We start from the raw sequence: 72,089 nt of genomic DNA on the forward strand, positions 1-72,089 counted from the left end.
CCCGCAAAAAATTTGCAACGAGAGGAAATTCCGCATATTCTTATCGCGTACTGACGTAGCTAAGCAGGAACACCTTCCTAAAAGCGTCTTACACACATCTCTACATCCCATGAGGCCAATGTCTCCGATTTCAAGAAACTGTTCTTGCAGATGTCTTTGGCGGGAAAAACGATATTGTCTTTTGCGTAAACAACCATGTCCCGCTGTTTTTTTCACTTGTTGCATGTTATCGCGGACTACGATTGCAAAAATCACAATCTATTCAGGAGCAAGGATGCTGCCAAAGTTGCGACTCGCAGCTCAGCAAATATATCGGGGAGTAATTGAATAATGGATCCTAAGACAGGTGCCCTTCGTTCCTGAATTATTCTCATTGGTGGCGAAGAAGGTTATCCTTGAAATCCGAACGGGGCTGCCTTGAAAGGCATATAATCTTTCGCTTATCAATCGTGGTCTACTGGGAGCTACGGTCGTCGTTACTGTCTAGAGGTTACAAAATGTTTTGGAGTGCAGTTATAGCTACGCCTCAAAAATTTTTCACTACTTGGCTGAAAAAACAAACTCCCCTGCATCACAGTCTCAGAAGTGCCTTCAAGGATCCTTAGGTCTCCCTGAGGCTCGCTCCTCCGTTCTTACATTCTCCGTATAAAAGATGAAAATTTTTTCGAGTGCAGTTTTAGCTACAGCTTAAAAATTTCTCACCATCTGGAGGAAAAAGCAAACTCCCCGGGGCCACCGGCCCACAAGCACCTCCAAAGAGCCTTAGGCCTCCCTGATGCTCGCTGCTCTGTTCTTACACTCACATTATTTAATGCGCCTTCGAATGCTCTTCTTCATACTCTGGGGAACACCACTTGTATCCGCGTTTTTGCGTATGCGGGCGATATAACATTGTGGTCTGGTCACCCACGCCCGTCTCTCAATCTGATAGACATCCAGCACACACTGGATGCCTTAGCATCTCGCCTTCCTCCTCCAGGTCTGGCTCTCTCGCCAGACCTTATTTTCCTTGGAAGCAAAGCTAGTTTATGGAAAGCCTCTCCTCGTAATTTTACAATAGAAATTTCCCAATCCCCTTAAGTTGAAACAATACGAATTCATAACTGACAGTCATCCATCATTGAGCTCAGGATTCGCTCAGTCTTACCCGCCGTATAGCTATCTGCTCTGCCAGCAGTCTTGCCCTCACAGGCCGGCAAATTGTGGACTTCATTATACAGGCTAAGATAATACACAAAGCATGATTCCGTCGCCTCACCAGCCGGGAGTGCAGCTCCCTTTTAGGTATTAATGACCAAGCTGTGTGTTCATAACCTAACTGCTTAGTCTTACACCCATACCCACGGTTCGAGATTAGTGCACTGACTGAAATATGTACCAGCGTGAGACCGATGCAGATCATAAACACTCTATTCCACTTCATCGTTTAAAAACTCTTCCTTTCATGTCTTTCTGTCACCTTACTGCCGACCGACACACTATTGCCCTGCCCGTATGAACCAACGTGCGACCTAACGGATGCATACTTCATGCTCTTCATCACATGCAGCAAGGCGAGCAATCACCGTGGGGGGAGGGGGGGGTACAGTCGCTCCCATCCTGATCTTAACTCTTTCACAATATGTACCGCCCATAAGTCCCATCGTTACGCAGTGGCACGTTAAGCCATTTAGAATACCATTACGTACCTTCTTCTCGTCCCTACATTTAATATATTTCACCTCTCAAAGACTCCCTTTCGGCCTTTAAGTAGCTTGAAGCTATACGGCCCTATTCCAAATTACTAGTATATTTATGAGCTCTGCACAGAGCACCGAAGTCATGTGCGGTTTCACTGTATATGCGTTCATGCTCACCATCGGCATAACATTCACCTGAAAAATCTACGATGCCGTCCAGCATCAGACGATGCGTAATCTACAACTCTCCTCCAAATCTTTTCCCGTCTGAATCTGTACTTCGTCACCTGTGAACATGCCCACACATTTTCTTGTATGCACCGACTGCCCGTAGGCTTACTCCACAGAACTAAGTGTTCATGCAGTGAATTCGGACCTGGCGGCTCTGACTCCATCTGTTCGTCATCTGTGGCACCCACAGCGGCTTACAAGGGTTCTCAGCGTGAGGCGCCTCGCGGCATGTGAGTGGTCCATTACTTAAACACGTGTCCAGCAGCGGCTTCTAAGCGCTAATGTTTGCTCATGGAGACAAGGTTGAGTTTGAATCCCGAGGATAACTCTAAAAGTGGACCATAGGCAACTAGTTCACAGACCTTTGTGGTGTTCCAAGCAAAATTGGCCACAGTTTCTTCTTTAAACATTCCTATTCTCATTTCTCAGACTATACCGTGCGTCACTCTAGCCGAAAAGCCACAGCGGACACCTAAGCTTCGCTTTAGGATGACGCGACAGCGTACAAGGGTTGATTCCCATATATGCGGGATTGATAACTCGACTTTATATTCATTTATCGCTGCGAGTCCGCATACCACTCCTGGCGCAGTGGTGCAGTGGTTAAGCGATGCGCCACTGCTCTGCGATGGCAGATGCTCCCAGCGGTGGGGCTTGCGAGACCCAGGTTGGTTTTCCCAAGCAACCTCCCGCGACCAATCACACATTTATCTACCACGTGCGACCTGCAACCTTAGACATTAATCAACCAAATGATCAGGCAGGCTTTCGCAAAAGATATTCCACAATGTATCATATTCACACTATCAATCAGATGATTGACAAATGCGCAGAATATAACCAACCCCTATATATAGCTTCCATTGATTATGAGAAAGCATTTTACTCAGTGGAAACCTCAGCAGTCAGAGAGGCATTGAGGAATCAGGGCGTAGATGAGCGTTATGGCAAAATACTGGAAGATATACATAGGAACTGTACAGCTATCATAGTCCTCCATAAAGTCAGAAATAAAATCCCAATAAGGAAAGGCGTCAGGCAAGCGGACACGATCTCGCCAATGCTATTCATCGCCTGTTTACAGCAAGTATTATGAAGCCTGAACTGGGAACAGTTGGGGATAAGAGTTAGTGGGGAATACCTAAATAATCTGCGATTCGCTGATTACATTGCCTTGCTGAGTCACTCAGCAGATGAACTGCAAATCATGATCAATGAGTTAGACAGAGCAGTACGGTGGGTCTAAAAATTAACATGCAGAAAACCGAAGTATTGCTCAACAGCCTAGCAAGGGAACAGCAGTTCACAATTGGCAGTGAGCTGCTGGAAGTGGTAAAGAAATTCGTCTACTTAGGGCAGGTAGTGACAGCTGATCCGGATCATGAGAGGGAAATAAGTAGAAGGATAAGATTGGGTTGGAGCGCATATGGCAGGTTCTCTCAGATCACGGATAGCAGGTTGCCAGTATTCCCCAAAAGAAAAGTGCACAACAGCTGTATCATACCGGTACTCACCTACGGGACAGAAACGGGGAGGCTAACGAAAAGGGTTATGCTTAAGTTAAGGACAACACAGCAAGCCATGGAAAGGAGAATGATAGGTGTAACGTTAAGAGACCGGAAGCGGACAAAGTGGATGAGGGAACAAACGCGTGTTAATGGCATCCTAGTCGAAATGAAGAGAAAGAAATGGGCTTGGGCAGGGCATGTGCTGCGAAGGCAAGATAACCGCTGGTCCCTAAGGGTAACGTAGTGGATTCCAAGATAAGGCGAGCGTAGCAGGGGCTGGTTGTGATAGCGTCACAAGGTATTGTATGCCAGGTGGCCTACCTAGATTGCCGGAGCGGCCGGCTGCGAGGCTTCAAACGGTCGCCAACGCCGACGACGGACATTTTTTCCGACGTGGGGTACTAATTGTCTCGCGACCAAAAAAAGAGAACCGTGTTCCCTGAACAATTTTGCAAAAATATGCACACGTTCGTAACCACACACTCAGTTGAGACCTAAAGATGGCATGAGAGCCGCATAGGTCGACATCATCGCGGATGCGGCCAGCTTCTGAGGCCAAGCGACGAATGTTGTTGCTTTTGTTACCCTCAGACAATGGCACATGCGCACACAGGGTGACTGGCCAGGAATTGGGGAGCAATGAGTTGGCAGATTTTCCGTGCCCAGTGCTTCATCTTCTTCATCCACTTTGAAAGTCGTGCACTTCCGTCCAGCGCTGTAGCCAGCATTTCAACTAGATCCAAAATAGACCTACTGGATGATCCCCGAGTAGCACTAAAATTTTTTAATACATTATGTTGTGACACTGTTGCCGTTGTTATGTCCATCATTAACTTTCTACAACCGCAACTGGAAGAACAAACATCTGCATCCCTGAGTGTATGGAGATGTTTGCCCTTGTTGATACACACAAGTCTGCACTGATGGTAGCCATGTGGCTCAGCCATGCACTAAGTGGGCATGATTCTTAGCTGATGAAGGCGGGAAGCTTAGGCGCTCACACATGAAGGAGAATGTCATTCATATCCTGATAAAGTGGATTGGTCGGCTCATAGATGAATTAGGAAACAAATTGGTCTGCGCGAACATATTGCAGGCAGGCTAAAATTTATGCCTTAGAGATGCTTACTATCCAGTAAAATAGCCTAGTACTTCCGTCTTCCTCACAAAGGGCACCAGACTGGCTGAAAAGCAGGCCAAGAGCGCTGCACTTGCAAAGATCCAAGCCTGAAGTATTGCATTCATTTCATTCATCATACTCCACCAGCAATGGCATGAACGACGCCCTTAAAAATTTTTCATACAATTAACACTTCCTTTTGATCGGCACTTCAAGCGCCTTTAAAGATGCACTAAGTGGTATGTGAACTCGTCTTTTTACCGCGGGAACTTTTTCTACACGTTCCGAGAATTCCTAGAAACATCGAATTGCTGTCGTGTGCGGCCTATTTTCCTAATTTAAATCAGATTAAAAGTCCCGGCTTCCGATTTTTTAAACTCAAAGGTGAAAGTAGGTGGAGTGAACGAACGCATAAAGTGCCTTTCAGCCAGTCCCGTAGCGGTTTCGCTATCGTTTTTATTTTGGTTTTTAGGTTTTTTGAATAAATGCTTTCAGTAGCAGAGAACATAGCTGCAAATTAGGTCATTGGAAATAAAAATACGCGTGGCCTCTTTGATTTGCGTATCACTCCGCCGTTGGCAAAGAGGCAAGCCACCATGGGACTGGCTGAAAGGCACTCCACCTCCTTCTACCTCTACCTTCACGTACCTTCAGCGTTGAGTTCTAGAAAAGGCGGGAGCCGTGATATTTAATCCGATTTAAATTTGGAAAGTCGGCCGCACAGGACAATAATTCGAACCTTCAAAATGCTCGGAACGTGTAGGTCTAGTTTCCGCGGTAAAAATACGAGTTCAAATTCCTCTTTATTGCCCCTTCGTCTCTGTTGCACGGCCGCGTTTGCTACCTTATTGGTCATTGAAGGGGTAACCCAACACATGTCAGAAAACAGCACGACACACTTGAGCTGCTCGAAAACATACGTATCGACTACTCGCAGAACCATTACACGAGCTGAGTAACGTTCGTAGAATGTCCTGTTCAAAAGCGGTGAAACAAAAGTAGAGAAAAACACCGTAACACACCAGCTGCGGTACTGGCTCGCGTGGCGTTAACAAGGCCTCGCATGCTTGTGAAAACTACGAGTAGCATTTCCAAGGGGCAAACATACGTTAGCAGCAAAATGACAGTGCTGCGTTTTCAAAGGCCATGTGCAGAGCTTTGTGCGATTATTCAACAATGTAAAGCACATCCTTAGCGTTGCATCCTGAGGCTGTTCTCTTCTAACGTGGTCATAAGCGCTCTGGTGTAGGGGCTGCGAGAGAAACGTTCAGGCCTTGCGGATTAACGAAGCTGACGGAACCTTTGCCGTTCAGAGCGCTGCACAGTTTTGTAAGATTACGGCCCATATTTTTGATTTAGTTTACCCGCTGTCGAAGGGTGGAGTTTTCATTTTGGGGCTCAGTTCACCTATTTACTTTTCTTTCTCTCCAGAAGAAAATTAAATTTTGAGTCCTCGCTTGGCGAGCTAACTTCCGCCTAAAGCTAGCGTGCAGCGTTAGCCTTTGTTTCTTCTCTTTGGTGCCGCCGGTGTTTCCACAAAACGGCGTTGTTGTTGTTGCCTCAAAAAACGATGGCACGTCACATCCTTTTTAGGTGCGCGAGGCTTGCGGACGCATTCGTTTGAGCAGCGATTGCTTCGTTAATGAAACTGGCGGGAAGAACGGGTGAATTTGTCTTTGATGCAGGGATAAAATAAAAAAGGCTCTAAAACAGAGGGATTCCGAAGCACTTCTTAGCACGTGCCTTCACTACGCGCGCATGTACAAACATATATAAGAGATTTTTTACTGTGGCTTAAGCCCTCGAACTGCTCTTTTTTTCTGTTCCTGACATTTTGATCTATGTGTGCCTATATGTATTCACGCTGATCTCTCTAATCCTGCTTTTGAAAAACCATCGCTTCAAGGGTGCCATGGCGCTAGCAACCACTTTTTCACGCGTCTTCCTTGATTCCTTTGCTGCGGCTCAGGGGAAACACATTTTCGTGCGCAGGAGAGCTATGTGTCCATAAATCGGCTATACATTAGGCACGCCAACTGCCGCCGTCGGCTTACGCATTTATTCTCTTGTCCACGCATATTGCCAACATCTTCCGGTTCTTTATTTTAATTTACTTCTTTCCTTTCGTGGCGATCCGCAAGTACATTTCAAAGGTTGCCCGAAAAAATGATAGGCCACGAATACAGGTCATTGGCGTTTTCTTCGTGCAATTTTCCTTCGTCGTCTGTGTGTTTTTTTCTACCCGTGCTCAACAAAGAGGAGAGCAAACACGGAAGTGATTTCTTTTCTTTTCGCGGCCTTCCTTTTACGATTCTTATTTCGGCTCGCTCTACTCAGTGTTCCCTCCTGACGTTCACTATCTCTAGGCTTCTCTTAGTCCCCGTTCCCGTTTCCTTTCACAATGTATTCGCGACGAACTACTCCATAACTTTTTCTCTTAATTCCTTGTTTAAGCTCAGCCTGAGTGTTTGCAGCTAATTAGAAAACGTGACGATAAAAATTTCGCGCTATTGATGAAAAAGCGGGGTGTCATAAATTTCGCAGAAAATTATTTCCAGCGGTATGTGGCTCGTAGGGGAGTAGAGTGTGGAAACGGCTTTTTGTGCAAGTGTTAAACTGATCAAATGTGTGTGCACGCTAAAGATCCCCAGGTGGTCGAAATTAGTCTGGAGCCTTCCACTAGGGCAACTCTTTTTCTCTTTCTTCTTCACTCCTAACTTCCCCCTTCTCTCATGGAGCTGCTGAGGTGGCCACCAAAAAGCGAGACAGTAGTGCGATTTCCTTTCCTCAAAAACCACAATTTAAACAAACAAATATGGCACTTTTTTCTCTATTTGCACCGATGCCATTAATTAGATAGTGCAAGGAGCGAAAGCAAGCTGCTCAAGCAGTCATGCTTAATGAAAAGAGCAAAGATACATAGAAGGGGCACCCTCAGAGTGAGATAGAGGAATTACGTAGGATGACAGAGCTTCTTCTGAAGAGCAGTTGATAACATATGCTGTTCTCAATGTTGTTGCGAATGATTTATTTTGAATAATCGCAGCCACTCGTAATTCCCTCTTAGTTGGTACCAATGGTTGTGGCTTTTTTTCGTGCTTAATATCAAAACGAATTGGTCAGCTATAAATTCGACGCGGTGACCGCCGCTGCCGAACTGCTTTGTATTTATTGGGTGCAAGTTCACCTAATTAAGAGGTTGAATTTTATATCATTCTGCTCGTTCAATGTCCCTGAAGGTGTCATCAACACGTGACAGCTGGTGGAAGTGCTGGAGTGACGTCTTTTTATTCCTCTGAACATGAACTCTGGTGCACAGGGAACTACCGTCATGCTTCGAGGGCCTCGTGAGCCACCGACTTTCAATGGGTGACCACGTGAAGAGGTCGAAAAGTGGCTTGGTGTGTGCAAGCTTTGGGCTGTGCCGATCAGTTTCCACGCCGACAGCGTCAGCCCCCTCACCAGCCCCGCCCTTATCCACAATGCCTACGTCAGAACACAGCCCGTCTCGGCAGCCCCTGGCCTCCTCCTAGCCACTCCTGGCCACCGCCTCGGGCCCGGTCGTCCCATAGCACAGAGCACAAGATAGATTCAACACGAGTGTTCTCACAAGTGCTGCCACACATGTCCTCTGCGAGCCTTTGGCCCTGCCTGCGCCCAGGCCCATATCAGAGATCCTGGTAATCCGAGAAAATATCCTGGTGGAGAACGCTTGCTGCCCGCCCCCTCGACCATCTCTCTCTGCTGATGTCACGCAGAAGGCGACTCCCACTGCGTGACGTCGGAGTACCAAGTGCCTCAATCAAACACAGATCTGTTTCCTTGCACTTGTCCCTCCCCGCCAGCGACCGCCTCGAACGACGCTGACTCTGAGCAGGAGCTCAGTGATGTGCAAGCTACTGCGCTTGCCTTCACAGGAGTACCTCGCTACCCACCTGGCAGCCCCTGCGCCCTTTCTTTTCAAGACTTCGCTCTCCGGACGAGCATCATTCACGCCGAGGTACCTGTAGCTAGGGTACACTGCACGGAGGCGTGACACTAATCGCCGGAAACTCCCCTAGCTACAAACCCAACCTCTGACCGATCCAGAAAGCCAGTCGGCTCCGCTACGGCATCATCCATTCGTCACATCAACGAATCTCGATTTGTGGTACCCGCCCCAGATTACCAGCGACGGGGAATTCTTCGAACATTCTGGCGCAAGCGGTATGCAACGCTCCTTGTTGTCGCGTATGCACACTTTGATGTGTGCCGTCTTCGTCTGTACCCACGAGCCTTGCGCGAGGCTAGCCACCGCTCTCCTGCAAACGTGTTCTCCGGGCTTACGTTTACGACGCCGCTCATAAGCCTGGCTCATGCGCCAGGCGTCACCAGAGCCACCGTTGCTGGGTGTGCATAACAGACCGACCTACAGCCCTTACCCGATCCTCTCGCACCTCGACGCCCACCGAAAACTCGATCGCTACGCACAGCCTGAGTCACCCAAATCAAGTGTTTGTGATACAGTTTAGGATACGTGTGAGTCTTAATTTGAGTCTTAATGCCACAGCTTCGGCCTCAGTAGTGTTGGCTGCGATGGTGGCGTAGTCCTTTTCGAACGGTAATATTCTGTAATGTGGGTGTAAGTGTGCAGAGCTTCGCCGGCGCCCTTTGTGTCAGCTTCCTCCTTTGCTTCCGTCGACAGTGCCCTGAAGGTTGCTGCTTGGGCAAGCTCGTGCGCGCTCTAGTTGCAGGGAAGGGAGGCGTGACAAGGTGACCGAACGGTGCGACCGCTGAGGAATATATCGAGATTTATTGGTGAGAGCGTGCGGAGCAGCCAGCAAATATTACGTACTCTTCGCTAAGGCAAGGCACGCAGCCTGTGAGTCTGTAATTGTGCATGTCTGACTGGCATGGTGTTTGTCATGTGTGTCCATGTGGCGCATAGAAACGGGAGCGAACGCAATGGTGGTCTCCTCAGGCGTCGTGCTCGAGTTCATGCCCCGAACGGAGCCCGTAATCTGATTTGAGCCAGTGGCGCTCGTAACCGCTAGACCCATAGCGTCTGTGCCGGACCGGTATTTCGCCGCGTCAACATATGCGACGTTTTTGTCAGAGCGGTGTTGGCACAAGAGTGCCTTGACTCTGGCGGTCTTACGGCCGGCGTGGAGATTAGGGTGCATATTCTTCGGGATTGGTGCGATTCTAATATCAGCTGCGAGTTTGGGCGGGATTTCGTGACACCTCTGCAGCAAAGAAGTCGTCGGCTCCTACTAACCTAGTCAGCGTAGAACGGCCCGATCGATTCTCGCGTCTCAAAGGAGCGTAAGCTGGCCATTCCTTTAGGTTTCCGCCAGCTCTTCTGCAGTGCTGCGTAGGCCTACCCGGAGCATGTGGTGGGTAGAGGTGTGCGAGGGCAGTCTGAAGGCTGGCTGGACCGCCAATCGCAGGGAGAGATTCAGATGATTCACCTTGCTTCCAGTAGTTGCTGACAAGGGGCGTGGAACGTCAGACGGCTGACTAGCAACGCTTACACGCCCCCCTCCCCCCTCGCGTTTCTTAGAGATAGCAGTTGTACAGTGTCGGTCGCTCGGCCGTTAGACTGTAGGTACAGGCCCAGTACCCTGAGACTGTCTACCCTTGTGATGGGAGTGCAATTCAGGTGAGTTCGATATTAAGGTCAACTACTTCGCAAGCCTATACGCAAGCCCAAACAACTGCTTCCGTAACAAACTTATTAAGCCACTTATTTCCAAGATTCATCGGACCAGCTTGTTTGTGAGACTTAGCGTCGACACAGTTATGCGGACCGCACGACTCGAGTGGCAAACCAGAATTCACAAGCTTGAGCGATGTACCCTTTTGGGTCGCGTTCACTCTCATTTACAGAAAACTGCTGCAAACTTTGTCAGAGAGTGGCTGAGAGACTGGCAAGCGATGTCCACCTTCCGCTATCTCTGAGTTGGACGTTGAAAAGCTCGCCTCCCAAATCGCAGGTTGCAGTGGTTATCTTTCAGACACATGAAGAAAAAAAAATGTTTCCCACGTCTTTGCTTAAGCGCAGTGACGCACGAGAAAGCCGGAACACTGGCTGCAATTACACTGACGTCTACGCGAGGGTGCTCTGCGTGCTCCTCGATTGACCTTCAGTTCGTAATCGCGCCTATGTCTGCTCTCTTGGGTTCTTTGTCGTCCGCGCAACTCGCTTCCTTTATTGATGCACGCCGCTATCGCGTGTGTTCTTGCCCTTACTTTAAACCGGCCTGCGGCGAGCCGCCAGCGAAATTGAAAAAGGCGGCGTTATTCAGTGATGACACAAGTAACCGGCGTTAAGTTAGTTGCGATTAGTACAGAAATCCTAGCCATTCACGTGCTCTACGTTTGCTAATCACAGTTTGGCGCATTTATTGCTGTTTTTCGCTGTAGCGGACCGCCCCGATTCAAGTGCTGTCCTACAGTAGGTTCAGGCATAATCTTGGCTCCTGAGAGTCATTCTTGTTTTCTAGCTATGGTAAGGAAATGGCTGGAAAGAAGCGAGAAAGCACTCTCAAAGCTCTTGCAAAAAGATGCTATTGGATGAGATATCTCATCACGTCCAATCGTTGCGGGTAGTCTTCTGGAAAGAACGCAACATGACACTACTTATTTCAAGCATCTTTGTCCCGTACCAGCTTTGACCGCAGATATGTTTGCAAAATTTATAGCTTTCCATTTTATTTCAGTTTTTCGTGTACGTCTCCAGTAAACTTCAACGTTGCTTCAATTCAACACTAGCGGCAGTATTTCCGGAGCGATTTCTTAAAGGAGATCCGCGAATCTCTCCGTATCCGGAACTTTTCCAAATTTGTGGCCGTCTTGTCGCTCGACGACCGGCTGCGAGCGGTACCGTGGGATTGCTTTCCGACACGGCTCTCGCCCAGAGATTTGCGCCAACCGCACGATCTCAATCTGCTGGCCTCGAGATCCTGTAAATCCGCTCTCGAGGTAAATCTGGCTTTTATTGCCGCACGCCGGGGACAAGGTTCACCACGAAAAAAAATATAAAAAGTGATCAGAGATGGCTTCCATCGTCCGCGAAAATTGCTGCCTCTACGGCCATGCAGGGGGTTCCAGAAAAGCTTTCTTTTCTGGAGGTGGCTTTTCCGGGTGCTACATCGGTGTGAGGACGAGGGCTCAATATAGAAGGGGCTCAGCCACGAATAAGCAGTATTTTCTGCTTCACGTGTGAAGGCCATTTCGTATCATTTTGGTGTCTGCGTCATTTGGTAATTTTTTCTATATTACTGCCTCCGTTGTGGGCTGTGGCTAACTATTGCCATTTTAAGAGCGCAAAGCCGCCGGATCGCAACACCACAAAAAGGAAGGAAGTCTTACACCCGCAAATTCTTTTCACTTACATGTTGATAAAAGGCACCGTTCTCACAATAGCTGTGTATAGTGGACATTTAACAGCGCGTTAATACCCCTTCATCGTGTTTGTTGGTTTAGTAGGACGTCCCACCGAATAACACACGCACGTAGGAGATAGCGCATAAATCTCGAGGTGAGCCTCAATGAGGAAACACATGTTCGCAGTGTAATTCTGATATGCCTGGAAATGGGCATACTTATTGCAAATCGTCGTGGGTACAATGCAGAGGCCGCTTTCTCTCTTTTTTTGCGGAGGGCGTAAAATCCAGAAGCTTTCTTGCAAGATGAATTCCACGGCTGCGGCTCTGGACATTCGTGTTCTCTTCGCACATTCTGACACTGTAACACATTTCCGGCACTAATGATGTCGCGATATATGGGAGCATATCAGCTTAGCACCCAATAAAACGTGTCTTTCGATGGGTGACCTGACACATTTCTGGAGTTACAACGCACCGTCATTTTCTGTGTTCTTGTTCAATTCTGTGGTGCTCTCTGGGGTGCGCTCTGTGTGGTCTACAGGTTGCCTCAAAACCAGAAACAGCGTGGTATTGTAGATCTAGACCGTCATACACAACTTCACACAGAATGCTGCTGCAGCATAAGGTACATTCTTCTTTCGCGCAGCAACTGACAGCACTGTAACTTCAGCGAATCACGTGATTCTCTGCTACCACTTAAATAAACGCGTCATGTGGAATGAGGCAGCTCTGCCGCAAATATAAGGGAACCGATGCCTGGAAAATATCCAGCCAAACTGCATCTGCCGACTAGACTGCGCACCTCATTCGCCAACCGGAAGAAATCTCGATAATAAGGGTGCCACACTTTCTTAATTCTTTGCGCAGTTTAACACGGTGCTACGTGGATGATACTAAAATATTCAAGTTAAGCATTCTATAAGCCGATAACAAACGTTCTCAAGACATAAATATGACATTCTTTTGCTGTCAAACTTTCCACGAAACATGTCTATAGTGAACAACTGCAGGACTCTTCCTCGAATGTCGGATTTTAAACTTACTTAATTGGCACCCTCACGTCGCATTTATTACCAACAACACGATTCAGAAATGTGTCCTTCTTTAGCGTCGCTTATTTCTTGCCAGCGCTGCAACCGAACTTCAAGCTTACGCGTCGTTTATAGCGCAGGGGTAGAATATGCTTCAGTAATAAGGCCAATCTTACAACTTTCCTGCACTGAGTGAAAACGAATGCCTTTAGGTTCGTTTATGTTCTTTATTCCTTAGTCAGACTGCTTCAGGACTCTAAAAATTTTTTTATCTTTTAAGTCACTGCATGAGGCGGAATTTCTTTCTCGGCTTGTTGTTAATTATACTACGCTAATTCACTGCTTGTCTTCTCTGATACCCATCCGCCATGCCTCGTTTCTACACTCATGGACGTTGCCTACAATGTACCTCAGATTTTCCTACTCGCCAAATGATATGAAGAATGCCTCAATGACTAATTTACAAAAAATCGGGATATGATAATCCTGTGCTAGTTCTATCATTGGATGAGTGAACTTATTTGCCAGGAATCTTGCCCAGCATGGCCAATTGAAGCCAATGCCAAATTGAAGTAATGTCGCCTCTGTGAAGTGGCAACATGCAGCAACTTAGTTTCACCGTTCCGTCGATATGCTATTTTTAAACACTGTACGCCAATCACCACCAATCTTGGGCTCTGTAACATAGAAGTGCTCCTATTCGTACACCTGTGTGCTTTCGCAACATCATCTCTTGCCATGTTTGCAAACATCTGCATGATATTTGCCGACAATTCATATTTAGTTATTTATGTTTGAACAGCTCACATTGCGTGATGTTTTAGGCTGTACGTAATTTGGCGCTACGTTTTAAAGGAAAAACGCGGAACCCTCCGCTGAAAGAAAAAAGCCCCTTCGGTGATATAATTCGCAGGACTGGAAGTAACATCATTAGGCGGAAGTGAATATTATGCGTTTAAAATTAGTTTCATTGAGTCCGTGTCGGCACTTCTAAACACATTCAGGGAAACGGCTGAACACCAGCTAGATGGCCCGAAGAGATATCTGGGTGTGTGCAGGGAGATGTGCAAATGTCCACAAACACAACCATGAAAGAATGACCCAGCAGTCAATGTAAAGGCGTCAACAGCTTCTAAGGCTATCGCAATGCCAACACATATTGTAATAAGCAGTGCATCTGATCTTTTTTAAACCTTTATTTCTAGAACTCTTTCGAGAGATCATTCCCTTGTTACTCTCTTTCTTTGCCTAGCCTTACCGGTGCTTTTAGTACAATGTACGCAACTCTACCTTCCTTTGGATCCCACCGCTTCACCCTTTCCCTTCCTCATCAAATAACATGCGGAATCCTTCGCGTATTTAAAATATAAATAAACAGGGCATGATGAAAACTTTACAAAGAAGGAAAAAGAAAACAAAACTGGAGGGGGCGCTTATTCTACGTTATGATCATGACGCGACATAGTTATTCGGTTAATGCCCATATACACGGAATTGGCTATTCTCTACCTTACAATCATATATGGCTGCGAGTCCTCATGCCACTCTTGGCGCAGTGGTGCAGCGGTTAAGCGTTGTGCCACTGCCTTGAGATAGCAGGTGCAGCCACCGGTAGGGCTTATGCGCCCAGGCTGCTCTTTCCGATCAACCTCGCGCGACCAATCATTAATTTAACTGCGACCTGCCACGGTGGACAATTTCCTCACAATCCGGTGGGTAGGTTCTGATCACTCCACAGGGTCGTGTGGGCTAGGTGGTGGCCCACCTAGGTTGCCGAAGCGGCCAGAGAAGCCAGTCGCTCCGGCTTCGAAGCTTTACACGGTCGTCAAAACCGCCTCCAGACAATCGTTTACTACATCGGGGTACTAACGCTCTCGCCCTGAACCATCGTTATCGTCTTCCATCTTCAAGATAAAGAGTGACAAAAGTTGTTGGACTGGAGATCTCGTCCGTCCGTCCTTTCTTAAAGCCACGACTGTGTGGTCTACACTAGTCACGCAAAAGTAATCAGATATGCACACTGAGGCATTTTCGAGAAAGCCTACTCTACGTTCCACCGGCATCACATTGTCGCTGCCTAGCTGATGAACTCGGCAAGTTTCAGTTAGGAAATCCTAGAACTCCGGCATCTGTGCCTTTTATCCTCGTGATAGTCTCCACATGCAGCTGGGGAAAGAGAACTCGCATTAAACAATAAAAGCTTAATCAAGATACCGTAAAGAACAAGTAATGATGGGCGCACATCATGTTCTCCAAAGATATTAAACTAGACACATGCTTCGTCGAATTCAAACCTTCAGTCCTGTTGTACATAAAAAGCATAGTACCGCAACGCTTGTCATGTTCACTACACAATGAGCACACTGACTGCAGTCAGCTTCGCCGCTTGCCGTCGGTGCGTTCCTAGTTCCCGTCGCACCCCCGATGGTTGTGGATGCAGCGACAGTTGTAGCACAAAGCCCCCTCGATTGGTACACAGGCGCTGCGAGAGAGGAACTTCGGATTGAGTGGCGCATTGAATTCAGCAGCTGTAATTGATTACGCTGCTTCTGAGTTCCTAAAGAGGACCCTGGGCACCCTGTCGTTCTTATATACGCAGTGAACAAAAAGGCCGAAAGAACGAGTGAGCAGGCACAGTTTACGATACGTGGCCTTCAAACATCCGAGGAGAAAGGTTAAATGCGACAGCACGCACATATAATAACTAACTGCAGTTATAAAAGGCTCCTTTATACATTCGAGAGCTGCAGCTCACGTCCCTCTTGTACACTTACAGGCATCTTAAACAGCAATTGTTTTCCTCTTAGACAACTTTTGGGTGAATAATAGAGTGGTTAGGTGCGAAATACAACCCTTTGAAAAGTTGGAGGAAGACAAGAATGGAATCAGCATTTATGCCGCAGCTTGGCAGGAACCACCAAACGCTTAAATGAAAAGCGCGTTTAAGTGCCAAATCATTTAGTTGGTCATGCAGCGCTTTTGGCATACACTGGCTTTTGTGGAGTGACCAGGATTAGCATCCCTCAGTCGCGCTGAAGGCTCCGTGTGTAAGTCGTTAGCACTTACACAAGAAGGTCATGGTTTGGTTTAAGTTCTTCCCTACTGCGAGGCGGGAAAGTCTTATGCCCCGTTCCTACATATGATGCCTCTGAAGAACGAACACTGAGCCGGGGAACATCGCCGCCAATTTGATATCGATAGTAAGAATGGAGCCGAACTTAGCCCAATAGACGATCGGTTATCACATGGCCAACCGACCTTTGTTTATTATACAGTTTTGTTCTGATTTATAGGGTTAACTGTGGTTATACCCAATCTGCCTTGTTGTTCGGGACTGCTGAGGCACAGCGTATACAGCGAGAGCTCTTAATGAGACACATTTCGCTCTTGAAGATGCGCAACCTTGGAGACGACACGTCACAAGTTCCGCAATCATGTGCGCGCCCCCCGCACAGTGCTCACATTACCTTGTAGTCTTCAGTTGGAACACGCACTCACCCGTGCTCACGCGACAACCCTGATCCCCGGTCCTCGTGTTTTGTGCCAGCTTTGTTATAATCGCTTGAGGTGACGACCGTAAGATTCTACCAAGCGATTTTTACACGTTCACTCCGGCAGCGATTTTCGAATACCTCCTTCGTGTGCGTCGTGACCGACCGGTGGGCCACCCGTAAATTTTCTTGATGCGGTGTGGCCCATCAGTGAGCCACCAGTGAAGCCTACTTCTTCGTGTCGCTAACTCACGGCAATAGCGACCTGGCAGATGTTCTTTTCGCAGGTTCTGAAAAATATATATCTGTGCCACTGCTTCAACGCGCGACTAAGTATTCGTGGCCATACAGCAGGAACGCGAAGTGACTGACCAGTGGCCCACGCGGCAGTGAACGTGTGAAACTCCTCTCCTACGCGGCACATAGCCGGTAGATGGTCGTATGCAAACACTGGCTAGTTCAGTACAGGGGAGCACTATAGAGACACTGCGCGTAGACGCTATTCAAGGAAACAACTGGAAGTCAGTGGGCCAAGCCTTTTGCTGACAAAAATTGACAGCGCTTGCGCCATCCGACTTAATTCGGGAAACACGGAGATAGCAGTATCGCCTGTCCGCGCCGCGAAACGCCCTACTTGGCTCAAAGCACAGGTCGAGGCACGGCTCTGTCGAAGCCTGAGTGTGCTTTTTCGTGAGATTTATAAGCTCTGTTAGTAGTAAAGGTGCTCTAATAACGTCACCAGGGGAGGACGCCTCAACCATTCGGTTAAAATAGAAAGTAATGAAAGGAGTGGTAAAGAGGAAGTAATTTGTGAAGCTTGGGAACATACGTGCTACTCCACTTGTAACACTTCGAAGATCTGCACAAAGAAAATCATGACACCCAGAAAGAGAGGACCACAGGGCGAGTGCCTCTACCAACTGATATATTCACAGGTTATCACCTCTAAACAAAAGACACGTTCGGGTATTCGGGAAAGATACTCCAACTACAGGCCTGGAAAACGTACATCATTATCAAAGCCTACATTACAGAATTTAGAAAGGCGGATTCATTTCGGTACCAAGCAACTTTCTGTAACTGAAGCAGTAGTGCTAATTCTTCATTAAATGTGCTTACATAATCTTGCGTAGTAGGGCGTTGCTGCCTTTTCCAAGAATCTTTAACTGATTTCTTCGCGGCCAATGCGTGCATGTTCTTCATTGTTCCGTTAAAATCCTCTTTCTTCTTTTTTAAGGGGCGTTTATGCTTTTCTGCACAATCAATTATGCAGTTTCCTGTGTGTCCAATGAGGGCGTTTTATGTGTTTGTGGAATTTCGTATGCATCTCAATTCTCTCATTTTACATAGGCCTTCCCATGCTTCTTTGCCGAAATCACGCTGTGTGTGAATTCTCTCCTTTCCTCTGGGAGAGCAGAGACTACATGGCCTCCAAAGTGACGAGAACACCATAGACGCTCTATACTTGATGACCAATGCTTTCACGTTGTACGCAACCTTATGCATGGAAGCTACTACTGCAAGTTTCGTACCTTCAGTTTGAGTCTTTCTGCGAGTTTTTTATTTCATTCTTGAGAAGGGTTTCAGTTACCGCCGCCCGGATACACAGGGTAGCCTCCAGTGTCCGACTATGCGGCAAAAATATTGAAATGCGGTAACTGAAGCCCTTCTTCGGAAGTTCAGATGTAAATTGCTCAAAAGGCCTGAAAATGAATGCACGAAACCTGTTGAAGTAACTTACATGCTTATAAAGTTGCGCACAACCTTTGATGCTCGGTCGACCCGATTCTCACACATAGATGTAAAAAACTACACTTGTGGAGCCCAAACGCATAAGAAGCCCTATGCAAAATGCGAGATGGAAGTAATATACTGGATTCTACTAACACATGGAAAAGCCTGCAGGCCAGACTGGACACTGATTATGTGATTGGGCAGAGCAACACAAATGCTGTTATGAAGATAAAGAAAAGAGTACAAATTTAACAGAACATTCTAGAACATGTAAGTACCTGGCAGGGATAAACGAGAGAAAGATTATTGGCAAAGGCAGGAACGCCAGAGCATTCACTTATATGGCATCCTGTCTAATAATTACAGTATACAACTGCTTTAGTGACACACCAGAGGCTTTGTAATGAAGTAAAACAGCCTTATTGAATTCTGTACTGTAGGGTATGATGATAGCGCAAGTGCTGTAGACCTGTCGTGGGAGTATCTACCACGAATGCGCTTCTTTTCTTTTATTTGGAGGAGAAAGCGTAAGTGTAAATCAGTCCTTTGTAGTTTTCGTCATGCCGTTCTGTTTTTCTGCATGTCGTGATTTTCTTTGCGTAGATCTTCATGATTTTACAAGAAACAAACCCACGAGCCCAAAGACGACCCTTGTTAATTATGCGCTACCTCTCACTGGAATTCGTGTATTGGGCGACAAGCGCAAACCTGTAAATGTTTAATAGCGGTTTTTACTTGTGTAGTTTAGAACTGCATTTCTATGATTCTTCAACATTTACCTGCGTTGGTGGTTAAGAGGTTATGGTGTTTGGCTGCTGCAACGAACAAAGTCGGAACAAATCGCCGTCACAAGAGCTAGATTTCGATATGGTACGTCGTAATGTTATGTTGAAATCTTTTCCATATTTAGAAATGTCAAAACGGCCTTGTGATGTGCGGTGTTAGTGAAGATAATGGACGACCAAGTGTAACAAGTTCATCTAAAGCCTTCTCCTGCGGGGCTTTTCGTAACGCATGCGCAACTTCGGGACGTTGAATCGGACTTATTGTATAACATGACTAACATCGTGCGATTACGCCTTTTATCGGGCAGCAAGTCAAGATCGCTATCTTGGGCGATACAGAAATGTATCTGAAAAGGGAAACAGAGACCATAGAGTGCGGGAGTATTTTTGATCAACCTGGAGAGCTTGCGAGTAAAACCAAAATTCTCTCCTAACAGTTGTTTGTTCTAATGGATGAAATGATACGAATGATTTTCCCGGCTTTGATTCGTTCCAATTGTTTTTGTTTGTTTTGACGAGTAGTTACTTCGCGCAAAAGTTTAATTATGTGTTACGTTACTCTGCCTACAGGCTGGAGCAATAGTTTTTACTGTTGCTTAGATAAGGGGCAGGTGAGAAATCTATAGACGGCAGCGTAACTATTCGACACAGATAGGTCAGCCAGCATCCCGGAGCGATATTTGAAAACCTGAATGTGGCCTTCTCTTCGTGTTAATGAAGCAGCGAAAGATTTTTGTACTTTTTAACTTGTATGCAAGCAACCATGCATTAACATGCCTTCATATTTTGAGTCTAAAATGCCAGTATCCGCTGTCAATGTTGTTCAAATATTGGAGAGATGAATTTCAGAAGACCATTAAGAAAATAATGTTTTCTCTTGTGATTTTTTAATCCATAAAGTATTATCGAGTAGTTCGGAAATGTAGAAATGGTTCTTCGTGTGCAATGTTTGGAGCACAAGTCATTAAATTTATTGCTCCTTCTGCGGCCAACGCGGCAAAATTGGTAATTCCTGATAAACGATGTCTACACAGAGCAGTTTTGAATTTTGAAAAGGGCCATCAAAGGCAATTGCAGTTGCAAAGAGGAAAAGAAAAACAGAACAAAGAAAATTTATTAATCTTGCATACTATTTTCAAAAGGAAAAGTAAAAAAAATCTGTGCTAAGAAAAAAGCACAAGTAATTGCTTGAAATACAGCTGGCGTTCAGATGTAAAATTTCCTACAGCCCGTTATTGAGAGATAGCCTTTGTAACATACGTGACAACAACACACCCCGTTTCCGTGAGATGTAACATTCAGCGTTTCCTTTCCGATGGTCGCAGACAAAAATTCGCTGCAGAACCAACATACTTAAGTTAGCGTTACAGCACTTTTAAGCATCGTAAAAAACTTGCTTAGTCTGTGTATGCTTTTGTGAGTAGCATCCTAGCTGTACATTACACCTCCAAACGAAGGAGACAAAGGCAGTGAAGCTTTGAATCATTTCTTGCTTTTTTTTTAATGTAAGGACTGGCACCATCTACGTGCAACTCATCTTCATGTACAGGTTTCCAAACGAATATTCTTCACAGGACTTCAGGTGAAACGTGGAGATGAAAATGAGCGACCATAGCGTCGCAAGAAGCGTCAGCTGTGTGACCGAATATGTGTGCCCCAGAAAAATAAAAAATACGAAATTTCGGCGGTTTAGCATTGTTAAGCACAAAATATTGGGCGAAGGCAGAGATTCATGCAGGTGGACACTGCCGCCACATATCCTAACGCACGAATGAGGTGACCACTGACCCAGGCTACCAGTTATACGCGTCTTAAACTTTTTATCGTAAGTGCTAGTTTACTGAATGTACGCAGCCGGCCTATGCTTCAGTGCTGCGTTTCTGCAGCAATGTTGTCAACGCCAGCGCCGTGTTTCTGCTACAGCGTTGTTCACTCCAACGCATGCAGCGCGCATCTCTCTGTAACTATACGCCCCATAGCTCAAAGCACGAATATTAGTTTTATAGTAGTATAAGTTCATGACGAAGACGATGCCTGCGGCGATACCCAAATGCTCTCCAGCATTGCCCAGCGAAGCTCATCTGTTCGCGCCGCCTCTGTTTCGAATCCCAGTCGTGGATATTACGTTTATTTATTTGTTTATTTATTTACTTATTTCATTCGACGCAAACCCATAAACATCGCAAGATCTTTCTTGGGGTATACGCGCCGTAATAGTGGCACTAAAAAGGCTTACCTGATAACGCCAAAGCTGACATTTAAGTGGCGGAGTCCACAGAAAGGCACACATATTTAGGTGTGATAGAGGTCAGGAGAGGAGAATGTGGGATAAGGGTGACGCTTTATTTTGATTCCCGATGGCTCCATCTTGAGCGACACAGCTTGGAAAATTTCTTGCTGGAGGAGGTCAATCGAGGAGTGACTCTCAATAGGGAATGCGCACCAAGCCTTTTGTGGGTTGTGATTTGGGGCTAACTTAACAGCTCTGACAGAGTCGGATAACAGAGTCAGATAACGGAAATGAGTTGAAAGGCACGCAAAAAGAAAACACTGACGCACGCAATGAGCAGTACTAGGCACTTTGTTGCCAATTTGGCTTTCATTGATTTCAATGAGCAATTATTATAGAAACCATATAATAATAGATCTCCGGGGAAAATACTGGAATTATGCATATTAGTCCGGGGAAAGAGTCGTCCAAAAAATGCATTTTTGAATACAGGTATGGAAACTTGTTTCTAGAAAATAAAACATGACTAATTGAACGAGGCTTTCATGTTTTAAAATACATGTATTGCATAAACACAAAGCAGCGCCATAATACGTACAGTGTAATATAATAATGACGACAAATTATCACCAGGATGTCAGCCTCGCATTATATTCGTCCTTTTTTGCTCGATACGTTAATTTACAAATCTGTTTTTACGTTTATTCTTTTCGCAGCCACGCTTATGTACTGCAGCTTCTTCTCTAATCACAAGACGTTCTAGAACTGGCGCCACGTCTTTCTGTGCCATCCGCTTTAAGTCCATCTACTTAGAGTTGGTACAATATGAAAGAGAACACACGAGCTCGAGGGGATTCTGGCCGATCATGCACCTATTCCACTTATGTAGTTAGGCGCATTGAACTCGAATTTCTTATTTGCCCGCCCCTCGTTCTTGCAACGAGGAACGCCTCAAATTTTAATAATGGCTTCAAGGACGCGATCGGCCCGCATCGCGACATGCTCGCCTTTTCCTGTTTCTATTGGTTCTACGTGCACACTGCATTGTTGTTCACAAAAATCTTCTAACTTCCGCTATCAGTTTAAAAGAAAACATTGTGGTGGGCTCTCCTGTAGTAATATTCGCACGCACGGTGCTATTCACTCAGGCCCTTCGTCACATGCTGCGCTCAGCTTCTGTTAGTTCCAGGAAAATAAATATAGCGCTCTTAATAATGCCGAACTGGCAGTATTCTCTTTTAGGGTCATGTTCATATCGGACGTCTAAGAGCGTGTAGGACCCAGAAAACGCCCGCAGAGGCTTTGGAAGTCGACTGACTCGTAAAAAAGGTTAACCTCACAATTTAATTAGTTTTTGTTAGGGCACCTTTATACTGACCTCCGCTCTTCCCACTAGCTCTGCCTACCATCCTAGACGGGCTTATCACTGCCATCGTATCTGAACCCACACTAGGAGATTGCGTGCTACGGTTGCTGCAAGGATTCTATGTGAATGATCACACCTATTTCACATTATTTGGCTGCAGGTAAGAGCACAACATTGTTGAAAATTAGTAGAAACTGCTAAAGTGAAATTCATCACCTTTGTTATGCACCGCAGTCACCTTATCTTCGCACCGCCTAAGCACTATGGGGTCCTTTGCACCTAAATGCTGCAACGCAAGCACTTTTGCAAATGTAATTCTAAGATTTGACCGCTGTTTTGGTGCGAAAATGGCTAAACATTTTGTTGGACACTGTACGCCAGTTGTATATGTCTTGAAAGTGAAGTTCCCAAAGCTACCAAGCGAGATTCAACACGATACACATAACCAGTGTTGCACTTAATCGAGGTAAACCAGCTTCGCTTTTGAACATGTTAACTACCTCAGGTATGCCTCCGAGATATAAAAGTCTAGTCTGTGTTACTCACAAGCCTCATTTCCAAACGTATTTCATAATTCACGTTGCCAATCTCGCAAGGCGTGATTATATTTCTCCACGCCAAGGCACTCAGTTACGGTCGAACAAAATGGGGTGTTTCAAAATCTCAGCTTCTTAAACAGTTAAAACGTATTGTTTGGAGGCACTGAATTTTAGTGTTGGGTTCAGTGGGTCTGCTGATATCTGGGCTCAAAAGAAATTTCAGGGGAAAATCGCATGTGCCCTTTTTGATTGTTATTCATGCATTCGAAAGAACCTCTCTGTGACCGGATTAGGTACTATGAACGTAAGGAGCAAAATTCCAGAAGTGTCCGCTTGTATTGTAATTTCATGACAAGTGCTCACTCGTAAAAGCCGTCCTCTCGCTCTTCTTTCTTATCTTGCGTTTGCATAGAAGTTGCGGCGCGATAATAGAAAGAGGAAAACTTGAACGAAAACTCTACAGGGCTACTTTTTTTCCCGCTCCCGAGCGTGCATAGAGTCATGATTTCGTGTCAACTAAACACTGTTCCTGAGCTCACAGCAGTTAGGACCGATGAACGTAACTGCGAAAAGAACAACTCATTCTTGGATGTGGAGAACTCTATCGAATAAGCAAAGTTTGCAACCGGCCTGACCAAACGTAAGTTGTGCGTCATGGCATGTTTAATTCAAGGCGTGTCCTTAAAGCTCAAGTTGAAAAGGGTGTGCCTGCGCTCTAAGACATTACTTTTAAAGACAAAACGATGGAGGGCGGATGGGTGCAAACAAGGTTACTGTGGAGACAGTTCAGGTTGGGCAAGGAGCGCTCTTTCATCTTGCCGCTTCACATCTTCTGCGAAAGACAGCAGAGAGCGTCCGCTCACTTGGTCTCTGGGCCCATCACTACAGCGAAGGCGGCTAACGAGTTTCGCCCTCGAAAAGGCCGTAAGTAAAATACAACAGGAGAGTAAAACCGAAGTGACGGCACTCTTCAAATTGTGAACGGCGGGAAATTTGAGTTAGCAACTGTATGGCGAGCTTGTTCACGCATGCGTGTAGAGGCAATCAGCTCCTAAATATTAAGCCTCCTTTTATCTCATTGTAAACTCTTGTTCCTCGCTACCTCCTCTACCACCACACTAATCACGTCAACGGCTGGTGCATAATTCATGAGGCACAGAGCACCTTTTGTCAGCCCGAATAACTGGCCCGAAAAATAGACTAAAATTGGGAAGCCTTTATGAAAGAACAGTCTGCATTGTAGTCTCTTACTTTGTTCTATGCTAGTGCCGTTATACGTGTCTTCTTTCCTTTTCCCGTTTCTTTCTATTCGTGCTACACTCGCGGTGCATTCCGCGGGTCTCCTTAAATTGACAATGTGTGCTGTGCGCTTATGAGGAGACCATGATCATGACTGATGTTTTCAGCTGTTAAGCCGGTGAGGTAAGGAGAGAGGAAAATCTATGAGGTTTTGATACATTTTCGCATGTTGCACTGCCGTTTTTGACGCAGATCACAATATAGATTCCAGCTTCTTCCATACTGCAAGTGTTAATACTGAAGGGTTTTGCAGGGCAGCCTTCTACCTCTAAAGGAGGCAAGGCAGTCGCGTGCCTACGCTTTGAAAGTTAAATGCTGTTTACCCTATCCTTGAGAATAATAAATAGGCAGATATAGGCACTCATTTTGTTTTCTTATGTGTCTGATGTGACTTTTTACAGGGTTTTGAATGCTTTGTTCTCTCCTAAAACGCACGTTTTACGGCCTGATCAAGTTTCTCCGAACTGCTCGATACCATAGCTTCTTCACGTTGTTCTACGGCCTTATGTCCCAAAGGGTCATAAACTTTAATCCGCATGCAGCACATCATAAGCCCGGAGTATAATGATAAGTAACCTAGTGCGAGGAGTAAGCGATTTGGAACTTGGCGCCATTGTGCTTGCAGTGACTGGCATTCGCATCCGCCATTATCTGTTTCGTACATGCGCTCGCGTCAATAAATGATGCCAAGCAGTGCACAGAGAGGACGCCCACCCTCACGCAATAAAATTAATCTAGCAAGTTATTTATATCTATTCTTTAGATTATTCACTCAGCAACGAATATTTTCTAGATAAACAAGTTATGATTCGAGCTATTGCTCCGCAAATGTCAAAAAATCCCGGCGAAATTTGGTTTTTGGATTTATATCGCGAAAAGATCTTATAGCGAGCTCAGCCGCAATGGAGTTTTCAGATTCGTAAGCGACTGCTCAGCTGCAACTTGGCACGAACGCTCTACACATTACCGTGATCACTGCGCCTTCTTTGCAACTTGGAGCGGAACTTCCACCAGGCATGCAGCTTCCACGAAATGGAAGACGCAGGACCATCGTATCAGCTGCTGTCAGTTGCCGAGATACAGCGTGCGCTTGAGCATGAGAAGTGTCGTTGGTGGTTGTAAGTTGTATTCAAAAATTTGCAGACCACTAGCTAACCCTTAGGAAGCTGAACGCGACAGCATTAGAAGTCGCAGCAGCATATGTCTTCTTTCAACTCTCCGCATTCGCTGTACACACATTAGCTAGATCTTCTGCTTGCATCTGACGCCTAAAACGCTCCACTTCAGCCTTCCACTTTCGCAACTGCCGGTCCCTCCTGTAGCCTACGCCGCTTTGCTTCGGCCTCTCTCTTCCGTGCTACACGAGAGGTATCTTGTTTAGCGCGCAAGGCGTGTTTATGCTCCGCCGCCGTCTTTCGAGGCCCATCGCTGGGCGTCTACCTCAACGGCGCGAAGGAAACGGTTCTCTACTTGCCGAAACTATGGCACTCATCGAAGGCACAGCGTCTATCCTAACCGACAGCTGATACGTCTAAGAAGCGCTCGTCACTTCTCTACCTAGACAGCCACATCACGCACCCTGTCCCTTGTCTCGACGCGCCTACCACAGATCAGTGGAAACTTTCCACACGCTCTGCGCACACCTTTTCCGCACGCTCTGGCGCAGCATCACGCCAACCCCACATCCGTCATCTGTCTTAACGTCTAGTGAGCTAAGTCTCCCTCTCATTTGTTGACTGGTCTGACATGACGACGACGGCCGACCATGCCCGAATGGCCGCCGCGGTGGCTGAGTGGTTATGGCGCTCGGCTGCTGGCCCGAAAGACGCGGGTTCGATCCCGGCCGCGGCGGTCGAATTTCGATGGAGGCGAAATTCTAGAGGCCCGTGTACTGTGCGATGTCAGTGCACGTTAAAGAACCCCAAGTGGTCGCAATTTCCGGAGCCCTTCACTACGGCGTCCCTCATTGCCCTAGTCGCTCTGAGACGTTAAACCCTCCTAAACCAAATCAACCATCCCCGAATTAGTGTGACAACGTCTACAGTGTTTCCTCGTAACGCCCGCTTTAAGGATATCGATTTAAACGCTTTAGACTCTATCGCTTTAAAGAGCTTTACGCACCTCAACCTCGGTGCGGCCCTTACTCCAAAGGCTCCTAAGGTCTTGGCTGTTTGCTGCGCCCGCTGAACCAGCTGTATTTGGTCTTCTAAGCTTGTCCCAGACAGCATGTCCTGCAACTGCACAGATTGTGAGTTAGAAATTTTCGGCGCGTCTGCATGCTTTTGTGACGGTCCTGTAGTGTGATAAAGTTTGGGGTGCTCTACTGCAAAGCAAGCATGTGTTTGTGCATATTTTGGGTTGTTATGGTGTTAGAGGCCGCGTTGCGCATTCCCAGTGCTTCCTGTCTTCACGTCGCCGGGTGCGATGGTAGGCAAAGAGCTCGTTTGTATGCTTTACGCTCTAGTACCTCGAACGAGACGAATGGTGTCCCCCTCCTTCATTCCATTGTGCCGTGTCGTGATACGACCGGCAATATGCAGAATTTCTGCCAATGTAGTACTGAGCCTCTGTAGAGCCCTTGCACAAACTCCGCCTTCTTGGATGTGTAACGCAAATGATCATATCTCAGGTATGAGATGTGGTTGAAGCATGTTAATGAAGAGGCGCTCGAATAGTTTGCCCACGGTTGAATGCATTGATATCAGTCTCAGGTAGGCCAACAGAGGGGACTTGCCTGGCTTGCGTATTAAGGTGATTTCGCCTTGTTTCTAATATGGCGGTACTCCGTGCTTCTTCCTGTTCGTACTTAAGTAGTCTCGAATCGCTTGGACGGAATAGTAGTCAAAGATTCGAAGAAGCTTCCTGGTAATCGCATGCAGTGCTTACAGGTCCTCTGCTAGCGTAATGAGGAGGCCAATTCGCTATTTTTATTGCTGCTATACGGGTGTTATTGTGCTCATCGCAGATATATAGATGTCAAGGACTGCTGTATATCTGCCTTATATTCGCACCGCACGTCCGCGACCGCACTTGTGTGGCGGTGCGCTATAGTTGGTGGCCGGCAGCTGTACTTTGTGAAGGGCCGAGGAGGTGACCGAGTAAGGCCCATATCTTGGTGGTGCATCAGGATCCCTGGAGGCTGCTGAATTGTGGACGCCTGTTTTGCTGTGACTGCAAAATCCAGTAGTACATAAGGGGGTAGGAATTGTGGTCAAGCCGACCATAGTGGCCAGATACACGCACCAAATGTTCGGGAGCATGCCAGCGTAAAACGAACAACTAAATCCCCCTTGGCTACTGCCAGACCGTCCATTGACGGCCCCACCGCGTGCTAAACGTATGCAAATGGGTAAACGGTGGCCTCACGAAGTCGAACAGCATCAAGAAAGCCAACGCAGGGCGAATTTATTGGCCAAATGCTTCTTTGTAGGCAGTAGGTTTTCTTTTTACAGCGATAGCCGTTAGGCGCCCGCCCCTGGCTTTCTCGTCGACGTCGCCGGCATCACCGTCGGCGTAACCGCTGGGTGCAGCAGTACCCATCGCTTGCTCCGGTCAACCTGGGTCACGTAAGCCTACGGGTTGCTCTGATTCAAATGTCCGCCTGCCAGTGCAGGCGTGCGTCACGTGACCACTCTTATCATAGCGCCAGCTTACAGTACATTACAAAGTATTAAGAACACTCCCACCACCCCATAAAACACTGACCAAACACAAAAGAAAACATTTGACTGAAGTCTGTCTGGTTGGGAAATTTAATTTAGTAGAAAGTTGACTGACGCTAGCCAGGTTAATGTTTGGAAAACACGATGTTTTGGGACCGGCTCGGTCTCTCTTTCATGGTGTGACTGTGGGCTAGGCACAGCTTGGCTTTTAAAGCCTTCGTGTTGAAGACTACTGGGTCAGTGGCCAAAAACCATGGATGTAAAAAGAGGAAAGTGAATATAAATTTTGTATACGAAATGCCCTGCTCGGTCTGCCCAGCCTCGTACGTATGGGAAACGAAGAACTTCGCCGAAAAAATGAGGCAACACAAAGCGGACGTCCGACAAATAAACCATTAGCGCAGCGCTGTGGCCGAACACTGCGAGGCATACGACCACCGAATTGGCTTTGACGACACTATTTTACTGAAAACCTAAGCTAACCCGCGCATGAGGCTTTTACTCGAGTCGTGGCACATCCAACAGACACGGGAGAATATTAATCGCTCCCTGGGGACACTTCTCTCTTCTTACATTCATGGTTTGCGGCCACTGACCAGGAAATTTTCAATACGAGGACCTAAAAAGCCAAGCTGCGCCTCGCCCGTAGTCACACCATGAAGCACAGACCAAACCGGTCCCGAAAATTAACCTGGTTGGCGTTAGTCAACTTTCTACTAAACTGACCAGACAACAACCGGTCATGTGGAGAAATCTGCAGATGGAAACCATCCCCAACCAATACTACATATCTATATTCAAAAATAAGGATATCCATCCCTCGTACAGCTTTTATGGTGAAAAAGATAACTTCAATCATATAGCCTCCCCCATAACTCTTGCCTGATCTTTCTAAAGAAGCATGGGATAAGCTGAGGTCCAGCGATGACCCCGACATTCATTCAGTCGGAGGCCGTCGAATGGGCCGGCGTCGCCAAAAGTCTCCAAGGCCTGCGGCACGCTAGCTAACTTACGTTAATCCCCACGTTTGTGCGCAATAAAGTTTTGTTAGCCTCAGGAGGTACATGAGCCCTATTTAAAGCTGTTATTCAAAATTTTGGGCCGAACGATCTCGTGATATCGCACTCATCGGCTGCTCCGAGATGTAAGCACCGTCCAGATTTGTGAGCAGCATTTAGGTGCTCAATGCCTGGAGAAAAGGGTAAGGTATAGTCTAGGATAGACTCTTTTGCGCTCCCGTGCGCATTCTGTTGCATTTATGAGTTTTATATTATGCAACACAGACAAATCGTCAATTCGGAAGGCATGATAAAAGAGAACGCTGCTTAAGGAAGAGACGTAGGAAGTCGAGTTCCCAAAAAATCGCGCGCACAGCATCAACAGGTACGCAGAGCACTAAAATAATATGTTTTTATTGCTTCAAGAAACTGAAGGTGCCAACACAGTAACATCATTACCCCTTCTATTGTTCACTCTTGAAAATAAAAGGTCCTTTTAAATTTAACAAGATCGCAGTATATACTAATTGAGATAAAAACAATTTATGGTAAATATCAGCCGCCACGTAGTTACTGCGTACCAAGGGTAACGATGGAGCGCATATACATAGATTTAGTATCGGCATTGGCCTTACAGAATGCACAACCCGCCGAAGGCGACCACCTAAAATTTTTTAAAGATGGATTAGTCTGGATGGAAATTTCATATGTGTTCCCGACATCGATAATTTATCGAACAAACTTATAGCATAGAAGAAAATATGCTGATTCGAATTAGGCATTGATACATCTGCGGTGCTTTCTAGACGCGCTTTTATGGATGTACTCATGTGTCATTAACAATAACATATGGAAGCCAAAAAACAAACAAACAAAGGAACAGTTTCTTCTATTCCAAAAATCAAAGTTTAGCTTCAGTTTCTTTTCAAGTGAAGGACGTTTTGTGGAAATCGTTTTTCAAGATGGGAAGTGTGTATAAAAAATGCGGCACTTTTTCATCACAATTAAGGATTAATAATTCATTGCGTGCTAATCAGGCGTTTTCTTTCATTCTAAAAGCACCTGTGCCCCCTGTTTCATAATTATTCTTTAATGATGATGGGCGTTTGACTGAGCAATAAACCTGTAATAACAGGCCACATAACCTAACCTTAGCTCTAGAGTTTGTGCTTCTTAAAATCGCCTGTCTGCGCTCTAATTGCAACCACATTTGAATATTTTTTCCGCTGCCAACCCCCCCTCCCCCCCCCCCCCCTGAAACTTGGTGCTTGGATAAAACTACGAGCACTTATATAAGCACCTTTTCCTCGGTCTCCAGAAAAGGTTAATAAGCACTAAAATTTTGGTCACTGAAATACACGACAAACAAAAAGCTAGATGTGCGCACATTTTTTTTTCGAAACTCTGTTTAAGGTCACAAGCACCGCAAGTTCTTTTCATGCACCCTATCTTGTAGGAAAAAACACTCGTGTACTATATAAGGCACCAAATGTTAATGATAGATAGTCTGGCCGCTCACTGAAAGGAAGAAAAAAGATAACAAAAGCAGAAGAAAGCTCTCCTTCTGTATCCCACACAAGTTTGCAGTCTAAAAGCCCTATCTTAAACAAGCGCCAGTTTATAGCAGCACTAATCTTTAAAACGTTCCAGATTCGCAATCGAGACTAGCATCGAGGTATGCCGTTTGTTTCAACAGCGGAAGGTACAATTCCAAAAGGAATAGAAGCCAGGTGGCTTTAAGCTGCCTAATTCAGGAGGAGAAGGGGTTATGAATTTCCCTTCAGATTTTTCTCGAGGAAAGCTTCCTGGAAACGCCGCACTGTTTACAGACAGAAGCAGCGAGAATTTCGAGAGCATCGCGCTTCGTTCTGAAATTATCGATCTTTGTCGCAGGCTTGCTTTTCTCGAATTGTCAGAACGAAGACGGGAACTCTCCAGGAACTTCTGCAGCGTTGGCTCTAGTGCTAAAAGCTTGTTTTGACGGTTGCAGCCTTAGACCAATTACTACTCCGGAAAAAGAAAAAAGACAGAAAATATATGCATGACCGGAGCGAGACGCTTGAAAGATTATGAAAGTTTTCCAAACTGCTTGGCTTCTCTGCTTCTTTTGAAGGCTCCCAGGCAGACTGGACTAATTTGGTAGTAGTTTAGAGAAAAAAATGCGAGTTTCGTTTGCATTTTTTTTCAATTCCAACAATAGCCAGAACGAACAATGGGTCGACATTGCATATAACCCACATTTTTTTGTCTGAAATTTGAAATAATTTCAAAGCGGACATTCAATGATTTCAACATTCGGAACAAAAAGTAGTATGCAGCGCCATACTAAAGGGCAATGCGGAAGGCTGAAAGCGAAAGTGGTGTGCTCCCGTGTGCTCGCAGTTAGCGCTAGCTATCGAAATATTAGCCTTCTGAGTGAAAACAGTCGACATTTATCAGTACTCCGTAAAAGGAGCGCTTGTTTGTTGCGAACCTGTAAGACAACGAACAAGCTATCGTTGGCTTTGTCCTGTAGGCTGGAACGACAATCTGTACTTTAACATCGAGTAAGGTCGCACCGATTTTGTTTTTAATAGAAAAGTGACCTGAAACAGACAGTGGCCACTGAGGCCACCCGATGTGGGCACAATGTAAGGCTACCTACGGAATCAGCCGACAGATTGCGCTCGTGCACTTTCACGGCAGAAAGAACAGCGAACATCTTTTCATCACACTTGTAATATGATTCTCTTGCAATGCAGTTGCCTGCAACTACGCAAGCATTTTGTAAACTGCGAACTCTGGTATCTATACAGTTCAATTTGCAGAGGTGAACATAATGGAGGTGGGCGTTATATAAAAGCAGACTTAAATGTGGTACGATTAACACTGTTTACGTGCTCGAGCACTATCCTTAGCACTAATAGAAGGAAAGATATCATGAACACATCTCTAGGCAAAAAGACGAGCAATAAAAAAGTGGCACTTAACAACAAGCGGCTGGAAATTGCTGGTGCATACTTCCTGCAGAAAATCCAAGTTGCTCCTAAACATGCCAGGCATCTTGAGGAGAACTCACGACAATGGTCACAAAGCACATGCTGGAAGTAGGGCCGGCTACAGAGATTATCTTCATCGTGCTTTGTCAGTGTTCTAAAGTGGTATGAGTGGACTGCCGGAGGCCTGCCGAATCTTAATGACCGTGTAATCATAAGGAATGAAAGTGACGGCTCAAACCGATATTTTCTCACCATGACGAGCATCCTCATTACATCACACTTCAGCACTGTGGCACTCTCGGCGTGTCTTTGGCTACGTGTTAGCCCGATAGAAAAGCTGACATATTCAGTCCTGCAGATCAAGTCTCCAAACTTTGTAAAGCAGAGCCATTTAAACATAACTACTAAGGCAGAGGTCTATATGACGTTCACTGAAAATGAGGAGCCAGATGTACAAAGAGACCGCGAATACTACGCACACGTACTTCGAAAAATGGTTCATACAGGATGCCATTGGGTGGACTTAGTTGTATGTTCTGAAAAGTGAACTGTCAGACAGCGCATCCACTTTGATGAAGCCTACTCGGCACACATGCATACAAAGCCGCACAACTTTTTCACCTATATGCTGTCGTATGTTGTAGGCAGAGAGGAGAGCCTTTTGATCTTGGCATGTAAGGAAAGAACAAAAAACTGCATCGGACACTTAAACTCAACCTTGAGGGTTTAACACGTTACCGTTAATGGGTTAATGGCCGCATATGCGCAATTCGCCATTATCAGCTTACTATTCATAGCTCCCTGTGAGTCCTCATACCACTCCTGACACAATGGCGCAACGGTTAAAGGATGCGCCACTGGTGGGGCTTGTGCGACCAAGGTTCCACTTTCCGACCAAACTCTCGCGACCAATCAATAATTTAACTGCCACCAGCCACAATGGGCAGTTTGCTCGCAATCCGGTGGGCTGGTTGTAGTAACGCCTCAAGGTTAAGTGATCTAGGTGGCCCGCCAGCTCCCTAGGGCTTCTCTGGGGAGTTTTCGCGGATTTTTCACTGAAGGCCAACGACGCCGACGACGACGCTGGTTTTTCTGCGACAAAAACTCCCTATCGCTGTCGCGTTAAAATTAGTAACAAGAACTATTGACTTCTTATAAACTTCTCAAAAGTTGTTATACTTGCTACAGTGAAATGGTGCACCTTGTTCAAATGGTCTTAATACTATAATAAATGAAGTAGGTTCAAGGTATCCAAATAAGCAGAAAGGAATATAAAAAACAGAAATTTGAAGCAAACGTCATTCATGTATCACAAAACATAGAGTAGTTAATAATGTGGCAATCTAACAAAATACAAACCTGACAGTACAAGTACAATCTACGTAAATAAAAACATTGAATAATTAAGAAAGAACTGGAGTCAGACACATAAAACTCTTTCCTGACCACGGGGAAAAGGACTGTCTCTTTTTTAGTTTTCAGTAGTATTTTGCGTCAAAACCATTGCACCTAAAATTTCATAAAATTCGCAAAACCAAAGTAGATGAAGGTGGTTTTTAGGCATATAATATTAAATAACAAATTGCGCGTTGCCACAAATATCTATGTTCCAAGAAACAAGATTTTACGAAAGCACTTAACTAAACCTCTAAAACAAGCTTATATCGAAAAATAATAATAAAAAAGAATTTTCTGAAACATGCAAAATGTTTGGTTTCCTACTGCCCAGTTTCTTTGAAGAAAAGCTTTCTTCTTGAATAGAATTCTTGCTAGAAAACAATAGCTGGAAACGCTATATAGCTGAACACCGGAGTGCCGGCGTCTGTTTCATGCTGGTGTGTGTCAACGGTGTCAGAAATGAATGCCGACGAAAAGGCACTATCTCCAGACAGGCTACTGCTCGGGTCACCGATAAAATCAGTCGCAGACAAAGGGGATTCCTGAGATTTCGCACGTTTTACAGAGCGCATCGCGCATGCTGACGCTGCCAAGAGACTGACGCTACCGTGATTTGGAACGCGTTCAGAAATGCTGCCTTAAGTGAAAAAATTAATATTTCGAAAACAAAATTTTATTTGTCTAATTACAAGCAAGATGTTACTGCGTTGTCAGCAACGCGGAAGGCTTCCAAGTTCATCGGCAAAGCCCTCGTTAGCGTGAATGAGCAGAGAACAGCGTCTTCACGTCTTCGCCTCCGGTTAAAGAAAAAAATGGCACCTCGCGGTAAAAAAAAAAAGAAAACTACATCGGAAACGAAACTTCACTTCTTTGACTGCAAGCCAGACAGTAGCATGCCCTCAAGGAACGCGTAAAGTTCCGAAATCGGTGCGCAAGTTCATCATTAGCAGGCTAATGATGCTCAATTCGCGCGTAAAGGGAAGAGTTCACAGAAAAAGATCTTTTTCTTACCATCGCATGGAAATCATTTCCGCTTATTACTGTGATTATCTGAACAAAACTGTTTAATTAGTGTGCTGGTATGATCTATAATTCTTCCATTGATGCCCTTGCTGTAATAATACATGCGATGCCTATCACAATAGTTTCACGATCCCTCGATACACTTCTGACCTCCAGTTCAGTAGAACACAAGGAAAGATCGAATCTGGACACACAAAGTTATTTGTAAAAACTACATGAAAATGAGCACTGCTATGTGGTTATAATTGTTGGAGATGTGATTTCATTTTTAATTTTATTTAAACGCCCTAAATTTTGTTGCGGCAACCCACTGTGAGGACGCAATACAATTAAGAATAAGATGAGCTAAAAGAAAAGACAGCGTCCACATACTGAACATATTTGTCGTCTATCTCGCTTCTCGGAGTAAGCGTAAGCATGGACCGTATTGCACGAAATGCTGCAGCAGACTCTAGGACCGGTCGCGGATGGTGGTAGCCGCATAGTACTATACGCCAAGGCCTTTTGTTACTTAATATGTCCGTTTCCGCCTGCTTCTTTTCGAGCTATGCAGTGGGCACGACCTTCCTGGCTGCTCTCACAGTTTGAACAGCCTCTGTTATTTTCGTTTTTATATTTTGTTTTGGTCTTTGTTTCCCGTGTCCCGCGCCCCACTGCTTGCACCACTGAATAAAACTTCTGTTTTTTTTCTCTGCTTTCAATAACGGAGCGCAGTAAAGGTTTTTTTGATAGACACACTCCTTCCTCGTCTTCATCGTATACTGCCATTTTTTCTACGTTACATCCTTTTCCTGGTGTCTCTCAGCGGGACCAAAGCTCGACGAGTTATATTAAGGGACGAATCAGCAGACTGCTTTTCAAGTCTAACCGCGCAGGGCCACTTAGCTGCTTGGCCCATTCCTCTTTCGGTCTCCCTCACTCCTTGTTCCCCTCCCCTTACCTTAGCTCGCCCTCACTTACAGGTCATCCACTTCCTGTTTCTGAGGATGGTGGACACGGCAAACGTCTCCACGTGAAGGATGCGCACGAAGATGTCCCTAGAATTCTCTATAGTTAAACACACTGACGCGAACCAGCAAAAAAAAAAAATGTTTGAGAGGGGAGAGATACAGCGTCAGTAAGCTATTTGAAAGAGATCGAAAGTAACTAAACAAAACATCAAAGTCTTTTCGTGCGAGATCAACGAAACACTTGAGGGAGGAGGACAAAAAGAAGAAGCGAGGATATGTTGAATGCAGGATCGGGAATTCCGTAGACGGAGTTCCTGGAGGGCAGAGAAAGCCTTTGAAGTTCACGGTGTTCTGGCCTCCGCTGCATCGAGCGATCTTTTTCCTTTGGTTTTTTACTTCTTCTGAACCTGTACGCACCTCTCTTTTTTTTTCACCTTATGCCTCCCTTATAGAGCACCTTTCTCATCATGCCAGGCGTCTATACACAGATCAGCTAAACACGAACACACAAAACGAATAACAAAAGATGGAAATTTAAAGCTGAGGGGGAGGCGCAGGAAGTGGGTGAAAATACTTCAGCCTCTAGTAGTGCGACCCGGCATCGCGCTTCCGCAAATGCATGCTCCCCAAACATCATGCTCTCCCACACGCACAAAAGCACAGCAGCGCAGAGGCACGCACCAAAAACACTCGCATGCAAACAAGTACGTAGCGTACTGTGGATGTTTTTTTTCTACGAGGTCTGCCCTGCTTTAGTTTCTTTCTTACCTAGCTTCTTCGAGGTCGCATAAGCTTTCAATTTTTCTGCTCTATTTCTCGTAACAGCGCCCTCATATATTCACGGCACCGTCGAACCCCGCAACACATTATGGGAGCTCCATCGCTTCCTGTGTAACGAAAGCAAATAGAGAAAAAAACGGAACAGAGGATCCTGGAAAAGTTGGAAGCAATAAAAAAAATGACTAAAGAGATATTAACTGAAGCAAAGATAGAAAAATGACAAGACTGGGAGAGCGAAACAAATAGACGGTTGGAGAGGTGAGAAAGCACCGTGCCGATATGAAGAAAGCAATCGGGGCTATTTCTTTGCATTTCCTCATGCACATTTCCTTTCTTCATCTCAGGCCATAAAACTCAGCGAAAGAAGGAGGCTTATATTAAAGCGCCGGCGCGTACTGCGGCCGCGTTTGTCATCCACTTGGGAGCACGGCAGGGACAAGAGAATAAAATATATGCCAGACAAGGAGAATAAGCAAGCCCTGGATCCTCCAGAAAAGGAATGAAAGAAGCCGATTTCGATCTGAGTAAGCCTCGTTGCGTAAGCACATTGCATTCTCAATGCAGTGACGAAATGCTGTATGCGCCATCAAGAAGCGATCGGACTGAAAAGCGCGTCTCGTATTGCCCTGAGGAATGTTTCATTTACAGAGATTTTTTCGTCTTTCAGAGAATTTGGGTGAGTAAAAATTGGCGAAAATAGAATCTATGCAATGTTTTTGAGGCTCCTAAGAATCTCAATTTGAGCTCTTTTTCCAAACTGCTGTGATTTTCAAACTGATCTAGGGAAAAAATTCCAGAAACAGCAAGCGTTTTGAGTCTTATGTAGAAATTTTTGAGTTACAACTTTGTGCTGAAAATTCTTTGGCGGCGAAATATATGTGTACAAATTGACTCTTCAACTTCAGGGCTGTAAATTGAGCGAAGAAATTTCAATACTTCGCGGGGGGGCTTTGGAAGACCGAACCGGAGATTAAAGAATGGACGAAATACGGAATTGTGTCTCCGCAAGGAAAGGTCGTTCCGATATGTGATTTCAGCCCGAGGGTCTGTGCAAACGTTATCTCTTTATGGACTGCGTCCATTTTTTTTTCTGACTTCAACGTCCATTTGCTTAAAAAAAGGTTGGAGTTTGAACTAGATTGTCCATTACTTCTTCGAAGTTCTGTATCGCACAGTGGCGAAGTTGAAGATAATAAGGAGCGGCAACTAGAAACTATGTCCCGTCCGCTTTTTTCTGCTATACCTCGAAGGAATCGTGTCCACTGCCTCAGTGTGTGATGTAAAGCGAAAAGTTTGCTAAGTTGTCACTTACAGGAAAACGTATTAAGTTTTGTCAGATATTTTCACTACCCTCTTGATTTTCAATTGTAATTCAATTTGTGAGGTAGGCGTCAGCGCCAGGTGCCGGTCAGTTTGGGTAGCAGTACAGTACATAAAGAGTTATTAGAAGATCGATGGCGCAACGTAAACTTTCCTTTGCGAATGCCCTTCAGGGTTTACACAGTGATGCACTATGTTCCCTGCCCAGGAAAAGAACCTCGCCACCTCTCTAAAAGAATCAGACGAAACGCTGCAAAAAACCTTCTGCCAGGGTCACATGCAATATGGACCGTCTATGGGAAATCTTGCAAGCATATGTAAGTGCTTGCTTAAAATTTGGGATCAGGATTTGCTTCTATCTCCGCCATTCTGATATCGATAAGAATTAATCTCGCGAAATCTTTGATGAAAGCGGAAACGTTTTCAGAAGATGCTGAGTGCCACCTAGAGTCGCAGAATACCGGCGAGGAGGATTTTTATATCGCGTGACTAATTAAATGAACCGGCGGTTTAATTGCGGTTGAAAAAATTGCAATTTTTCTAAACTGAATTGAACACAAAGTGTGCAGCTTTGCTATGGAATTGAAATCGAATATTTACGATAAAAACCGAATTGAACACAAATCTAACAGTGAGAGAACAGAATCGGATGCTAATCGACAATCATTACGCATATTCGCTACTCGTGCAAACACTCTTGGAGCAAACGTGCGAAAGAGCGAAACTGCAGCAGTACGGCGCTTTTAGTTATGCATTTAATCTATAGCTGGTAAAAAAACGCAACACTGATCTCCGTTAGGGGGCGGCAACACCAAATCAGTATGACTATCATCATAAAGTTATACACGTAGAAAAAGTACCTTTTTTTTCTCTCGATGACGGAAGAGAATAAATTAGTGTCACATCCCAGAACTTCAGACAGCTGAGAGCTAAGTATGAGCGATGGCTTTCGAGATCGTTGTGCTACTTTCCCGTCTTTGCCTCTTGCCCTCGGCCTATTCGGGCAGATTTAGCTTAAGGCACACGTCGCAATAGTAGACGACATAAACAATAATTTTTCAAGATAAAACTTGTATGCATTGCATAAACTACAGCAGCTCATTTCATAGCTTTCGTTTCGAATGTATCACCGCTGTTTCAATTCGATGCGCTCGGCTTGTAGTAACAAGCTCTTTGATCAGCTTGGACTAATTTATTATCTCTTCCAGAAGCAGGCGCCCTTAGCATAGAGGTCACAGATCATTTCTCGATATCCATACGTCTTCACAGCACTACTAGAAGTTATTGCTAAACCTTATATATTAATCCTGTCCTAGAAAGAGAAAAATATATACGTGCAGGGGCGGAAGCCGACTGCAATTCGATTATGTCACTTCATGATCCAAAACAAGACCGTGCAGTTTTTTACACTTCTGCCCTGATTACGTGATTCACACTCAGAAATTAGAAATTGTAAGAATAAAATATTAGTTTCGTCACAGAGCCCATGAATAAAAAAGCCTGCTAAAGCAATGCGCAGGAAAAAACTAGAAAAAAACACACAAAAAAACAAACCTTTAACCTGAAGCTTCACGCTGGAAACAAAAAATACAAGAATACCCTGTCTTCATTATTGAAAACAGCTATAAAGTGGGGCATAGTTAACGCAAAAGCACAAAAAAATACCTCTGGTCGACTATAACGGTGTCGAGAATTTGAAGCTATTTTTTACTGTATCTTTAATAAAAGTTACAAGCCTTACAATGATATTTTTCTATACACACTGTGCAGTCACCTCCTGCATGCTTTTTTCATTTCCAACCACACCGCAGGAAATAACTGACATCATCAATAATGTAAAAATAACTAGGTTAGGCTTGGACAATAATCATCTACTTCAGAAAAAAAAATGATTGCACATATCATTATGAATGTTTTATCATATCTATTGAAAGACATGTTTAAAACCGGCATTTTTCTTCGCGAACGCAAATGCAGCAGGCTCATCCCTTTCTTTTAAAAAGTAGACCGTTCCTCAGTTACTAATCATTGTCTGATTTGCATTCTATCTTGTTTTAAAAAATGTGACTGAAAAATTATTTGCAAACCCTCTCGTCATGTAATTAGATAATTGGAACATTCTATCGCCAAGACAGCATGTTTTTAGTTGTCTTTGCACAGAATTTGCTTTTGCAGCATTAGCAGACCAACTTAGAGTTTGAGTAGGTGAAGAGAAATTTGCAGGAGCGGATCTTCACAGACTTCTGAGGAGCTTTTTACCCAATGATCATCTATTCTGCTAACAAGACTGACACAAATTGGCAAAACCGGTTCTCTGTTATTAGTCTTCATATTATTATTTGCTCATAGATGACAGACTGTTTGCATTTAGGCTGTTATCTCTGATGTAGCGTTTCCTGGCTCAGGCGTGCCACCGGGTACTATTAGAGGTCCCGTATTATGCTTAATTTATATTAATAGTTACCAAAGTGCCTCAGTTCCTCCAATCGCAAGTTATATATCAACGACATCACAGTTTACAACGGGGACACAAGAATTGCTTATTTCGTATCATTACTTACCCGTGACTTGGAATGCCTTCCAGTCAACATAATTTTTACATCAATCCAAGCAAACCAAATATTGTTGCTCACAGCTTATAGTAGCGCCAGTCTGCATCCAATTCTTTACGTCACATTTGGTCAGCATCTCACAGGAGATAGTGATTTCACCCATTTTCTGGGCGTGTATTTGGATAGCGATTTAATGCTTCAGAAATGCATATTTATTATAAAAAATAAAAAAAGCCTGGTGTGCGATTTCGTACTTACGCGCATACTTACTTCCTAAGTGTGCATTGGCCTTCGTTTATTTTGCAATTATGCACACACACATCACTTAGTGAAAGCTTGCTGGAGAACCACATATACTACCTTTTTCGGGTCATTGCATAAAATACAAAATAAAATCATTCGAATACTTACCTACAGTATTTTTTTACATCAATGCTGCACTTTTTCTTCACAAACGTAGCATGCTTTCAGTATCACCGCTTGTTAGACGTTCGCTTGGTATTCTCATCTACAAACTTGTCAACAATCGAATCTCTTTGTCTCATTCCACAGTGTCAACTTCGAAACGCCACCGTAACCCAATTTGCACTCAACAACAATCTCATCCAGCCTGAAGTACAAACTATTTGCAGAATATGCGGGACGGAGATTATATCTCGGACATTTCACTGACTGAACTAGAAAAGGTTAACTAAAAATGGTTCTAAAGCTTGAGACCCTGTTCAATTCGTTTCCAATAATTTTGAGGTTGCACTGTTTCATTCGCTCGATGATTCGAATTGATGGATATATTTGATTCGCTATACGATTTTTTTAAAATACTCGCGCACTTTGAAGTTTATTGCAGAAAGTAACAAAAACAACGAAAGAAGACTTTAAAAAATTATGCAGAGATGTTGGACCATTGGGTTTCATTGCCTATTTCGTAAATACTGATCAATTTTCGTCTTGTAACGACTAACAATCGCCTTTAAAGGAACGAGCAAACACGAAACTCATCGGAGTACAGCACCGAGTTCTAGCTCGCTAAAATTAAATCTTTCGTTTGTTTTCGAGCAAAAATCGCTATCGAATAATGTCCAGAAGAATTCGAGAACTCTGGAAGGTTTTTTGAAGAATCAGTACGTCGGAGCACTCAACCCTAGCATAAGTAAAATTGGCGGGTCAATGGGGTTTTCGTGTAAACCTTTGGATTTGCGTTTTTGTGTTGTCTTCGCATGTCTATACAATGTGGTAAAGGTCTGCCTCTCTGACACAGTGTGCACATTGTGGCCATAGCTTTCTGAATGAATCCCGTGAAGTCTTTAGGGTCTTGAGTGTCTTGTTTATATCCTTCAATATTAATTCTTGTTCCTTATCTAGTTCTTCAAACGGCGGCGCATATTCTTTTATGTCTGGCCTATACTGCTGTAGGATTGCTGTGGTTTGCTGCGCGTACGCCTTAGTTGCCCTTTATGGACTTATGTGCTGGTGCCCATATGAGCTTTGCTTTCCTTTCGGCTTCCATGATGTCCTTCCGGATCCTAATTGATGCCTGCCGTATCCAGCAGCTGATGCAGTTTCTGTCACTATTTGTACTTGTTCTCCCGACCCCACCTTGAGCATAAGAACAAGTCTTGTGCTACAGGGCTTATTGCCTACAGATGCCCTTGCGCCATAAAACATCATCATCATCATCATCATCATATATTTGTTCTGTCGTCTCCACTAGGCGTCTCATTACCTTCTGAACACTGCTATTGTTCACGAAAGTCAGTTCAAGGATTTTGCCACTGGGACTGCTTGAGTTCTGGTTCCATTAAAACCCAATTCGATTGGGGTTGCCTTTTCTCCCTTTCCATAATAATAGGAGTTCCGATTTGTTCGGGGCACATGTTAGCCACCATCTTTCTGCATTCGCTTGTACTTTGTTAGCAGCGGCCTGTAGCTGCTCTTGCATTTCCCTTTCGTTTCGCTGTTCGTCCATATTTCAATGCCCTCGGCATATATGGCATGCTCTACGCCCTCTGTTGTGTGCAGTTGCTATGGAAGCCCCAGAATGGCTATGTTAAATAGCATTTTGGATAATACTACACCTTAAGAGGTCGCTCTGTCGACAATAATTATGTGTTCTGATTTGTTATTTCCTGTGCCGATACTGACCGCGCGTTTGACCAGGAAGTCCATTATCTTTGTACGTCCTTTCAGCGCACTTCATGTTCTATGGGTTGTTTAATATAGCCATGGGCTTAGTAACGTTGTCAAATGATCTGTGAAGATTTAATGCTAGTATAGTTTTAAGAGCGTTAGCTCTTACAGATCACGTACCGAGATTTCGTGGGTCTGCTACCATCCTGAGATCGCAGCGCCATCTGTGAGAGCAACTACTCCTCACGTTTTAATATTTCGTGGGGTCTGCTACGATCCTGAAATCACAGCGGCTTCTGTGGCAGCAACTAAAAAACATCTCGCATTGAGACTTGCAGCGCCGTCTACAATAGCATTGTAGAAACAACCGCTAATATACTCTGACAACAAGGGGCACCCTTCCGTGGACAGTTCTGTACCGAATTTGGTAGGCAAATAAACCCTATTGTTTGTGGTATAGAAAGAAAACCACAATTAAATAATAGGTAAGCATTGTATACGTGGAAATACTAATTGAAGCGTTACCATATCGCACCGCTAGCCGAATTTTAGGCCCACCTTGACCCCCTGGAGCAAATTCTCTTTTGGACGTATCTTGAGGGGTGTAGCTCGACAACGGGTAGACGTGCATCGTAATTTCTCTGACAGATGGCGTTAGGCGTCGATCGCTTCGCTAGGTGGAAAAGTTATGGTAATTTTTCCGAACTGCTCATGGTTATCTTCATTGGCCCAGCTAGATGCGGAAAGACTTTAGTTATACGCATGGCCAATAAAGCTAACGCTCGTTACTGCAACGTCTTCCTGGTGGCGGCGGCTTTTCTTTTGTTTGCTTATCGGCATATCTATTATTTCCTCCTTTGGGTGTAGGAATGTCATAGGTTGGTAAGTTTTTATGAAGAAAAACATAGTGTTTGGTGCTCTGCCTTCTTTTTCTAAGTATTTGTATATCCTTTTTCAGGATTATTTTCTCAGAACTTTTCTCCGGCATTTGAAGGGCGAAATGCTTCGGAAAAGCGTCTTGGACAGAACCTTTGCGTTCTGTGCAGTAACTTAAATCTGGTTCGTGCGTTGGAGAATGGTCTTAGGTTTTGTATATAGATTTTCTTCCCCGGCTTTGCTATGAAGTGTATTTCTGGAGTCCTCCACAGCTGGGGTATTTTTTCCTCGGCGCAGCAGTTATTAAAGAATTCTGTTATCCTTGTTAATGATCTTTTATAGAGCTTGGCCAGCATCCTGTCTTTGACTCCGTCCCCGCCCGTACTTGGAATCCTTGATCTTTATTATTTCGCCCTTTCCTGGTTCTCGGACAATCACAAAAAAACAATTTTTTGCTTCTTGATCGCTCAGATATAGTGATTAATTAGGGGAGAGGCGCCATTGATTTCAAGTGCGTTTCTCTGCTGTTTTCCGCTCCTGCTGGGATTGAGCATTTCGCTGTGAAGTATCTGTTTTTGAAATAAATTGAGAGAAAACCTCCCTTGATAGAAACGTTTTATTTTTACTGCCAATGATAGTTGTTTCGGAAGGTAATGTTCAAATAAAGAACTGATTTGTGGGTATTTAAACCCAAAGTGAACGCCTTCTCTGAGAAGGTCTACACCGCGATGAAAAATTAGCTAAATCTGGCTGGAGTGCCTGTCGATGCATCCGCTGATTATGTCTGCCTGGGTGGGCTCTTACGTGTCACTCTACTATCCTGGTCACCACGCTTGCAGCTTTTTGCAGTACGCATCATCCTTCCACGGCTTCACGCTTTCCCTCTTCTCAAGTCTCTTGCCCTTCCCTCCCTCCCACGGCTGCGTAGCAGACGCGAAGCATATTCCTCTGGCCCATCTGGTCAGTCCTACTTACTCACATGAAAGTTTTTTCACGAGAAAAGAAATATAACTTTCTGGGTAGCGTCTCTCTTCTTAGGCCTCGCACTACAACATACCTTGAAAAGAATGTCTAACTGAAAGAGTAAGAGTTTGGAGCCTTCAACTGTGCACGTGAATTCTCAGGATGGTGCACAGCAGAATGAGTCCGCCGGTATTAGATATCTGGGAGTGCTGCTCAACTTCCAACGTCGACCATAAATATCTGCTCCTCAGCATGTGAAAGAGGATGAGCAAAAAGCGAAAAGGAAAGCATATCCGATAAACGACAAAGTTCCTGTATATATATAGGAAACCACCTTTTTCGTGGAAGCATGGACAGATTTCGTGGTAAACCAATTCTTTCAACTTAACGTAGGTAAGTTCTCAAGATTTCTGGAACTGGAATTGAGTAGATGTGCAGATCTGAACAAGTAAATGAGAAAGAGATGAACCTGTACGAAGTGTAGAATCTCGCAAAGCGCGCAGTCTTATCAGGCAATACGTTGTTTAAACCAGCTGAACAAAAAAAGAAGAGAAGAAAAATCCGTACCACTATTTTTGCCAGCGAGGTCATAAAGACCCGCGGCCTGCTCTTTATCTCTTCCACACCAGTGAGCACCAACTTCGGGAAAACGGGATTTCGAACCGAAATGAGAGTTGCACTTTTCCCGCCACACAAAGAAGACCTGCGACTGCGCAACTCAGTTCTCTTTTTAGTCTCTCATTTTTTGATGCGGTGTCTCTCTCGTAAGAGCGCGAAAAGCCAATCTGACGTAAGCAAAATCGATATCTGCGCAGTGCTTTCAGTCCGGGCGCTGTCACTGTAGCAGAGCTTTTTGAAGGATATTGACACCATTGTGTCCGTCATCTCAATAGGAAAGAAGCACTTGAAGATGGGCTGCTTGCAAAGAAGCACACTGAGAAGGAATTTTCTCTGCTAAATTTGGAAGGAAAGTTGCTCGGAGACAAAAGTGGTTTTTTTTTCATCTTCGCTGAGCAACCAATCTCTGCAATAAACTTCGCCGACCTAGCCGTTAGCCACTGGAGTTCCGTATTTCTACCCGAAAGTCATAGCGGCTTGTCCTAGCTAGTCTCTGTCTCAAGCGCCGCGCTGAAACTACTTTCACTCGGCTTGTTTGAAGAATACTTGAAGGCGAAGTGTAAATCCGCTTCGTCGGTAGTTTTGTGCCTGTGGCCTTCAAAAGTAGTTCAGAAAAAAACAAGCAAAATGCTACCATATCCGACGCAGTAGACTTTTACTCATCGCTTGTAGCTCCCGTTTTGTTATTCCGGCTCTCAGACATTAATTGCCTTCTTTAGCACAGTTCATATACATCGTGAAATCTTTTGACTACAGGGTTCGTGTTTAGCTTAAGGTCGGGGCGTACGGAAAAAGGTTCTATAGATGTAGACGCCTAGAGGTCATGCAGCTAAGCATTTTTAGTCGGAAGAAGATAGTACTAAATCTCGTCTTGATGTCTACTAGTGTGAGAGACCTGGTAACCAATAAACGAGAATATTTGTTGTCGTCTTGTTAAGAGGAAAGAGAAAACTGGCATGTAATATGTTGAGCGATAAGGAGCGAAAAAAAGATGAAATGCGCTTCGTTCTGAACGCTTTTCTCAGAGTTCCGCATGATGTTTGTGTGTTAGGTGTGAAACGACTCTTCGACATTTTCATTTTTTGTAACTATTTACTGCTGTCTCTGTACTGAAGTTCATCTGTCTCTCGGGACAATACACTTCACATTGAGCTAATCTGGGGCATTCCATCTGGCCTCGATGAAATCCCGCTAGAGCTTCATTGCAGCCACTGTTAGCTTTCTATTTTCAAGGCTTTTGTGCAGGGTTGCTGAGGTCTTATAATCCGCTAATTGATGGCAGCTCTTCCAACTCGACATCGTTCAAACAAATCCAATTAGCAGAAGCAGTGTTTTCACCTATTAATCTTGACAACCACGCCCGAATGTGTTTGCAAACACCTTATTAAGCTCCACCGCAAATAAAGCAATTCCGATTGTTTCGATATTGCATCCAGTTGTTTGCGATTCCGCAGCAGTGCGGCTTCCGAATCGTAAAAATCTCGAATAGAAACTTTTACTTTTTAAACCAAGAAGGCGCCGCATGTCTTGGCCACCTGCTTGCCAAAAATAATGCTAACCTATAGAGGCTGGGAGTGGGTGCTCTCGAGAATAGGCCCTCCGTGGTCACTTGACTATAGGTCACGTGTAATCTGCGGCCTTGTTCAGTGCCACAGATAGGCAGGTCTCATTTTTATAAAAAAAGAGAGCCTGATGTGATTTCTCATCTTTTAATATAAAGTATACCATTTCCAAACCGGTAACAGAAACTAAGCGTCTAAAAATAGGCAGGCGCTCGTGGAAAATTGAGGTTGGGTTCAACTTCTATTAAGAAAGTGATGATAATTCTATTGTTTTGGTAATACTTTACTGCACCTGGTGCCTCTATTTTCTTCGATCTAATATCAGTACACTCAGTGCTATCACTACGTGATAAGATCACTAGAAGCACTAATTGGTCTTTTCTTGAGTACTATCCTTGTAATCATGCCGAACTAGATGCGCCTGTTAAGAAAACATAAAATTTGTGTGGTACAATCCAATAAAGCAACAATTTGAATGGTATTTCTACAAAATTTTCCACCGGTCCCATCACACATCATCATCATCAGTTTGTATACGTCCACTGCAGAGCAGAGGCCTCTCCCATATTTCTCCAATTAACCGTGATCTGTGCCAGCTGCGGCCACCCTCTTATCGCAAACTTCTTAATCTGGTCCACCCACATAACCTCCTGCCGCTCCCTGCTTCGCTTGCCTTTATTCCGTCACCAATGTAGACAAAAGCAGCATCCCTATAGAGAAGACAGCCGACAAACTGTCGTGTCAACGTTTCTCTCTACCGAAGATGTATCCGAATAGAACCAAGTTGAATTTTGCATAATTGGAGGATAAGGGCGAAGCTGTAAAATTCTCTTGCCGTTTTATTCCCCATATAGCTTTGAGCGGATTTTCTTCTATGTTGATTGTAACTTCACGGAAGCAAAGTCAAGTCTTGCTGAGATTTCTATGCGGGTTGTCTCTTTTCGAAACGAGTCTCCATTTTTCATACACCCTATATTCCTACAGCCCTTTTCAGTTCTCTTTCTTGGTTTAGTGTATAGCCGTCTCCTAAAAGAATCAGGAAGATAAGCAGCACTGTCATATCCTTCTAAGCTACCGGAAGAAATCTATACGTGCAGATAGGATTATGATAACACTAAAAATAGAAATAATTCCTTTTTATCATGTTACTAAAAAATCCATCTTCGTTTCTGCATTGGCTGCCCCTAGAAATTGTAGGCATTTTCATTCACGCTCTGCTGCTGCCGTCACTTCGGCATTTCCCGTATATACAGTGTTCGCGTCCTCGCTCAGCATTGTTCCATGCCATCTCTGCTTCCGTCCTTCTGCATGATCGAGTTGAAATTTGTGTGCCATCTTTCAATATTTTCCAGAGGCTGCCGATAATGATCTTCTTTAACCGTTCCGTTTATAACCTGGCCATTCCCTCTTTCCCTCTGCTGTCTTTATCACCTTTCTCAATCCAGGTTTTTTATCTTTATTCTTTATTGTTTATTCAGATATACTTCGCTTTGCCCAAAGGCGTGTAAGCAGTGCCCTTTACTGCGAGCACGAAGCCAAGCAGACCAAATATTGGCGACACTTCCTTTGGCGAGATGGCGGGGAGTCATGACCGCTGGCTGACCTTAACAGCAATGCTCCGCCGATAGCGCCGGCGCTTTCCCAATATGACGCAGTCTGACATTACCAAACGAGAAAATACAAACCTGAACCATATAGTGAAACGACCATTGGGCTTTCTTTAATTGGTAGCTCGGGAACAGTGTGTGCTCAGGACTGCAATATTGACGCTAGCTACTTTCGCCATCCCTCCGCCCCCACTCTTTCTCTTTTTCCTTTCTAGTCTTCTTTATATCTTCCATCTGCCCTATTTTTTTCTTTTTACCCAACAGCGCCTCGCTTCTGTAGCGAGGCGGGTCTGCCTGCGCGACCGCTCGTCAACTCGCAGCTTGATCTCGAGCCGCTCGCGAAAGCAAACATTGCTTCTCGCGGGAGTGGAAGGGTAGAGGTGATAGCAAAGAGCGTGGTACGGAATATCCGTAACAAAACAACAATCTGGGAAAAGGAATGTCCTCGCCTAAGGGCATTAAATTACACTGCGATCCCCTTCTTTAGTTTCTGGTGCGCTGTCCTCGTCTTGTGCATTTTAGAGTCCCCGGCCAGAACTTATTGGACGAGATATATACGATCGCCCGTTTACACGTAGCGCAGGAATGTGCACACAACTAGCCGTGGTCTCCTGGAATCCGTTAAGCCAACAGATGGCCCAATATCGAAGATTCCTCATCGTATGAGGACAAAAGGAGCAGCGAGGCGAGATCATGTATAAAAGCTTGCAGAGGGCCTAGACTGGTCACCCAATTAATTGGACACTGCACCAATGACTTTCGACATAGTTCTGACTGACTTCTTGTATTTATGAAGGCATTGTCACCACAGCGATGTCACTGTAGGTCATTCGTTGTCCACACGCTCACTTGCTGGGTCTTCTCTTAACAGTTACATTGCGTACTTCTAACTCCCATTTCACCGCTTTGCTATTTCTTTTTTTTTCGTTTTCAGTGAATCTTCAGCTTCTGGCGCTATCCTAGTCCGTGTCATCACCGCTGTTGTTTACGATGTCAGGAGCCGTTACTTATCTGGAAGGAATTAGTCAAGCGTCAACATCTTAGGTGCTTTCTCTTTTGTCATTTTGCTGTTGCACTCGTTCCCATCAACGCACCGAGGCTAACACGGCCGCCAGACGTCGCCAAACGACGTCGTCGATGGCATTCGGCAGTTTCTCTCGATGGCCGGTTTCCTCTTGGCTGTCAAACGTAGCGGCTCTTATCGCTGGAAAGTAGCTCCAGTGAAGCGGCAGAGAAAAGCAGGCAGTTGAAATACGTATTGGTTAGCTTCTGTGTCTCTGTGCTGACGCTTTAAAACCTATGGCGCTCAAGAGATTTACTCAGACATGTCTCTTATATTTCTGTTTCATTTTAGAAAATGGGTTGCTTATGGACTATTGGACTAATCAGGAACAAGAGATATGCGCTCAAACATATGAGTCTGAGTGGCAATGCCGTAACCCAACTCATGTTTGCGTCTGTTTTATTTAGGGCGCCAGCGATGAATAAGGCGGACAAGGCGGACAGGGCCGGCCAGCAAATTGGTTACAGTGGCCGCGGTGGCTTTGTGGTTATGGCGCTCGGCTGCTGACTCGAAAATCGTGGGTTCGATCTTGACCGCGGTGGTCGAATCTAGATGGAGGCGAAATTCTAGAGGCCTGTGTACTGTGCGATGTTAATGCACGTGAAAGAACCCCAGGTGGTCAAAATTTCCGGAGCCCTTCACTACGGCGTCTCTGACAGCCTGAGTCGCTTTGGCACGTTAAACACCATAAAATCATAATACATTGTACTGGGTACAGGCACCGGTGGTGACATCCTTGATACGTACACTCAAGACCTGAACCTGCTGCAAATACTCTTCGCTGTGCATTTCTATCTCATTCTCTCTTCGTGAGTTCATTATCGTCGGCTTTTTTAACCGCGACATTTCCAAAGCGCAGTGCGTTGCAGGCTTACGGCAGGACAAACAAGGTGCGTACAACAGCAGTTTTTGTACAACAGGTGTGTACAATGGCAAATACCAAACATGAGAATCTCCTGTGAGACTCGAGACTGCTCGTACCCAGGAAGGACAGCAGCAAGATCACCAACACATTGGCTGAAAACGTTGCGCTTTAGTGCGGTGTTTCTACAACAATATTTATTTTAATTAAATCAGGAAGCACTGGAAGTCATCGCTTTGCATTTTTAAATCATCAGGCTTCGGCAGCCATTGGCGTTCAGGTAAGGAGGCAAACAAGTTGGTTGGCGCACACAGCTCAAAACTCCGCGTTCCTTCTCCTGGACGCCTGCCTACCATCATCTCCCATCATCAGCAGGCAGTTGTTCTTCGCTTCTACTTCATCACAGCGCCTCTCATAACCCGGAGCTCGCTCGGTTCTCGTTTCACGATGCGGCCAATCTTTTTGGAACCGCTGTTCGGGTAGCTCCGTCCGCTAGCTTATCATCATCAGTTCTGGCCTGCTGGTTCCTGCAGACCTAGGGCAAACTTTTTGTACAGCTTGATTTTATTTTTCAACATTCACATTGTCACTCTTTCATGCGTTGTAACTGATAGAGCTTGTTTGTATGCCTAGTAATGAAATAGTGGTGAAGGAGGCTGTGCCAGTTCGCTCAGCTTGAAGTGGCAGTAGCGGAATCATGTGCTGGGCGTGCTGCTGATTGCGTGTGAGCTTTCCCTGGATCTAGGCCTCGCTCTTTTTACTTGCACCGGACGCGATTCAACAAACTTGTCGGACCAACGTGAATTCTAAATGAGAATGTGGGGTCTGCGAACAATTGGTGTTAACGTATACCGCAGTTGAGCGAGATATGTAGGTCTATGACCGGCCTTAACGTCCAAGTTTTGAACACCTAACGTAAGCGAATTCTGTTACCTTTAAAATCACCGAGTGCCTGAGCGTCACGAGTAAGGCCAGGAGATTATCAGAATAGGCGCAGAAATTGTCGCCTGAAATTTAAACTGCGCACTCCGACATTGGAGTTCAGTAGTGCTCAGCGTTGCAAGGAACAAAGTTCAGCTATCCTACACATGAGTCCCAATATTTTCGTACTAAGCTTTTACGCTGGCCGCATTGTTGATAATCGTTTAGGTTTTAAAAAGGCACACTTCACCAAAAGGATCACCGTGCGTCATTTTTCCCACGTGGCTTACTCCCTCCTTTATCACTTCCCTTGCGGCGCGGTTCAGGTGTCCAACGATATATGAGACAGATACTGCGCCATTTCCTTTCCCCCAAAAACCAATTATTAATTATTAATTTAATTACTTTCAGTGCTGATTTCAGACTGGAGCATCTGATCCTCTGCCCGATGTCCAGAAGTACAAACACAAACAGCCACAGCTCTCCATTTCTCGATTGACATGCTGTGTCTTTTCTTTCGATGCTCAAAGACTTTTCGCGTGTTGCCTCTGTGCTCTCAAAATGAACACGCAAAATAATGGTGCATTCACAGGTTTGAAATGCACGGTTGTTATAAAACAGTGTCGTGATGGCTGCTACTCTAAGGTCTCTATTACGTACATTTAGTGACACTTATTCTGTTAGCCTTGTGTAAACATAGCATTTATTTTCTTCCTCTCCCGTTTTCAATGGCAGGAAAATTACACCAGGCATATGGAAGGTCACAGAGAGAAAAGGGGTATAAAGTTAACTCAAGCCAGATTGATTCCAGAGCGGAACTTTTCTAAAGATATACAGATACTGTCCACTGAAGAAGGCGCTATATTAAAGAGAGACAGATAAAGTCGATGACATAGCGCGCGACATGCAAACACGCAGCAAGTCCAGAATTCTTGGGCATCATTTTTAGTTCTGAGGCAGCCGGAATATTGTAACGTACTTCTATAGAAATATTGAAGATGATTGTCTATTCTTCCGATTCGTTGGAAAATACTGTTTTTAAAGTTTCTCCATCACTTGCATCTAGTTGTTAAGACGATAACGGAAAATCAATAGGGACACTCTACTGCCTTCAATTCGTCGGAATCCTTAGAAATTCAGACCAATATCGGGAAGAGAAAATCTCTGCCTTCGTACTTGTGTGCCTGACCACTCGGACAAGTGAGTCGATTTGCATCAGAAAGTGGGAAAAGCTTTACAACTCCGCCAATACTAAAAAAAACAGGTAAATAAACGTGCACAAAGGGCCTGCCATAACACCAACTATAACATTAAGTTTTCTCTCTTTTTTGTCTTGTGTTTCAAAGAGTTCCTATAGGAGGACGAGCGCATTTCAAAAACTACTTTTATAAGCTGCGGTTACATTACACAGACTTGTATTACAGAAAAATTTGAATATCAGAGGCGAATAAATAATAGGTATTATTTAAAGCAAAAAATTTGGCGCGGTTTAACTAATGCTGAACCTGGTTAGACAGCAAGAGATGTTGTGTATCGGGCAGGTAGGCGCGGCTTCACGTCTGTAACGCTGAGTGCGCTACGCACATTGGATAGGCTGCGCGCCCAATCTGCAACCCTGGCAGGTGGCGTTTAAATTAATGATTGATCGTGAGAAGTTGCTCACCCAATGAACGCTGCGGCCTATTGCTGCAGTGTCGCGTGTCTGCCCCAACGTTGTCAGCTCTATACATGCAGCCCTCATAGCTCTCCCACCATCACCACTTACCTGAAAGCGCGATTGAGGCGTCCACTGACGCAGGGAGCCAGCTATGCGCCATTCCTTTCCTCAAAATCATCAGATTATAGAACGCTCTCAACGCCAATGCCAATGAACTTGAACATCGAAGGCCTATAGAATCAGAGGCAATTAGTCGCAATCATTCTAGTGCACTCTTCTTCATTTCTCTGTTTTTTTTCTTTGCGGTGTTTTGTTCTCCCTCCAGCTGCGAAATACCATGTGACATATCGCTAAGGTGGCTCATATGCTCTGGGGTTTCAATGGAGGCGAAGCAGAAATCGCACTATTGTTGTCGACGCGGTCGACTGCGGCAGAGTGGCGGTTTCACCTCCCGGGTTGATGCTAGCGCTGGCATTGGCCGATGGCGACAACGTTACGGCTCCTCGACTCTCTCCTCAGCTTTCCGTTTCTTGTTCGGACGAATCTCTTTGTTCCCTCGAGTCCTCTGCGTCTTTGTGCTGCTACCGGCGCAGAAGCTTTATTGATGAACGGCCCGGGTACCGCGGCCAGAGAGCCGTCTAAACGGAGCAAAATGCGAGCGCCCAGCGCCGCATATAAGGAGTGTGTGTGTTATATTTACTGCAGGCGCGGCTCTGAGGCCTCACTTCTCCCGACAATAATAAGGACCCGGTGGGAAAAGGCTCCGAGGCGGCTGAGGGGCATATGAACCACTAGGCGAAGAAAGGGCTGTTGGCGAGTTTTCCCCTTTTGGCTCCAGCGACCATATTAGTACTCTTCCGCCAGGGTTTCTTTGCCTTCTTTCTTCATTCCGGTGCTCAGTGATGAACTTCGTTGAAACAGCTCCCTGCTGCTGGCGTCGCCCTCCTCATTTGGTCAGCCGTCAGGTTTGGGACTTAAGTACATTTTGCATTGCTGCTTGGAAAACTTTGTTGTTCGTTGTGAGGAATCCTGCGGCTATCACCGTTCAGTATATTCGCGACGCTTGTGGGCGTCGTTACGAGCTTGTATATCCCATTTTTCAATCAGTGTCTCCATACCAACTAAAGTGCGTGCGATGTCTTCTAGAAAAGTTCATGGCTTTGTCAATATTATTCATTTTTTGTACGACAAGGCTTTGGGATTTCTCAACAGATGTATAGAGTTTTCTTTACACGAGCGAAAAGTTCTCACACTGAGTCACCTTTTAATTGGCGTTTTAGGTAGTTTTAGTGTGTGCGATGACTAGTGCGACGTGCTTGTGTGCAGCAAGCTAATTGATTGCTTTTAGCGTGTGGGAGAGAAAACGAACCTGAAATTTTGCGTGCACACCACATAGTGTACGAGCGGCTTTGTAAATGCAAAGACAGGAGTAAAATATAAAAGTAAAATAACATAAATCAAGTTAATGAAGATAGGCTTTAAGAGACGAAGGATAATAAGAAAAGGAGCAGAAAAGAAAAGAAGTTGTTAAAAAAGATGAAAGAGTAAATGAAAAACAAATTACGATATGAACAGGCAAAACGTAAAAGAAATAATATTACAAAAAAAATAAAAAAATGATTAAAAAGAAAAATAAGGAAGACAGCAGTGCCTAATAAGCAATCAGTGCAAAAAATGTTCGGTGTGTAGTGGCGCAAGTAAAGCCCACGGATAATTTTTCTCCCTCAACTGCTTAATGAGAGCCGCAATTAAACGCCCCGTATAATCATGTGGCAGCAAAGGGCGCATTCTCGTTATCACATAACTTGCCAGCATATCTGTGCAGTCATAGTAAAAGGTTTGTAGGACGCGGGTGCGGGAAAAAAACTATTTCTGGGTTGGCCGATACTTAGTCACTTTCTAGTTCAGGACATTCTTATCCTTCAGCATCTTCTGTACAGTAATATCATGCAGCATTTACTAATTAACTCTGCTTTTTCCAAACCAACATGACTTTCAAGGTGGGAAATCCCGTGAAACAGCTTTTCGAACTCATCACTTAGTTCACTCAGTTATTCAATCATTACGTAAGATTGATGTGTTCATCGGTTTTTCTAAAGCATTCGACCAGGTTTGGGACCACCGCTTACTTGTGAAACTTCTCATTTTTAATCTGAACAAAACCAGTTTACGTTAGATCCAGAATTTTTTAAAACGATGACCGCAGGCTGTCGTACTGGGCAACAGTGTTTCGTGCTTTACTGCTGTGAAATCTGCTGTTTCCCAGGGCACACTTGGGTACACAAGCATTGCTGTTGTACGTGAATAAGGTCCCTGTATGACTGTATCATTTGTCTTCAAGTTAATGGACCTTACAATTCTCATCTTCGACAGGAAGATCTCAATTCATTATCATCATGGTGTGACTAGTGATTAATGCAGATCAACGTTATAAAAAGCAATGTAATAACATGTACTACACGTCGCTCCACCGTATCTTGTTCTCAAAATATAAACAACCCTCCCATTTAGCGGTAAAATCAGTTTACATACATTGGTTTCACTATGTCAGCTAGCTTAATGTGGAATCAGCACATAGAACACACCATCAGCAAGACTCCCAGAACGCCTGCAGGAACCTTATGAAAGGGCAGGTACACCATACTCCACTCTCAATACTAAACAAGCACCCACGTAACAAAGCCAACATTGCTTGGTTCCCTAGCCACATGGACTAGACGAGAGGGAATGCTGCTGCTCAGAGGCATGCCCGAGCGATCCTCCTTCGGGCCTCTCCCACGTCTCATGAGACCACGGAACGCGATCGACAACCAGTGACCACTTACAACGAATACCTTCAGCACCACCGGTTGGCGAAGCGCACATGCCCTCTGCCGCACGAAGACCTAAGCAAGGCTGAGGAAAACACTCTCAGGCATCTTCAAACGAATACCTATAAAGGTATATAGGTACCCATAAAGATAAAACACCCGTAAAACTAAACATTTGGTATTCCACGCTCTATGAACCGCAATGCCCACTCGGTAGAGAAATAGCCTCGGCTTATCACATGGTGTGGGCTTATCACATGGTGTGAGTGAGTAAGTGTGTGCGTGCGCGTGCGCGCGCGCGCGTGTGCGTGTGCGTGTGCGTGTGCGTGTGCGTGTTGGCGTGCGTGTGTGTGTGCGTGTGCGTGTGCGTGCGCGCGCGCGAGCGTGTGTGTGTGTGTGTGTGTGTGTGTGTGTGTGTGTGTGTGTGTGTGTGTGTGTGTGTGTGTGTGTGTGTGTGTGTGTGTGTGTGTGTGTGTGTGTGTGTGTGTGTGTGTGTGTGTGTGTGTGTGTGTGTGTGTGTGTGTGTGTGTGTGTGTGTGTGTGTGTGTGTGTGTGTGTGTGTGTGTGTGCGCGCGCGCGTGTGCGCGTGTGCGCGTGCGTGTGTCGTGATTTGATGTCACCCATAAAAGATGGCGTTCACATGCAACCTGCCAGGTGGCGGTTAAATTCATGATTGCTCACGCGATGTTCCTCGGGAAGAGCAACCTAGATCACACAGATTCCACCGGTGGCAGTGCCTGCCCTCCCAGGGCAGACGCGCTCCACTTAACCACTGCACCACTGCGGGAGGTGGGGTATGACGACTCCTAGTGCTCTATGAATCTTAAGAAGAGAAAGACCAATTCTTTCACTCCCTCCTTCATCCCTTCCCTTACGGCGCGGTTCAGGTGTCCAACGATATATGAGACAGATACTGCGCCATTTCCTTTCCCCCAAAACCAATTATTATTATTATTATTATATGGGCATTAACCCATTAGCTATCGTGCGGATCCTTCAGGTGGATCAGCGCGCAGATCAGAAGAGGTGCGGCAGCGCGCGGCGACAGCGTTTACAAATACAGCGGGCGGGCCTATTCACACGTTAGCAGTCTTGATTACTCTGCAGAGTTTTATTTATTACCGTATAAAGCAGGGATCGGCTCTATATCTTCTCCTAAAGCAAAAAGTCTCCTTAAATATGCATTTAATTTAATAGACAAGAAACAAAACGAACAGGTAGAGGCAAAAATCTTTAGAAGTTCTAGTGATTGGAAACTAGGCGTGACCTCTCCTGACTAGCTTTTCTGACTTGTGTTGCACCGGCTGGCTGTCATGACCGTTACGATGCATATGCACATCTAATCGGTACAGTGGCCGTGACCGATGTAACCTTACAATGGTGTGATAAATTATGACATGTGTTCTTTTTAACCCAGAAATGAATTTAACGGCTGCATTGTCACCGCTTTTAGTCCGCAGATTTTTTCGGTCCGTCCATCACACAGCAAGGAAATGGCTATTGTGACTTTTGCGCACAGATATGTGTGTATGAAAATTGCGCTGTTAAATGCACAGCGCGATAGTGTGGCAGTTTAACATGAAGCCTGATCAGCTGAGGCGATAGCATAGTTTTAATTTCATTTCGCGTATATTTTCCAGAATGCAAGTTACATCCTCGAGAGATGCAAGGGCTAAAGGCAGCTAAATATCAACTTGACTGGGCCCAAACACCTCTGAATGGCGCACACGACAAACGCATTTTAATTAGAGAAGAATCAAGCAGAAAAAATTGTTTATATATATATATATATATATATATATATATATATATATATATATATATATATATATATATATATATATATATATATATATATATATATATATATATATATATATAACTTTGAACAAACGCAAAAACAACGAAGCAAAGAACATATCGATTCAATGCAATGGAAACAATGAGCATGTACGTTCACTAACAACAGTTTACAAACGCATGAAAACAAAAAGAGAACCCGAGAAAAGTAAAGAAAAAAACAATATGCGTACATAGCGCCGGCGGACAACAGAGGCACATAAGATTCAACCTGGGTATATGTTAATAAAATACATTTTCAACTCACTTTGCCTAACACTAGAGAAAACTTTTTACTTATTAAGAGTGGTCTGTAAATTGTGTTCAAGCGCTTGATTTTTTTATAATTATTTCGAAAATATAGAATATACCAGAGATCGGTGTTTCTGGTGTAGATTCGATTCGAAGCGGTTCTTAAATGTGCAGTACGTATTAGTAAATCTCTATAAGCAAGAGAAGGATGGTAAAAAAACCTAAAAATGCGAAAAACATACATATGTTCACAACGAACTGTGTTCTAATTTCTAAAAGCAGTTTGAGTTGGAGAGAGATAAGGAAAGCTTGCAATGTTGCGGATCATTTTCTTTTGCAGAACCTGTATTTTTATCACATTTTTTTTGTGGTGGTTGCCCAAAGAGAGTTACAATGATTCAAAACTGAACCGAAAAGAGCACGATAAATTTGAATTTTCAAGTTATTGGGAAGAAGCCACCGACATAGTGATAGAACACCTACTACAGAGGAGAACTTTTTACAGATATTTTCCACACGCCGATCCCGGCTTGGATGCGACGAGAAAGTAACGCCAAGGATTTTGTGGTTGTAGACAATTTGAATTTCTTTACCTGCGTATTTAGCAGCGAGTTGTAGCTCCTCTGGCTTGTTTCGTGCACGAAAAATTATTACCTTAGTCTTTGTATGTTGTCTTTGTATGATCTTTGTATTTTATCGTGCAGTGGACAGCGAAGTTTGATCATGATGATCACCTCTTTATTTACTCCGAAAAATAGGGAAACCAGTCGAAAGACTGGTTGCTCTGCCATCCACGCCTCCATCCGACATTAGAGGCAGTACGCAGTCAAACATGCCTGTACTTTTGTACGTTTATCGGCTTCAGTTTCAAGAATTTCTTCATCACTGCAAATCTTCACGGCAGCGCGATTTGAAGGCAGCTTATGAACGCAGTTTTTCGCTGGATGTGACATCTTTTTAGGCTATCAAGAATTTCTTGAAACAGAAAATTAGCCCGACGCAGCTCATGCTAACGGGTGTCTAACCTCCTACACCCCCTCTTTCACCCGTAATTTTATGCCTTCCTTGATTATCTTACTCCTAGTAACCCTATTTTTGTACATGGTCATATCTCTCTTTCTCCCAGCAAGGGCCAACGACGCACTTTGAGTAACCCTTCCATTTCTCTCGTTGTTGCTGCCGCGGTGAATATAACGGGATTATGGGCCACTGTGACAAGCCTCGCCGACGCTTTATTCCTCTTTTTTTGTTGTATGGAATACTTATATTTGTCCGTACACATTCGTAACAGCTGCCGTCTTCCCTCTTGAACTCAGCCAGTGTTTGTATGCGCTCACGCTTGAGCCATACATGGGCACGATTACTCGGCGTCCGCTTTTTTCCTACGAGTGGCGCGGCGTGTCTTTCAAAGGCTAACAAAGGTGCCCTGACGACACAGGCAGCGGCGAATGCTCGTCACGGGGGCGGAAAAGGAGGGGCAGGGACGGGAAAAAAAAAGAGATGTGGAGAATGAAGGCCCGAGAGAGGAAAAGGGAAGCAAGAGGGCGACGCTATGGACTTAGCGCCTGGGTGCAAAGCTGACCCAAGCAGCAATTTCCAGACACGAAGAGTCGTGTTACCAGTGCGCAAGCAACGTGCGTGCGTCTGTGTGGCGTCCGTTCTTCACTGCGTTAACGTGTAAGCGGATGCACTTGCGCCGGATTGCTTGGAAATTATGTGCTCCTGTGCGTTGCATCAGTTGCACAAGAACGGCAGCAATGGAGAAGCGAAGGCGGCTGCATCCAGTTGCCTTACGTTGCCAGCATTCACGAGTAACGAGGTCATTTTGTTTCAGGAATATAAGGACGGCTGAACGTGGACCATAATTTTGAGAGAAATACGAGAAACTTTTGTGCGCACATCCCTTCTTGGGTTTCAATTACTAAGGAAAAACTTCAGTACTCTTAAATAAAATGAAGGTCAGGGAAGCAATAGTAGGTGGGTAAAAAATGGGCCCTCGTTTTTGCAATGACCTTCTCGTTCACATGTCTTGATGGCTGCGATTTTGGTCTCATATTATAACATCTTGCAAGCAAAACATTGAATTACTAAACCAGTCCACGTAACACGAACCTTCCCTCGATTAGAAGCGGAAAGAAACTGCCCGAGTAATAGGTTGCAATTTTAAAACTGCAGTGTGCTCGACAGGTCATATAAGAACGGCTCGATAGGAGGCTGTCAAGAATCGTACAGGACTTTAGAGGCTGCCACGTCAATAAAATTCTGATTTTCCTACAAAAAAGCCGGCGTTGTGAAAAAAGCAACTATTATGAATCTCGCTTGCAGCCTCAGTATAGAATGCTGTTAATGGCGCTGGGCGTAGTGATCTTCGGCACGGGTGTCCTGCCGCTTGGTAATAACGGACAATGAAACGAGAACTTGGAGCAGTCATTGTCCTATTTGACCTCAGTTAGACGCTAGGATCAGTTAAAAGCTGAGAAAAAGAATCTATCACTCAGCAGTTATCCAACTTTCAAAGTGACAGCTTAGACTACCTTACGTTGTTGACTGTAACGTCAGAAAATGTATTCTCTCTCACACCTCTGGAGCCTTAGTAGCAATTCCATTAGTAACAAAGTCTTAGAAACCAGCTGCAACCTGTAGTGAAGCTATATTAGTGAGTGAGTATAATAGTGAATGATTGAGTGAGCGTTAGTGATGGTGAATGACTGAGTGAGTAAGAGCGAGCGAGCTAGTGTATGATTCACCTGTTTACTCACGTCCGCTGAAAATGATCATGCTTTGCCGTAAACGCCATCTCCACATTCCAAAAGCATATTTTAAAAATTAACGCCGGCATTGCGTGCAAGTTATGTAAGCCCACGAAGCTGTTTAGCCTCAAGTGAAGGCATTCTTGGTCAAATGTTTAGGGAAATCCCTCAAGGTGGAGTATAATGTTTAATAAAGGAGTAATTACTCACTGACATCCACCTGAGCGCAGCTTCTGCTATCTTGCTTTTCTATGGGTGCTTCAAGCAACAGTTAAAGATTTGCCTATTTTCGCACGGCGTGGTGAGATTTGAAAGTTACTGCCTTTCCTTTCCTCAGAAATCCTGCCCCGCGACTTTTTTTGAGAGTGAAGGAAAGGCGTTTTAACGGTTGCGCAAAGTCTATCCTCCCTCCTGTTGCACGGCTTCTCGATCTCGCGACTTTGTGACGGCGTAGCGTATACACGCAGGTCACCCCTCCTTGTCTCACGTGATACTTCTCCGAATACCTTATTCCTTCTATACATGCTGCTGGATTTAGAATGTGTATTCCTGCCGTGTGCTTATAAATACTGACGCATCAAGAGAAAATCTCCAAGTGTCGCCAATAAATCTGGAGCTCTCTACTACGGCACTTCATTCCCTCTTCCTTCTTTTATTCCCACCTTCCTCACCCGGAAGTGAAAACACAAAGAATACAAGAGAGGAAGAAGCTTCAGAATACTGGCAACCTTTCATCACGAGGAAGAGTCCTCTTGTAGAAATGTTGCCAAGCACTCGGAGCCTTTCCCTCGCGTGTTCACTTTGTGTTTTCACTCTTCTTGACGAAACGTTGCCAAGCACCATGCACCTGAATGCGAGGCAGTTACTGAGCAATTTTCTGTTCAACGAAATAAATTTCTTTTGCTCCCACCGGCTAATCTTCGGTAGCACACAGACATCTACGCGTCACTCTTTCTTCGTCCTGAACGTAAGCTGAAGGATCAGCGCAGTTGCTAAACTAAGCTCTAGTTTACCCACCATTACGTTCAGAACTAAACGACAGCAATATTTACGTACCTCTTCCAAACATCTATAGAGCAAGATGGTTATAACACGTCAGCGTATAGTCAGTGCAAGCATTAAGGTATTATTGGGGTGAGAATTAACGGAACTCCCCTCCAGGTGCCGCTGTGCGGCGCGGTTCGGCACGGCATGGTACGGCACGGAACGGCAACGGAACGGCAACGGAACGGCAACGGAACGGCAACGGAGCGGGCATAGTGCAGTTTAGCTTTGAGGAGTGGGCCAGCTTCTTTTGACTCCGATAGTACACTAACAGGGTGATTCGGGCATGGTGGCTTATAGGGAATCATCGTCTGATTTGGCTTCGCGCAACTTTGGTTACGGCGTGTCTAACCTTCGCCTTTTGCTCTATTCCTTAACTTGCTCTTTAATCTCACTTTTTATTTGTGCATGAAGCCATAGCGACCGAGAAGGTGCTGCTCCTTAGAGTGCCGTTCCTCCTTGCTCAGTGGTTCGTGGTGCAACAGCTAAAAAGTGCTTTGGCTTTTCGTTGAGATGGATGACGCGAAAACCAGGAGCACAGGCCGATGAGCTCCAGCTTTAATATACGAGAACATTTAGATGCTGTTAGCGCGAATAGCTCTTCTATTAACAGAATTGAGTTCTTTATGTGCCTTAAAAGGTACCTTTTGTTCCCGTTTACTTCGGGAAAACGCCCTGTCGAAGAGGCGAGAGCCGCTTCATTAATGCTAATGCCCAAAGGAGGGCTTTGCGTGCGCTAGCGGAGAATACAAAAAGATATGTTTTTGGCCAGACTCGAAGTACATCACATTCATCACGGCTCCATACTCAAGGAGGGATGCCATTGATAGTTTATGAAACGCCTGCTCGAATCACACAACATACTGTTACCAACACGATGAATTTTCCAAACATAATCAGTTCCGAGCTGCGGCTGTAAACTAAAGAGCATACATATTTTTGAGCACCAAACGCAGCATGAAAATTATAAGCTACCGTAAACCTAATCGAATTGCTGTGCCTGGGTTTTGATGCATGGAGCCGCGACTGTGAATCGAGAAGACGGAAAGCAGGGCTCCAGTGCATCTAGGAGGCCGTTCGTGACTATTTAGTTTTTTTTTTTTTGGTAGAGTGCGGAACATATATATATATATAAGCCTGCGATGACGTGTCTTTAAGCTTGCCAGCAGCTGCAAAGAGCTCCTCTCTCCCATCGTCTCTGCCAAATGCAGCCTCGTAATTGAAATTCCAGCCTATGCGACAGCTAGGCGCGACGCGGTCGTAGAAGCAGCGTTTATTGGCGTTGCTTGTACATATCGCGCTACAGAGAAGCCATACCGTCGTCACAGGCGGGATACGTGCGATGATACTCGGAGAAGGAAAGAGACTATAGTCCAAAATTAGGCAAGTCATAATGTGAATGCTAATTAGGCTCAATTTTTATTCAAATGAATAACGAGAGAGACTAAAAGAATTGAGAAAAGGACGCAAATGAAACGTTTGGCACAAGAAAATGCTTTTGTTTCTTCCCATGCAGTAGGAGGTAGCAGCCACCAATTGGGGATAGGCGTTGTTTACTGGGGTCGGCGATATGTCCCAGAGTCGACTGCTGCATCAATGAGCTGTGCGAAGATCTTGAAGTGCGTATGAAAAGAAGCAGAAATAGTGAACGTGGAATTGGCTAAGCTGTGACGGTAGGAACGAATTAGTCGGCATGATATATCCACTGAAATAACCGCCGAATTGAATTGTTTCATCCAGCAGATATCTGGTTTCATGTGGCCTGCTGTGGTGAAGAAAAATGACCTTCCTCAACAAAACAATGCGTTTTCTTTTCACAAAACTTTTTGGGTTCCTTAAGTTATCGGTAGCTTTAATTTCATTTTCTGCGTTCCTTTATCGCCTGCATCAAATCTGAAACACTGCTGTGCTTGCATGGGGAGCACCAATGAAATGAACTGCTGAATGGCCCAGAAAGCACATATGAGGCAACCGTGAAAGAGAAAAGAAGAGGAAAAGCGAGTATTAGCTGGAAAGCGGTTACGATTTGCGAGCGCTTGGTGCGAAAGAGAAGAAGGCGGGTGAATGGTGAAGGTAGAGGGGTACAGAATTGATGGCGAACAACAATTAAGGACTTTCTAGCGGCAAAGTCACTGGCTAAGAGCGATTGTCTTACAGTGTGAAGTAATACCTGGTAAGGGGCTGACGAGCAATGTGACCACAGCTAGAGTATTTCTCTCTTCTTTGCATCATAGGGTAAATACCGTATGTTATACGGCTCATCTTTTGCCACTAAGCAAAAATATAGGTTGTTAACGAATCGGATGCTCCATTTTCTCCTCACAGCTAAAGGTGCCACTGAGGGCCATTGGCAATACGAAGAAGGCATGCGTGGTGAAACGCCGATCTACCGACCACATGGAAATGTAGCTTCATGCATCGGCTAACAGGACGATAGGCGGGCTTCTACTCTTCAGGGTCCCAAATGTGAAGATGTGATTTGGAGAGCCGACATGAGTTCTATGAAAGGCACCGCAGTCAAAATTAAAACGAGTGTCAGATGGTGCCCAGTAACCCGCCGCGGTGGCTCAGTGGTTAGGGCGCTCGACTACTGATCCGGAGTTCCCGGGTTCGAACCCGACCGCGGCGGCTGCGTTTTTATGGAGGAAAAACGCTAAGGCGCCCGTGTGCTGCGCGATGTCAGTGCACGTTAAAGATCCCCAGGTGCCCAGGTGGTCGAAATTATTCCGGAGCCCTCCACTACGGCACCTAATTCTTCCTTTCTTCTTTCACTCCCTCTCTTATCCCTTCCCTTACGGCGCGGTTCAGGTGTCCAACGATATATGAGACAGATACTGCGCCATTTCCTTTCCCTAAAAACCATTTATTATGATTATTATGGTGCCCAGTTAGAGGCCGTGTGACAGGGGACGGCTGATTGCACTAGGCGTCTGGCGGTATGCGGCTTTGCAGATAACCAGTAAGGGCGATTGCACTGAACCGACTGACTGTCCTCCGCCGTAAGGGGTTGAGGGCACATCTCGGCGTTCGATTGGCAATTGTGTACAGGAGATAGCGACGCCATGGCTGACGACCTTCTGAGGCTGATAGCACTAGCTGCGCTTGGTAAGTGGAGAGGGGGAAAATGGGTAACTATGATCTTTCGTCCTTTTTTTATTGCTGTCCTAGTGCCCGGGGGAAAATTAAGGGACACCAACCGTGTACTGTTGATGTGAGAAGAGGTGTGACGTGTTCCGTGGAGACACGCATCACAGTGGTATGGGACGTGCCGTGCGTGTGGTACCATCGTCCAGAGAGCGGACAAAAGAAGCAGCGCGTATGTCTGCTGTGTGTGCGCACGATAGAGTGGCCCATCGAGCAGTGGAACCTCCGTTGCCGTACCACTGTTCAAACTGTCGAGGAAGTCCGCCGGCTGGCGCCCTACGGACGGGTAGGAAGATGAGGGCCGCTGGCTGCAGGGGCCACAGGCCTCAAAGAGAGATGCGATCCTTCGGCATCCATCCTCAGCGGAGCAAGCACGATAAAATTGAGAGAACTCTGCACAACAGCCATGCGTCTCAAAGTTTCCAAGAATTATCAGACACAATTGGCTGCCTAGTGCAAAGGAAGTGTTGTGGAAGCGGCGGCCACCAGGATCTCGCCACAAAAGAAAGGATGGTGACAACAACCAAGAACCCGGTGGCGAGGAGGACCCGGCTCAATGGGGAAGACAAAAGCGCCGAAGGACGCGGCCGGCAGCGAAGAGACAGCATTTTTGGACATCGTGCAGGTTGGCCGCACCCTGACGGCAAATCTGTGTTATCGCACTTGCAAATAGCTGTAAATAAACTCGGCACTCTGCAATCTGAAACCTTCGATGCGGTCTGCCCATTGGAAGGAGAACCAAGAAACAAAGAAAGAAGTAAGGAATCTGCCTGACTTCCACTTTCGTCGGCCATCAGCATCGACAAGAGCGGTGGGCGCGCGCTCTACCGCATCAAGGATCTGCAATTTTAGGCCGCCACTCAAGTCGGCACGGGTGCTTCATTTCGTCAGGCCGACCTGCATTAGATTCAGGTTACGCGCACAATGGTGATAATAAGAAATAGCGAGTGCCAAGAAAATCAGGCTGCAGGTCCCCCTCCCCAACTTCACTTGAATCCCCGATACTTAGAGGGAACGCAGCCTTTGGCCTCTTCCTCTAAGTTCCGGCTATGGGGCGGCCGCTGGGATTTCTCTGCCCCCTTGTGGCCGGTCGTGGAGGCGCCGTTTTGAAGAACGCAACGCATGTATAGTTTCTTCACGAGCTTATCTATATCGCTCTTTGCCCGCGTGGCAGCAACGGCTCGGCGAAGGGCTGCCGATGACGCTAACAGATCACGCATTGGGGAGTTCCGCGTTGCTTGATTCCTCCCCGCCCCCCGTCTAGGCAACCTCCTGTGTGGCCGAATGTGGAACCAAAATTGATTTCTGTGGTGGTTATAGCCGAGGTCTTTCCGCAGGGGAAGAGTGCGTCGCGCTGTTATATTCCCATTTAATTTACAGATGGCTGACGAACTGAGCCCCCTCTCTTCGCCCTCTCTCGCTCACTAGAAGTGCGTTCTTCGTCTCTTTCCTCTGTAGTCCTCACCAATTGTGGTTCTTTCGTCGCGCCAGAAGACCACAAAGGAGACTTGACCCTCGAGCTACGCTTCTGAAGACGAGAGGAACAACGAGAACGGACAAGCGCCGGGGGCAAATGAAAAAAAAACAAGGAAGATTTGCGCCCATCACAAAAAAGCGCATTATATTGGTCCCGACGAAAAGCAAGAATAAACAAGTAAAATTGTTGCAGCCCAGCGGAACTCTTTTGTGGCGGCGATGATGCAGAAGAGGGGCGAGGGTGTGGGCCGCTCATAAAGTTCAGCACAGGAGGGGATAGCGAGAGGGAAATGGCTGAAGGGCGCGAATTTAATTTCCCTGATGACACATTGGTGGTGTGTATGCACGTATTGTTCAGCAAATGATGATCTCGTGTCCCCCGAGAAAAACGGGATGCGCTTGGATATGTTTCAACCGCTGCTGCGTTTCGGGTTGGTCTATTTGAACTTTGCCTGCGGCGAAAAATCCTTTTAGTGTTCTCTCTGCTCTCGCTGTCTGTGCTAAGTAAAGAAAGGTTTTTGTTTTACAGGACAAAGAGGAAACGACCCGTCGTCACTTGAAAATTGCTGTAAAATAGCACCGAACTTGGGAAATATTCAGATAAATGCGAATAGAATTTTTGTCAAAGTTAAACCGCTTTGAAATATTGAGCACCGGAAACAAACAGAAACAAAGGAGTCTAAATTATTACAAATCACGGCTGTCGTCCGAGGCGCTGCTAAATGGCTTATGACGAAGTGTTTTCGTTTTATTGAAGATTTACTGTTTTCTTCTTTGAAGCTTTGCACATGAAGGCTGTCAAATTGTAATGACAAAGAAAGGTCATTGTTTTGAAGAAATTAGTCGCTCTTTTAACAATGAATAAACACATGGCCGAGGCACGTCGCATCTATTTTGGTACAGCTTTACAAGCCGCTTATGTAACGTAACGAGCTTTCTTGGGGAGAACCCAGTGTAGTCTGCGTGAGCGGACTATCGCTTCACCGTTTATCCAGCCGCGCTGCAAAGACATTTAATAAAACTGGCATGCTTCTCACAACGTATGCCTTTCTAGAACCTAGAGATGCCATGCGCCTTTCCACGGTTGACTGTATCGGCTGTGATTTTAAATCATGTCTGGAATCATATCGGAGCCGCTCTTACCTTATGCTGAGTTTGATATTTCCGTTTACCTAGGCTTACCGAGGCACACAGGGCGCGCCGAAATTTTCCATGAAAAAGCTCCGCGAAAGCAATCTTAGTTGTAGCCTATGCTCTACTGTCATGATGAAGCGCTAAAAATTGGCAGTGGCTTAGCTCAGCTATGCCAGGTTATACGTAGCGTGAGCTGCAGTTCCCCTCGGTCTAATCGCGTGGTCAGTTATACGACGAGCCTTTACATCCTCCTCTTCGGTTGTTGTTGATGATGATGTTGCCATCGCTTCATCTTGATTTTCTTGCGAAACAACCATGCGAGCTGTTATGCGCCGCCTGTTACGCTCCGCCTCTTGGCGTCTCCACTTGGCAAGACGTTCTTCTCTTTGCTCAGGCATCTCCGCCGCTCGTTTAGCCTTCTGATGTTCATTCTTTCTCTGGAGAGCGGCCAAGTGCCAGGCGACGACTTCTGGGTCCGAAGAATTTGTCTTCTCCTGACGATAACAGCCGCCCCGGAAGTGCATGCCGTCCCCGCATGCGCACCGGCATGTTTTGTGCACACTGCCCTGACAGCATTCGAACTAACACGACAGCTACGCCGCGAGTGGCTATACCGCGCGCATAAAGTGCACATGGCCACGTGAAGGTCCTCCGCAACAGGAGGCGAGGATCAACCAATGTTAAGGCGACCCCTCGCCAGTATGCGGGAATGGGCGTCTGGAGCCACAGACAGCACGTGTGTTTTCGTGCCATCTCTGGCCCTGAACGTGTACCTCCTCACTGTGGTCGACCGATCGAGGCAAATGTCGGGATTCTTAGTATTAATCTGCCCAAGAATAACATCGTCCGCAACGTCCGGATCTACTCCCGAGGCGCGAACGTGGGGCCGACGCTGCTCGGGCACGCGCACCGACATGAAGTTGTTTGTCACGACGTTATCTCGAACCGCAGCTCTGAAATTCGTTACCGTGTCGTGGTCCTTTGCTGTTACCGTAACCGCGCTTTCCCACGGTCTCATAACGACGGGACCTATGCCGGGAGTCCTCAGGAATGGTATTTGCCTTTAACGTAGTGATTATCTGCGCGGGTGTCGTGTTCGCAGATGTAGCCGTAATGACTGCTACGTGGCTCACAGTCTGCCGTCTGGAGTCTCCTTTTCTTTACCCATACGAAGAGTCGTATCACCTCAGCTTTTACACACACAGCCGCACATGCGCAGTTTATCCACACGACGCCACACACAGCAGCGGCGGTGGCCGAGCTCTGACTTCATGCGCCGCGCACCTGATGCCCTTCTCCGGTTGCCGCGCATGCGTATTCACGCGCGGAGCCGGTGAGCGTAGTCCGGCCTGCGCTGCTCCTTGTGCGACGGCGGCGGCGGCGAACTCTGACGTCATGCGCCGCGCACCGGCTGCTCCTCTCTGGTTTTGCGCAAGCGCACTACCGGCCTCCCATGATCGCGGCGAAATGCTCGACTGAGTGGCGTAGTGTAGCTCTCTCTACAATAGAACAAATTAATTCTGCACATGAGTTTGCAGTTGCCTCGTTGCAAGATGCAAGTTTTTGTCTTTTCCGTGTACACGCTTATTTGTCTGAGACGGGCAGGAAAAGCGCCTTAAGAAAGTGACACGCCATACATTAAACTGTTGTATTTTGCGTCTGATGGGTGTGGAACATTTCACCGACACTTCCTTGAATGGACAGGGCTATATGAAAAAGAAAGGGAGCTATTTGCGGGACTCACGCCGCTAGCGCATTTCCGTTGCAACAATTATATGAGCGCTTTATTTTCAGCCTTTTGCGTACGACCGGCCGGTCTTCAGTGCAGATTTCTTAGTGAAAAATATATAGAGAATAAGTTGTTCCATTAAAGGCAGATAATTTCGCTTGTGTTTCAACAGGGCTACCATCCTACACTGTGTCAAGAAGAGGATTTAAGGTAGTAAGGCGGAAAGAAAAATATGCAGAAAATAGTTCTATAAAATAATTAAGACACAATAAAAATATTCAGTCATTGTGTTGGGTTGAATGTGCATCAAAAGGTAATGCAGGAAAGTGTTTAGTTTGGTTAAGAAGTCCAATGATCTACAAATCGGTTGACACAAATTTCCGTGGACACAATTCGACAGCTATGAGTCACACAAGTCTGTTCGACAACTTCCGATCTTTCAGTAGCTAAATATAATGGCTTTTATTTATCATCTGTTCACACCTGTGATCAGTACGATGGTCACGCCTTGACTTGCACCGTTTTTTTTTATGCCGCTGGTGCTATCGCAGTCTCTGTTTGCACCTTTTTATTCATGACGACTTTCAGCTGTCTGTCGTCAATTTGCACCCTTCCATTCACTGAGAAAAACGAGTTATCTTCAAACTCATCCACCCCTGCGATCATTCTTATCTCCTCATTCTCTTCTCTCAGCTTGTGTATGTTTAAATAGCTTGTGTAGTAAATATAGTTAGTTGTGATATCGTCAACCACTGCATAAAACTGACAAACTAAGCACTGCAGAGTTATTGACAGTGTTTTGCATCAAAAACGAGACATAAAATGAACAAAATTGAATACTTCTTCTGTTGTGAATGGGACCTTAGTACATAGAATTTCCCCGAGCTAAAGCTGTAAACTTGATACTCAATTTTATTGGTCACTCCGTTCCACATCGGACAATTGTCGTTTCTTGTTGCATTTTAAATATATGATTGAAACTCTTACTTAGCAGCACTCTCAAGCGCGTTTCATCACTGCGGAGTTTTTAAAGTGGTTTCTTTAATTTAAGAATAAATTCCTTTCTCTCCTCTCGGCTGGCATCCTGCGGGCTCCTGCATTGCTGTAATTGCCCGTCACGTCATTGATCATAGCATTGCACCTTTTCCACCTCTCTTTTCGGTTACATAATCGTGATTATGGCACTCTCTTTAGTTGGAAGCGAAAAACACGTCGCTGATGACCTTTCAAAATTAGCCGACAAAAAGCTTCCATCAGAAGCAGTGTTGTCGTTCGGAAGATAGGAAAAATGAGGGGGATTATTAAAATCAGAAAGAAAAGAGATTCGACAAACGTGCTTGAGGATCGCTTCACAAGCTGTTTGCAGTTACTGTTGAGCGGAATACAGCTTCGATATTTATTTCAATTATGTTTTTATTTGCCTTTCATAAACAATATTATGAGCGTGCTCGAAGTGGCAGTCAATTTCAGCCCAGTTTGCGCTGGGTTTCAGAGCCGAGGGATTACGGCAGAGTTGAAATTTCAGCATTGCAAAGCATGTTTCCGAGTCCGCCTGCTCACCATAATCCTGACACAACACCCGCCAAGTGCAGGAAAACACGCGACGGCTCTCCCTATTTCCTTCGCAAGCGTGGCTCCCTCATTCGCTTATGTTTATTTTTCTTATTTTTCTGCTTACCCTGAGCACGCGAACCAAGTTATTATCCAGTCCAAATAAACCCAAAGGTGCATGCTTGGTGGATCCTGAACGCGACCGCCATAGCATGAATTCAGTGGAGAAAATTTGCAATTGTAATCGTCCTGTTTTCCAAGCTGTAGCATCAGTTTCTCTGCAGCGACACATCGATATCAGGAAAGCCGGCAAAACGGAAGCAATCAAACAGACGCTCCCACATATTCTCGTGAATCTAGTGTACGTACGTACAGAACTGTTTTCAGGTTCGGCCGGAGCTCTTTGCGTAGCACTGCATGCAAATCCATCTTCCGGTCTTCATCCCTCTTCCTCAAACGGGATACGACGTAATGGCCTTTCCAGCACTCAAAAGCAGCACTGCTCCTTGCATGGATATTGCATTAGCACAGAGCATAGAAGTACTCGGGGAATACACTAAGCCACCGCAGCATCCTCTTGTTCCATCGTCGGTTCCTCATCAGCGCGACAAAGAGAGATGGGAAGTTGACGCCAAACCCAAATAGAACGAAGCGCTGCCTCTCTACCGTGCTGCGTATTGAGTTGAGAGCGAGAAAGTCGTTACAGGGAAAGAGGGAGGGAGTTGGCGAAATATGCAGCTTACGATGTCCCGTGGGCAAATGCAGCTTCCTGGGAGATCTTATTCCCCGGCGCGGACGAGTTGAGGTTGCCTCATCACTATGCCGGTAACGAGTTCTGATGCTGCCAGCGCCACCTTCGGTGCCGATGTTGGTCGGATCCGCACCACTTCCGTTGTTCTCGCACCGGGATTGCGGGAGACTCCCCACCGTCCCTCGAGGGAAGACCTGGGACGACCTGCTTATATTGCTGGCTGTCAGATTTCCTGTGTGTTTTTCTTTTCATCGGGAGCAATTTCACTTTACCGCGCATTCTTCCCTCTTGCCTGCGTCGACGCCTCTTTCGCCGAGATCAGTCCGTCACTCTCGGCGTCACTCTTCTTATGTTTTGCCGGCAGTATCGCTAACTTACTCCCCCACTCACTTTAGCCATTGAGCCGCACGTCTTGGTTACGCACATGCTCTAACCGCTACTAGGCATCAATGGAGGAGTCCTTAGTGTGATACGATGTTTTTCTAGGATGACATGGACACGGACGTGTAGGACTTAAAGAAGAAAAGACCTGGATGGTCACTGAGCCCAGAGGGTACTTTTAGAGCGTTTAGAGCGCTACTATTACACCACTGTGGCTTTGTCAAGCGTTTTCATTCGAACAGGCGATGACGTATAGCAGTGATCTTGTGTTTCGGACGGTGTGGTATGTTGTCGGTGCCTTGTGTAGGCTTGCGGAAAGAAAAGTGGCAAGTTTCATGCAAGAGGTATCGAGTCATGTAAAGCTAGTCATGAAAGGAACTTGGGCTTTTTGAAAGATATTTCACCTTTTCTGGAAAGTACTCCGCTCTTCTAACGTCCACAGTAGGAAGAACATGGTAATGACGGACTCAATATAGCTTTAACATGGAAAGTGTGAAGAACTGATCTCGGGGAATGCTTTGTGTTATGTGCAAACTCTGAATATCAAGGTTGAGCCGATGTTGAAAAGTGATGTAGAATAAATTGAAGTCAGTACTGGTGTGCAGACATCTCATGTTTTGAGCACTAATCAGCAAATATTTGTTACTATTGTAGTTTGTCTCATTTTTCCATCGCTTACGCGACAGGAATCTCACGATTTTCTGGGAAATTATCACTGGCTTTTGAACTAGGTGATCAACAGTACCGGGACTTTCTGGCAGTGGAAGAAATACTGCGATTTTTTTTCTCATTGGCTAATGGCAGTATCTCGCGCCGATGCTGTATACCATATATTTAAAGGTTTGGAGCAAGCAATACTCCAGTGGCAAAATGTTAAATTGACCCTACTGGTTATTGAATTTTATCTGAAGGCATGATTTTCTGAGCA

Source organism: Amblyomma americanum, chromosome 4, assembly GCF_052857255.1.
Source record: "Amblyomma americanum isolate KBUSLIRL-KWMA chromosome 4, ASM5285725v1, whole genome shotgun sequence".
Classification (NCBI taxonomy): domain Eukaryota; kingdom Metazoa; phylum Arthropoda; class Arachnida; order Ixodida; family Ixodidae; genus Amblyomma; species Amblyomma americanum.